General features: G+C 45.0%; 4 protein-coding genes across 6 annotated transcripts; 1 reads left to right on the forward strand and 3 right to left on the reverse strand.

Annotated features, from left to right (window-relative positions):
• Nucleotides 1–5,580: 5,580 nt before the first annotated feature.
• PGLS (6-phosphogluconolactonase) lies at nucleotides 5,581–15,942 on the reverse strand. Its single transcript, XM_074203271.1, has 5 exons — nucleotides 15,615–15,942; nucleotides 8,988–9,095; nucleotides 6,570–6,671; nucleotides 6,235–6,375; nucleotides 5,581–5,942 (listed from the first exon to the last, which is right to left on the reverse strand). The coding sequence occupies exons 1-5, from the start codon at nucleotides 15,915–15,917 to the stop codon at nucleotides 5,805–5,807; spliced, it is 792 nt and encodes a 263-aa protein (XP_074059372.1). The 5' UTR covers nucleotides 15,918–15,942; the 3' UTR covers nucleotides 5,581–5,804.
• Nucleotides 15,943–16,235: 293 nt separating this feature from the next.
• On the reverse strand, nucleotides 16,236–39,835 carry SLC27A1 (solute carrier family 27 member 1). Of its 2 annotated transcripts, none has more exons than XM_074203268.1 (13): nucleotides 39,377–39,835; nucleotides 36,728–36,895; nucleotides 33,592–33,986; nucleotides 32,869–33,030; nucleotides 32,630–32,699; nucleotides 32,184–32,275; nucleotides 31,945–32,054; nucleotides 22,129–22,338; nucleotides 21,744–21,870; nucleotides 21,482–21,619; nucleotides 17,662–17,826; nucleotides 17,389–17,535; nucleotides 16,236–17,257 (listed from the first exon to the last, which is right to left on the reverse strand). In XM_074203268.1, exons 2-13 carry the CDS (start codon nucleotides 36,892–36,894, stop codon nucleotides 17,100–17,102), a joined length of 1,941 nt encoding a protein of 646 aa, XP_074059369.1. In that variant the 5' UTR covers nucleotide 36,895; nucleotides 39,377–39,835; the 3' UTR covers nucleotides 16,236–17,099. The 2 variants fall into 2 exon arrangements, with proteins under 2 accessions (XP_074059369.1, XP_074059370.1); XM_074203269.1 differs by lacking the exon at nucleotides 39,377–39,835 and adding an exon at nucleotides 38,389–38,405.
• Nucleotides 39,836–43,808: 3,973 nt separating this feature from the next.
• On the forward strand, nucleotides 43,809–49,802 carry NXNL1 (nucleoredoxin like 1). 2 transcript variants are annotated; one of them, XM_074203273.1, is made up of 3 exons: nucleotides 43,809–46,162; nucleotides 46,824–47,100; nucleotides 49,704–49,802. In XM_074203273.1, exons 1-3 carry the CDS (start codon nucleotides 45,837–45,839, stop codon nucleotides 49,800–49,802), a joined length of 702 nt encoding a protein of 233 aa, XP_074059374.1. In that variant the 5' UTR covers nucleotides 43,809–45,836. The 2 variants fall into 2 exon arrangements, with proteins under 2 accessions (XP_074059374.1, XP_074059373.1); XM_074203272.1 differs by lacking the exon at nucleotides 49,704–49,802 and having other exon boundaries at nucleotides 43,815–46,162; nucleotides 46,824–49,348.
• On the reverse strand, nucleotides 48,050–52,335 carry MVB12A (multivesicular body subunit 12A). The gene is made up of 9 exons (XM_074203270.1): nucleotides 52,098–52,335; nucleotides 51,425–51,544; nucleotides 50,751–50,847; nucleotides 50,380–50,506; nucleotides 50,007–50,123; nucleotides 49,771–49,868; nucleotides 49,355–49,416; nucleotides 48,686–48,742; nucleotides 48,050–48,559 (listed from the first exon to the last, which is right to left on the reverse strand). Exons 1-9 carry the CDS (start codon nucleotides 52,185–52,187, stop codon nucleotides 48,497–48,499), a joined length of 831 nt encoding a protein of 276 aa, XP_074059371.1. The 5' UTR covers nucleotides 52,188–52,335; the 3' UTR covers nucleotides 48,050–48,496.
• Between the last annotated feature and the right edge of the window lie 4,305 nt (nucleotides 52,336–56,640).

Genomic DNA, 56,640 nt, shown 5'->3' on the forward strand with positions numbered 1-56,640 from the left:
GAGACTGGGACCAGATCTAACCAGTGACCGAGCCACTGGCTCTAGTAAATTCTCAGGGGCACACCTGGATCCATAAAGGGACTGAGACCAAAATGCTTTAAGTATGTCCAAGAAAGTGAGCAGAACTGAAACTGTACTATCACACCCTTCAGAGAATGCAGGAAATCTCATCAGGCACGTGATGAGAATTTCAGGACCAAGCAGTTTAGTGTGGCACAGGGGTGTCTGGGCTTACTGCCTAAGCCAGCAGGACAGTATCCCCTCTGTTTGGTGATCTGCCCTCACCCCTAGAACAGTGACCATGACCCACCCCACCCCCTGTCATGTTTTGGGACCTTCCCAGAATGATCACCCTCCTCCTCCATGTGATAAAAACCAAGACAATGTAGCCTCTGTTTTGTGACCTTCCCTCCTCCCTGCCAGGATAGTGGTTCAGGATACTTGAGGTTGAATGGATGTTCCAGCACTGACCAAAGTTATGTGACCCTTCCATTCTCCATGAAGTTCTCCTAGAGATCCAGTTTCTCTGTTCCATTGGCAAGGGTCTTCACAGTAATCTTTGACCTCTGTCTTTTTCCCATCTGTTCCTTCTCCCTTGCCTGCATAATATCTACCAAATCCTCCTTCTTCATATGCCCTCTGGTGACTTCTTACCTAGTTAATCCTAGTCGAAGTGATCTCAGGGATCATTTAGCTCAGGATTTCTTACCCTAGAGTCTACCAACCTGGGGGGGGGGGGATAATTACAATTTCAAACTAAGTTAAAGGGCTATAAAACGGTTTGTACCTTTGATGCGTCAATACCACCACTAGGGGAGTAAAACCAAGAAAACATTCTACACATTAACCAACATTGTGAGTTGATTAATTTTGGTGGATGCAACTCCTCTCAGCAGTACAGTGAGCTAGGACTACCCTAGGAGACCGGCTACGGACAATCCCCATTCAGAGGAAGAAAAACAAAACAACAGTTAAAAAAACACAACCCTCCAGAATCTGAAATATCTCTTATTTCTTTCCCCTTAATTCTAATTCCTCAGACCAAAAATGACTAATTTGTAAACATGTTTAACACAAATGTGTATGTACAATATTCACCCTACTATTTGCTTCTGAGGGGAGGAGGTGGGAAGAAAATAATGTAACTTAAAAATATGCGTATGCATGTGGATGAATGTTGAAAAACTTTCATTACATGTATCTGGAAAAATAAAATATCAATGAAAAAATACCATTACTAAGTCTTTATCCTAAAGAGACCAAAGGAAAAGGGAAAGGACCTATAAGTACAAAAAATTTTATAGCAGATCCTTTTTGTGGCAGCAGAGAATTGGAAACTGAGGGGATGCTTGTCAATTAGGGAATGACTGAACAAGTTCTGCCATATGATTGTGATGGAATACTTTTGTACTATAAGAAAGGATACTTTCAGAAAAACCTGGGAAGACTTACATGAACTAGTGTAAAATGAAATGAGTAAAAGCACAATACTGAACCCTGCAACAGTAATTATTGAACCATAATCAACTGTGAATGACTTAGCTATTCTCAGCAATACAATGATCCAAGACAATTCCAAAAGATTTATGATGAAAAATGCTGTCCACCTCCAAAGAAAGAATTGATGGAGTCTGAATGCAGATTGAAACATACCTTTTTTTACTTTATTATTTTTTGAGAGGAGGGGTGTTACCTTTTCTTTTTTCTTTCAAGGCAATCAGGGTTAAGTGACTTGCCCAGGGTCACAGAGCTAGTAGCTGTCAAATGTTTGAGGCTGAATTTGAACTCATGTCCTCCTGTCTCTAGAACTAGTACTATACATTCACTGTGCCACCTACTTTTTCTTTTGTAACATGGCTAATATGAAAATGTTCTTCATGACTATATATGTATAATCTATATCAATTTGTTTCCCTTCTCAAAGATGGAGGAGGGAAGAGAGGGAAAGAAAACAAAACTCAAAAGTTTAAAAATGAATGTTAAAAATTTTGCTTACATGTAATTGAGACAACTCTGAAGGACTTAAGATAAAAAAATAATAAAGAATATTATCCATCCCCAAAGACAGAGTTGATGATGACTGAATACAGATAGAAGCATACTTTTTCTTTTACTTTATTTTTCTTGAGGTTTCTTTTATTGGGGGGGGTGGAATCTATGTTTACTTTAACATGACTATTATGGGAATGTTTTGTATGATTATACATTTTTAATTTATATCAAATAACTTTCTCAATGAGGGGGATTGAAGTGGGAAGAAGAGAAAGAATTCAGAAGGGCAAAATTTGAAAAATGAATGTTAGAACTTGTTTTTACATATAACTGGGGGAAAATTAAAATCTATTAAATTACATGTAATTGAGAAAAAAATAAAAATTAAATGTAAAAGAATATCTGATTCAGGTCAATCTCTTATTTTTCAGATGAGGAAACAGAAAACCAGGTGAAGGGAAATGATTTGCCCAAGATCACAGAGAGGAGCTGAGACCAACTTCAAGTCATGTTCCTTCTACCTGCATACATCATGCTGAGAGAAATCTCCTCCAGCATCAAGCCACTCTTGGTCTCAACCCTTGCAGCTCATGTCCTCTGCCATAGATCTCCCCTTGTCATATACTATATACCTCTTACTTCATTATCAGAATTAGAGTTCCACCTTCAGCCTCAATTCTCGAGGCACCTCTTCCTCTTGTCTTTGCAGGCTTATAATCTTCAAGCCACTTTCATACTTAGGAAGACCACTGTAGTAGATGATTGTGATAGAATGTTTTGTTATGTTGTTATGTTTTTGTCCTTCATTTTTAAAGACCACAATATTAGGGAGTTGTAGCCATGACAAGCATGTGAATTGGATTTGAATGAGGGGGATGCTGTGCTAAATCACCAGCCTCCAGAGCCATCTGGGTCCAGTGGCCAGATATGAACCAAGATGACTTGCAGATGATCCTAGATTTGAAGTAGTCAGGGTTGTGACTTGCCCAAGGTCCCACAGCTAGTAAATGTCAAATGTCTGAGGAAGGACTTGAACTCCCATCCTTCTGACTCCAAGGTCAGTGCTCTATCCACTGTGCCACCTAGTTGTCTTTTATTGTATTATAAGATGACAAGTAGGATGGTTTCAGAGAAACCTGGGAAGATTTATATGAACTGATGCAAAGTGAAGTGACTGACTGACATGTGAATTCCTTGTGAGATTTGTCAATCACTTATCATTCAGCTTTTGTTTCTACCATTCAAATGAAGTTGCTCTCTCAAAGGTCATGTGCATCCTTCTCTGTCTGCCTCATCTGACCCTGTTCACATTGACCCTCTTCATTCTAGATACCATCAACCTTCAGCTTCCACGACACACTGCTCTCTACTGGCTCTGCCTCTGTATTGGTTCATGATTCTCTTCTTGCTCCTAAGAGTGTATCTATCCACTCCCTTAAGCCTCTGGCCTATGCCTTTTTTCACCAAACCAAAAAGTTAGAGGAAAATAACAATACATACAACTACCTAAATGCAGGGGATAGTTAACAATTCTTTTATCTCCCATTTCATTCTTCCAAAAGCTGCAACCCTACACTACCAATTGCCAGCTAAACATGTCCACGTGGATGTCCCAATAGTATATACTAGCTCCTATATGCCTCTACCTCCCTTCCCCCTTCTTCTCATACCTGTTGATGGCTCCAACATCTTCTTAGTCACCCATGGTCCTAAGTGTTTTGATGTTTCCCTCTCTACCACCCCCCACCTCCCCATATCTGATCAATTGTGAAGTCCAATGGATTCACTCAACCTGGGAAAACCTGTATGAACTCTTACAAAGTGAAGTGAGCAGAACCAGAACATTGTGTACCATATTAGCAATACTGCACAATGATCAACTGTGAAAGACTTCTCCTTCCTCATCAAGACAATGACCCAAGACAATTCCAAAGGGCTCATGATGAAAAATGCTATCCATCTCCAGAGAGAAAACTGGTGATTATGAATGCAGATTGAAGCATATTTTTTGCTTTACTTTTGTTTTGTTTTCTTTTGCAACATGGTTAATAAGAAAATGTTTGCTGTGATCTCACAAATAAAATTGAAATTAAATCATTTACCTTCTTAAGGAGAGGGGAGGGACAGAAGGGAGAGAATTTGGAAGTCAAAATTTTTTATTGATTGTTAATTTTTTTACATATAATAGGGAATTATTTAATGAACTTTTAAAGAGATGGTATGGAGAGTGATGCAAAGAAAATATTCTTTTGCGTGTCAGGGAACAGAACTTCTAATACCATTTGGCCAATTACTAATTGTATGGTTTTGAACAAGACACTTAACTTCTAAGTTTCAGGTTTTTTCACCTATAAAATGGTGGGTGATATTATCTACCTCATGGAGTAAATTCTATGGACCAAATGAGTAAAGTTTTTTGGAAAAAAACATGCTGTACATTGAAAAAGTGGGAGGTGGTAGCAGGGAAGAAAGAGTCAGAAATGACTCCAAATTTATGAGCATGGGTGGGTGACTGAGAAGTTGTTGTGGCCATCAACAGAATTAGGAAAGAGTATGAGAGGAAAGGGGTGCCTAGGTGGCATAGTGGATAAAGCACTGGCCTTGGAGTCAGGAGTACCTGGGTTCAAATCCGGTCTCAGACACTTAATAATTACCTAACTGTGTGGTCTTGGGCAAGCCACTTAACCCCATTTGCCTTGCAAAAAAACCTAAAAAAAAAGTATGAGAGGAAGAGGTGGGAGATAGGTCAAGGTACAGGATAGTCTACACTTCTAGAAATATGGTCCTTACTATCTCTCTCCTGGAATACTCTAACAGCATCTTAATTAGTGGTCCTATTGGCATACTGATCTCTCCAATTCATTCCTCATACACAATTAAAATAATCTTCCTAATTTTAACCATGCCATTTCCCTGATTGAAGACTTGCAGTAGCCTCCTATTACCTTTAGGATCAAATACAAATTTCTTATCCTGGCTCAAGGCTCTCCAAACAACAACTCCAATTTAACTTTCCAGTCTCATTTCACACAGCCAAACTGAACTACTAAGTGTTCCCAAATCTTACCCATCATCTCTCAATGCTACCTATCCCCCTTCATCTCTCCCAACTTCTGTCTTCCTTCAAGGTCCAGCCAAGGTAACACTTCCTTCATGAGGCTTCTTTCATCCTTCCGAACAGCGAAGAGTGACCTTGGCCTCCTCATTTTTTTTTTGCTCTCCTGTGTGAATGCCTCTCATTCCTCCCTATCCTCTTCCTTGTATCATTAGGTATTTATTTACAGGTTAGTAGACTTGTTATTGGATCAGAAGCTTAATGAAGGCCAAAACTCTGTGGTTTTTCATACTTGAATCAGAGGAGGCACCTAAATTAGGGTCTGCTGACGACACTAAGAACCATCCCAGTGTGGCTGTAGGAACCATCACAAAGCACGAGAAGAATAGCACCTCGAGGACTTTTCCCTGAGAAAATGGCTAACTAAGCAGCACCCATCAGAACCTGCTCTACTGGCCCACCAGGAGAGCCCACCACAGAATACCCACCCCTCACCAAAATCCACGATTTCCTCCATCCCTTGCCAGACAGTCAAGAGTCTAGGAGACATTTACAGGGCTTAAATTCACATTTTAATGTTAGATGGTCACACAAGAGAGACCATATGCAGCTCATGGGCCTGTTCTCAGGCTCACTCCCTCCCCAGGAGAGAGGATTGCTGCCTCACACCCGCCGTCTTTGTAAAAATATCAGGAGAAAGATAAGGAAGCAGTGTGCAGAGGTCAACTCTGGATCTGGCACATCTGGGCCCATGTGGCTATAAAATGGAATGCTTCTCAAATGGAATGGTCAGCTCTTTCGCCGCAGCTTCATCCAGGTACCAGCACAATCGCCCCGTGTGGGGCTGCACAAGTGCAGCAGGAAGCGGATTCTTTTCCTCACCTTCCAGGATGCGCTGTTTTTCCATCCCAAGAGAAAGGAAATGAAGCCCAATTCCACTCCCAACTCCCATACATTTCCCAAGGCCAAGAGAGGGAACATGAAGGCACCACAGAGTCCTCCCCCCTAAACTGGGTCATTAAGACATTGGAGATATCAGATACTGCCATTTTGAAATCTTCCCACACCAGGGAACTTACCCTGGATGGTGTCTGTTCCCATCCCCTTAAAGGGACACCCCACAATCAGATGATCCCCCAACCCCCATTCCTCAATGTGATTATAGAATGCAAAACTGTGACTGTTACCTTCAAAACAGCTGCTTTGCTTTCTCCAGTAGCCACAAACACCACCATTCGTGCTGCATTCAGTACAGGCAGAGTGAGGGTCACCCTCTCAGGGGGTGGCTTTGGGGAATCACTGATGGGGGCTACAATTTTTTCTTTCTCCTGAGAGAAATGAGTCCAAGCAACAAGAAGAAATTAGTTGGTGCCAAAGGGAACAATCCAAGACCCTCCAACCCAAACTCCAGCCTGCACAGGGTCTGTAATGGGGATAGTTAACTCCATTCATAGAAATTAGTGCCCTTGCCATCCTGTGAGTACTATAGCCCATCCCAGTTCAACTATCAAAGCTGGCTTACCTGGAGGAGTGGGTGGTCAGGGAAAAGTGAACACGTGTGCCCATCAGGTCCAACACCCAAAATCAGAAGATCAAAAACTGGGATTGTGTCACCTTGAAAGGCCTGAAGGAGAAGGACAAGCAAGAAAGGCCACCCCCACACCAGTCAGATGCCCAGCCTAGCCTCTGCCAAGTGAATGCTGCCCCCCCCCCATCTTTTGTGTCCATACTCAAAGCCAGCAATGTCCCAGAAGCAGAGCAGGAGGAAAGACCAGAGTTGAGATGTTTTTGAGACTGATACAGGCATTTCCTGAATTAGCTTTTCTCTATGGGGTCTAAAAGCCCTTTTTAGACCTCTCACATAAGACTTATAAGATTGAGACTGTGGCATTAGACTGTTTTAGAGAGCAGAAAATTAAGACTCAAAGGAGGCAAAATGACATCATGGGGCTAAGACAACGCAGGGGCAGGATTTGAAATCATTTCCACCAGACCTCTCTGTCAAACACTCTAGCCACTACATCATGACCAGAGCAAAGTCAATCCTTTGCCACATTTGTCCTTTCAGGGCTAAAGTATATCCTTCATTTTCAAAGAAGACCACAACATCAGGGAGGTGATGCCATGCCAAGCATATGAATCAGATTTGAATGAAGGGGTGCTGTGCTAAAAGTCACCAGTCTCACTTTTTCCTCCAGAGTCATCCATGTCCAGTGGCCAGATATGAAAATCGGGACAACCGGAAATGCTCCTGGATGTGAGACAATAAGGGTTAAGTGATTTGCCCAAGGTCACACAGCTAGTAAGTGGCAAGTGTCTGAGGTTGGATTTGAAGGCCATTTCTCTATCCACTGCCTCACCTAGCTGCCCTGGTGGTAGCCTTTCAGGGCTAGGTCATGTGAATTGGGCCTCCTCTTCAGGCAGGGAGGGAGGGCATGCTCTTCTCCCTCCATGTAGGGGGGGATCTCATGTGGGGCCCATGCCCCACAAGCATGTATGCTCAAGACGCAGCTATGTTGTTAAGTCTTTCTCAAAGAACCAGTTGTTAGTTCAGTTTATCATTTCTATGGTCTACTTTCCCCCATTTTATCTATTTCTCTTATATTTCCCTCCCTCTGTGCTTCTTTTTTGGTTTAAGCTGCTGATTCTGCATCTGCAGTTCCTAATCTTCTAAAGCATATTTTCATGCATTGATTCTTTCCTCTGAGATCTGCTTTGACTATATTCCCCCAAATTTTGTCTCATTGGTACCATTCTTTTTTTGCAGTTTTTAATTACTATGATTTGTTTTTTAACCTAATCAGCCTTCAGGATGCCAATGTAAAATCTTTATTACAATGGAAGGTCTTTTTCCTGGTTATTTTAAAAAATTATTGTTTGGTATTAAAAACCATGAAATTTAGGTGCCATATGACTTGGACTTTCTGCAGATTTAATCAAACTATATAATTTTCTCTATTCAAAAGTTCTGGGTAGTTTTCTTAGCTTTTTCCCCTACAGTGTGGTATTCTAGGCTTTTAATTTATCCTGTTTTTCTGGAAGAGCTGTAATTTTGAAGTTATCTTTATGCTTTAAGTACTCAGTACTTGTATTCTTGTCTTTACTTTTCAATATAAGCTCCTGATAGCAGGGACTATTGTCCAGCAACTAGCACAAAGCAAGTATTCAATAGATATTTGCTCAGTAAAAGTTAGTTGGTTTGACTTTATGTGTACCTTCAGTTGGCTTTTGTTTTTTTTTAACCAACTTTTCTTCCACTTCTGCTTTTTTAAAACTTCCAAATCTGTCATTTTCCATTTGAGAACCTCTCTTCTTTTAGAGAGATTCACCATCATATTTTTCTTTACTGGAGAAAAGGGGCAAGGTCCAATCTGAATCTGAGTAAAACTAAACCAAAGGAGAAAAAAAAAATCAGACCACATAGGTCTCAGGGTTTCTCTGAAGTGCCCAAATTTATAGGTTTGGAATGGAAGCAGGAAGTGAGTTGCAAGATGAAGAGTTGCTCTAGGGAAATTAGTACAGGGAGTGCCAAGGAGGCAACTTGTCTGATTCAACTTGTTTCGCCAAAACCTGAAGCACAAGCTTATGAGGTTACATGCAGAGGTTAGGCTCATACAGACTGCTAATATGGACCAAGATCTCTAAATACTTCAGTTTTTTCATAATGGTTGTTAAGATGGATTTTTCCTTACTATTTTGTGGATTCCATACTAATTTATTCCAGATTTGGTTCATTATTTTCTTTCTTTTCACAGCTGCTAGCCAGAATATTGTTTATTATCTCCCTCACTATTACTGAATTTCAGACTCCTAGCAGTCCTTTTCCCATTAATACTTCTGTCCCCAAGCAGAAGCCCCTGGGGAATGAAGCCCAAGAGTAGGAATGAGCAGTATACAAAGACCATCCCTGGGCTCCCCCGCCTTAAGCCCCACTACTTACTTCCCGAAGTTTCTCGGCATAATCTGAGGCAGCCTCTTCCACTGGAAGTGCAGGGTTAATGGTGATTACCTGGTTCTCTGGGACAGGCAGGTTTGAAAGAAGATGAGTCTAAAGCAGAGAAAAAGAGAAAATTCAGCCTTATGCCCACATCCAGGGCCCAACAGCAGCTGCCACTTATGTACAGGCTTCAGTTCTCTGCCTCTCTCACCACTGCTATCCCTAGAGAGCTTCTTCCTTGATGTATCATAGTTTTGGCTCATCTCGCTGTAAGATGAAAAGCTTACTACGGAGGTCACTTCTACAGGCTCCATAATCTGGTTATTCCTGAATGAATAAATTAAAAAGCATTCATTAAGTACTCAGTGCTGAGCACCGTGGGGATATTTAGAAAAAGGGAGAGAGTCCCTGCTCTTAGGGAGCTCATCCTTGAACTAGGGAAGACTGGGATACAAGGGAGTTCAGGGGCTGGGCTTGGATGGGGTCCTGACATGTCCTTTAGTCCTAAGAGAGCAAGGTAAAGTCCAGGGTACTTAGGGTACATTGGCAGGGCAGATAATATCACAGGAAGGAGAGGGCAGGGGATAAGGAGGGAGGGGATAGAGAGGGGGATAATGGCAGGTGTAGAGGGCAAAGAGGCAGGAAGATGGTAAGGCCTGGAGATCCTAGTTAGTAAGTTCTAGGCTGGCCAGGGTCAAGAGAGGAGAGAAGAGGAAGCAAGGGGAAGGGTTATATTCCCCTCCCCCCCACCAAGAAGAGACTGGGGGAAGGGGTAAAGAAAAAGGTAAAAGCTTCAAGTTATTTCTCACTTTACTCTTTTTATGCCATCTATGGCCCTTTTCTATTGTTTCTCCCCTGCCCACTCCCACTCTCCAACTTAGATGTGCTGGTAAAGTCATAGATGTAAAGATTATTCTCTTCTCCTAAAACTTCCTCTCCTCCCACTACCCCCCTTCCCAACAAAACTAAACCCTTGAAGTAAACATTTAATGGGATGCCCTGATTGAAAAGCTCTACAAATTCCCTGCAGTTGGATACAAAATGAAGATAATCACAGCCAGAAGATTATTTATTATCTGTGTGATGGGAAAAAGGCCTTTCACTCTTATCTCCAGTTCCCAGGAATGTCTGCTGGCATGATGCCCACAGGCAGATCCCCAGACTTTGTCCTCTACATTCTGGGCCTCACTGGTAGTCATCAGACCTGTTGATAAGCTACTCTGGGACTGGGTGCACTGAAAGGTGGCCTGGGTGATCTACAAAGTCCTCAAGGAGCTACTGCCTAGAATTGGGACATTCAGGGTCAGCTGGTCAGTCAAGCATTTAGTAAGAACTTACTTTATTCTAAGTAATGAGGACACACAGAGAGGAAGAAAGACAGTTTTGGCCTTAAGGAGTGCTCAAATGAATGGGAGAGACAGCAAGCCAAGAAATGTGTGCAAAGAAGTCACAAACAAGAGAAATGGGAAATACAGAACAAGACCTAAAAGGAGTTGGGGAAAGGCTTCTGGTAGAAGATGGGATTTTAGCCAGGAGGCAGAGATAAGGGAAGGAGAACCCTCCAGGCCAGGGGGAGAAGCAGAGAGAAAGTTGGGGCTGAGGAATGGGGTCTTGTTTATGGAACAGAAAGGATGTCTATGTCACTGGATCAAAGAGGAAGCTGAGGGAGTAAGATGTAAGAAGATTAAAAACTGACCCATGAGCTGTTCAAGGAAGACTTGTACACAGTGATGCAGAACAAAGAAAACACCTTACAACAAAAGCAGTCAACATTTCTAGATCGATTTAGGAAAGTGGGAAAAGAACTTTTGCAAATAGAATCCCATTTGATCTCACAAAAATTATATAAAGGAAATTCAACTCTAAAAGATCTCAAACCACAGAATCAATGCAATGCCCAATGGCAGCACAATAGGAAGCCTGATGAAACTGGAATCAGAGGACATTCCTAGGTGAGACCTAGGACCCCAGTTTCCTCACTTGTAAAAAGAGGGGGCAGAACTAAATGGTTTCTGGGCTCCCTTCCAGCTCTGAGCCCAGAGCACTGTGGGCTTTCAGATAAAGTCACTATATTAGTGGGTTTTGCTGACCTTCTTTCTCTTTGTTATAAAGGATAATCCTATGGTAGGAGGGCAAAGATGACCAGGAAGTGATCGTTGACTTAAACAAAAGGCACGCTTCTCTTCTTTCCCTAGTTAGAGGAACTATGGATGTGGAACACAGAACATAAAGTGAAACTTGGAGTATTGTTGACTACTTTTGCTGAACTTTTTTTTGATTTTAGATTCATCCTTTGTAAATATAAGGAAAGACTAGGATGCAGGAAAGGTATATGGGGAAGGGGGAAAGGCAGGGAAAACAATTCTTTCTACAAGGGAGGCAAACAGAGGGTCATAGAGGAGGAATTTGATCTCACTTCTTCCTGGATCTAGGCCCAGGGCTCTACCCACTTGCAAGCAACAGAAACATTGATTAAAATGGCATCAACAAGCATTTAATGAGTGTGTGGATACCACCAGTTCCAATTATTCAAACTGGCTGTTGAATAATATTTATGCAAATGTTAGTCAGAGATGGACTTCAAAAAAAACTATGATAATAACCAAATGACATCTTGACATTCATGCAAGCTGTTGTTTGCACAGGGGCTAGACCCCTGCTCCAACCTAGTGAAGACCACAACCTATTTGAATCAGGGAAGGGTCACTTAGAAGCTGGTTGATATTTGGGTGTCTCAATTTGGGGTAGTCTTTTTCACTGAGCAGTACCAAGATTTCCCACTGGAAGATGAACCCCTCTTCTCAATTTTTTTCTTATAAACATCCTACAGGACTATCTCCGGCTTGGTTAGTGAGCATATCAACCAATCAACAAGTAAGCCTTAAGCACAAACAAGGTGCCAGGAGGTAGAAGCACTAGGTATACAAAGGCAAAGGGCTTAGGGGAAAATCATTTTATTTATATACATATTTCCATAATGTATACAAAGGAATATAAAGTAGCATGGGGAAGAGAGAACAGGCTAGCCGCAGTGGAGGAGAACCCAGAGTTGAGTCCTGAAGACCCCAGGGCCTCTCAGAGGCTAAGGTGAGAAAGATCAGGGCAGATCTGTGCAGGGGGCACTATATGGCCTAGGAAGCATTCCAGGAGACCTGACTGAAAAGAGAGAAGACTCTAGCAAAAGGAAGGGGCTGCTGGAGTTTACCTGAGCAAGGGAACGACATGAACAGACCTCAGAGGCGCTTGGTGTAGAAGAAGGGGAGTGGGGAGACCATTGAGGAGGGTGTTAGAAGAGTCCTAGGGAGAAGCAGTGGGGGCCTGAATTGGGCTGGATGATGGATGGACAGGAGAGGTAGAAATGATAGGATCTGATAATTGGCTGAGTCTATAGAATGAACAACGTCCAGGATGGTCTTGTAGTTTCAAATCTAGGTATCTGCATGGAAGGTGGAGCCCTTACTGTCCTAGGAAAGATCAGAAGAGGTGGGTTTGGTGTGGAAAAGACAATGAGTTCTGCTTTGGACTCAATGAGTTTGGGATTCCTATGTGGCATCCAGTTGGAAATGTCCAACAGGCATTAATCTGGAATGTGTTCAGTTTTGTCTGAGAAGAGAACTCAGAAATATTGGGAGATGTCAAGATCTGGCTGGAAGTCATTTATAGCTGTCTTAGGCAATGTTTCAGGAAGTAATGGAAAGAGAAAATGACCAAGTTCAAAGCACTGGCTCAGCTATTCCACACAGCACAACATTGTGGTTTGGTAACCAAAGTGAACATCCATCAGTTATTCAAACTACTAGTGACACAACCCAGACTCTCTGGATATTGGTTCTCTCAAACAGAGCTGAATTGATAAAATTCACAAAGACTCTCTGAAAATAATCTGTTTAAAATTAAGGGTCAGAAATAGATATACTATAGGGTGTGAAAAGTATCTACAATGGAATGAGTAGAGGGTGGGGGAGGGAGTGTCTATAAATACAATTATATCATGGGTGACAAGCAGCCTGATTCATAGGTGATCTGATGCCAGGATGGAACTATGTGCTCAAGTGGATTGGATTCAACACGAGTGAATTCACTCATGTTGAATCCAACAGCAGTGCCATACTCTCAAACCATCATACCATCACATATGCAATATAATCTTCGCCAAGGGGCAAGGGAGAACATTGGAGGATCCAATACAATTCCAAAGGGAACTGATCAGTATACTCTCCCTTCCCCAAGTAGGCTGACAGCCTTGCCCATCCAGGCAATTCACCACAGGTAAATCAGTCACTCTCTTATAAGTAATCCACTTGGGTAGGGAGATTACCTACCAGGTCCTGACATGTTCCTAGTACCTAGTTCATTCTGGAGTCAACAAATCAACTACTTAAAAACCTCTGGGGGTGGCTAGATGGCTCGGTGGAAAGAGCACCAGTCCTGGAGTCAGGAGGACCTGAGTTCAAATATGACTTCAGACACTTAATAATTACCTAGCTGTGTGGCCTTGGGCAAGCCATTTAACCCCATTGCCTTGCAAAAAATAAAAATAAAAAAACCTCTGCTGAGTGTCAAAAGTCTCCTTTAGCATTCAAAGAAAGTCTTGCATAGATGGAATCTAATATGGAGCCATTTAGTGAGAGAAGGATTGGCTCAATACACAATCTGCCCCACAAGATAGGATATTGAAATCTTTTACCCATGTGCAACCCTAAATTGTAGAAGTCTAATTAACACCGAACTAACAACCTTAGGAGGCGCTCTATTTATCCAGTAAAAGAACTGAAGCTCTACTATCTGGGGCCAAGGTCACCAACTGATAATAAACTGGAAGTCTGAAACCTTTAGAATCAAAAACGACTTCCAGCCTGAGTCTGGGTCAAATGTCAATACAGTTCAGTCCTAAAAGCCTGGGAGACTTTTGCAATATAGTCAGCTAACTTTCAGATAGTCTGGTAGCAGACTATTAGTTTGGGAGCTTGACAACAGTATTATATCCTGCCAGGCCATGGTCAATAAACACAGATTGGGATGTACAGAGTGCTGGGTCTCTCTCTGAATCAGGGTATCAGAAAACAAACATTCAAAGTGAAATCCAAGGCACTGAGACAGAGGGAAAATGATTGCAGAAATAGATTCAGTCTAAAAGATTGAGTGGTAAAATATAGGGAATATTGGGGAGCTGTTTGATGGAATCTGTGTCCCCAAAGTTTGGGCTTCTTAAATTACAAGTGTTCCCCTTCCAGTTGAAGTGTTGCCTGGTCACAAGACAGTATCCAGTCCCGTTCATCTGTACTGGCCAAGAAGTCAAGTAAGGAGGATTTCTCATTATAACCAGGCTACCATAGTCCCTCAGGTCCAGGAAAAATGTCAGATCCCACATCTCTATTTAAGAAAATCATCCCTAGATCTCATATGCTGTTCTTATGACCAGGACACACTAGAGAGTATACCCCACCTTTTTATCACCAGGGTACTTTGGAACCCTTGCTTCTGAGTGGAGACGTCTTTGGCAAATTCAATGAGTCCCCATATCTAGAAGGCCAGGACCACCTGGGCAGTCATCCTCCAGCTCCCAGCTCTGGATTGAGTGATCACATCACCGCCCCCCCCCCCCCAACACACTACCTCAGAGCCTGGAAAGGGTACAAATGCAAAAGGTGACTGTCCCAAAAACCCAGCCTCCAGCCCAATGACTTCAGGTTTAATAATCTTGAGTGTTGTCTAAGTCTGATATTCTTTAATATGGAACTAATATTTCTGATCAAAATTTTTCTATCAGTCCCTAGTTGAAATTTTTAAGTTTGGAATGTTGACCTCTGCCCATCGCAAGGTCTCTGTCTCTACTGCTATAAATCGGGCGGTGTCAAACAATGCTAGTCCTCCTGATTGCCTCTCCACAGCTGTATAAAATAGCAGCTAAGGAGACCATCACCTGAAGGCAGGATACTGCTCTGCTTATCTAGATAGGGGACTGATAAATCCGTGCACTTATGGCTTCTTGGAAAGGGCGGTGCCCCAATGATTTAGATGACTGTATCACAGAGGATACAAAGTATCCCGTCAGGCCCCAATGATTTAGATGACTGTATCACAGCGGATACAAAGTATCCCGTCAGGCCCCAATGATTTAGATGACTGTATCTTAGTGAATACAAAGTAACCCGCCAGGCCCCCAATGATTTAGATGATTGTATCACAGCGGATACAAAGTATCCCGTGACAGCCGTCCTTGCTCGCTGGATCTGACAGTTCTGACCCGACGGGCCTTCGGACAGGTTAGACAATCACAAGTAATGGGTGACACCTTTATGCACAAAAGTGTAAGCTGATTGGTTGGTTGCCAAAATGTTGTGGTTCTTTGTTTAAATCCTATAAATATTGATTATTCGTCTAATTCCACGTTGGCATGGGCAAAGATGCCGCCCACCCGGGGGTTGCGGGTTAAGATCCTAGAGAATAAGACTTCATTTACAAAACTAACTTTGCGTTTTCATTTTTGGCCTAAGGCGGGCTGGCCACCACTCCTCCGCGCGTGTGATCCCCGCGGGCAGGGGCTCTCAGCCTGGTGCCGGGCCGCCCCCTGCCCCCCACCACCACCCCACAGCCCGCGCCGCCCCCTCCCCCCGCCCCGCCCCGCACCCGGTACAGGCCGAACGTGCTGTCCGCGTGGTCGAAGGGCACGAGGCGCTCGTCGCAGAATCCCAGCGTCCAGTGCGCGGGGGCGGAGGGCCCGGCGGGGGCGGCGGCCGCGGGCAGCTCCTGGGCCAGGAGCTGGACCAGGCTCCCGCCCGAGAGCCCGAGGGAGAAGCGGGCCCCCGCCCCGGCGCCCCCGGCCCCGGCGCGGCTCTGCGCCGCCCTCTGCACCACCAGTTGCGCCAGCGACACGCCCAGCTCCTGCGGGCTGGAGAACACGGAGATGAGGGGGGGCCCCGAGCCCGGCATCGCGGCGGGACGGCGGCGGCGGCGGCGGCGGCTGCGGGGCTGCGGGAGGGGAACCGGCGGCGGCGCGCGGCGTGGGGCGCGGCCTCGGCACCGGGCGGAAGTAGCGCCAGTCCGGGCGGAAGAGCACGCGCAAACGCTTCCGCGCTGGGTGCGGCTCCCCCGGGGACCGAGGCGGAGCGGGGCCCGCGGCCCGGGAGAGGGCCCGGGGGCAGCTGTCCTCCTCCTCCCCGAACAGGGACCCCTGGTTGCCGTCACGCCCCCCGCTCCCTTCCTCCCAGGCTCGCCCGCACCCCGCCGGCCTGAACTGTTGCACCAGAGCGTGTTCTCAAGTTTATTTAACTCGAACTAAAAAATAAAACTGCCTGAAAGCCCGGGCGGGTGTGGGCGCGGCCTCGGCCCCGCCTGAGCCGCGGGGGTCTGTCCGAGGGGACTGCACAGTCGGGGGGGGGGGGGGGGGGGCGCTCTCCAGTTAACTCGGGCCCAGCACAGCCCCCGGGTCCCCGGCTTCCCAGGCCCGTCCTGTCCGCGGGGCTCGAGATGGGGGCGAGTCCGCTCCTGAAGCTTAAATTGAAGTACGAGTGAGTGAGTACTGGGACCCGGTGACCAATGCCCGAGGGTTCCCTAAGGCACAACCGAAGAAGCAGGCAGGATGGAGCCCTCCCGCCCGGGACAGTCTGTTAAGTAGCAACGAAAAGCAGGATAAATGGTCTTGCTGGGAGCGGGATTGGTGGCCGCTCCCACACCCTGTCCCATAATGCCATCCAGCCAGCCTGGAGAAGACCCACACCCACTCAGCACCCCATTCTGGGACAGTGAACCCCCATCTGGAAAATATCCAAAGAACCACGTGGGCTGAAACGCTTAGAATTCTGAACCTCCGATAAGCCTCAAATACTCCAGCAACCCCGAGAATGCTCTGTAGAATCCTCTAAGTCCTGTCCAGCTTCTGTTCCTGCTTGAACCAGAACCCTGACCTGAGAGAAGGTTCAGGGAAGGGCTTAGGAAACAATTTTGATAAATCCCATTAGTCCAATTTATGCCCTCCCCCACCACACCCATTCTTTGGGAAGTAGGAGACTGGCTGGATGCAAGGTAGGACAGGGCAAGGTTATGGTTGCTGTCCTCAGTCCCATCCATCACTGCCAGGGAAGAAGAGGGCAAGGGATGGGGCAGTGAGCGCTGTTAAAGGGAGAAGGCTCCTGTGCAAATGCCAGTGTAGACACTTTCATCCATGGGGATATATCTCCCTTGCTTCAAGTCCAGGAAGAACAGTCGGTCTGATGTCTGATGCAGGTCAAATCCTTCTCTCTGAAGCCGTGTTTTCTGGATCTTGAAGGTCCCTGTAGAATAAATAGGAAACAAAACAACTACCCAGCCAGCAAAGTGGGGTGTAGAGTGTGGCCCCCAGGGCAGAGCAAGACCCCAGAACTAGATAAATCAAAATTTTATGAAATAAAAGATATGAATATACCAGTTGTGTCCACCTGAGGCAGGAGGCGAAGGAAGATGGGGCGGGCATATGGTGGAAGTACTCTCTGTAGCTCCTGGTACAGGACGTTGGGGTTCAGTGTAGCACTGGGATCGGCAATGGCAGCCATGCCAGCCTTACCTTCCACTCCTACAATAGGGTTATATGCTGAGAATGTTCCCAGACCCCTTGACTTCTCTAAGACTTTCAGTCCCCAAATTCCCCCAAACCACTTCCCAAATCCCACCCGGATCCTGTTCCACCCGGGCTCCTTGCCTGGTACATCCACCCCATAAACTGCCACGTCAGTCTGGCCCAGAACACGGCTTAGAACGCCTTCCACCTCAGTTGTGGAGACATTCTCCCCACGCCAGCGAAATGTATCTCCACTTCGATCCCGGAAATACATGTAGCCAAGTTCATCCATCATCAACACATCTCCTGTTAAAAGATGTTAAGAAGAGCTACTGTGGAATACTGAACTGCTAGGGAACCTTAAACCCTTTATGACCAAAGCCCTATTCTAAACTATACCAAATTAGGCAGAGCCAAGATGGCAACAAGAGAGGACCATGTCTTAGGTGCTCTCTCATAAAACTTCTAAACTAAGAACTCTAACTAAATTTTCGAGAGACAGAACCCACAGAGGGACCCAGTGAGGCAGTTCTCCTACTCAAGGTAACCTGGAAAAGAACAGAAAGGAGGTGAAGGAAGGTGGGCTGGGCATATGGTGTGCTCCCCCGGGGTTGGGAGGCAGCCCACCAGAGGGGTGGCCCACCAGAGCAAAAGAACTTCAGCCTCCCAGAGGCAGTCCCAGGGCACTGGGAGCTGCAGCAGGGCAGTTTCCTGACCTACACCCCAGGGAGCACCTAGCACAAATTGGGGGAAGGGGGGACCTCTGCCAGAGCTAGCACGTGAAGCCCAGCCCTCAGGGCACACAGCAAGTGGCCAAGGCAGTCCAGATCCAGGAAACAGAAGCAGGCACAGCCAGTAAGCAGAAGCCCTTAGGGCATGAGCCCATTGAACCTAGGGAGGGGAGTGAAGAGAGAGACTGGCAAGCTCTGCCCCTGGAACAGGACACTGGGGTTCTGACCACATTCAGATCCTGATCGCAGTCTAGGCCCCCCCATAGAACAGCAGGCCCCCCCAACCTCAGCCCTGTGGCAGAGGAGGGCACATATGGCCATTCACAGACCAGGAGGGAGGACAGAGCCTCACACACTGAGACCCTTGTGGGAGTGTCCCAAAAGCTCAGGATGCACCCCAAAAACAGGCTTAGACTGGAAAAATGAGCAAGTAGAGAAACAAGGAACACCACTGAGAAATATTTTGCCTGTGAGCCCAAGAAGGATCAAAACACTCAGTCTGAAGATGAGGAAGCACAAGCTCCTGCATCTAAAGATTCCAAGAAAAACAGAAATTGGGCTTAGGCTATGACAGAGCTCAAAAAAGGCTTTGAAAATCAAATGAGGGAGTTAGAAGAAAAACTGGGAAAAGAAATGAGAGAGATGCAGAAAAAACATGAAAATGAAGTCAGCAGCTCAGTCAAGGAAATCCAAAAAAAATGCTGAAGAAAATAGCATGCTAAAAACCAGCTTAGGTCAAATGGATAAAACAGTTCAAAAAGTTATTGAGAAGAATGCTTTAAAAAGCAGAATTGGCCAGATGGAATAAGAGATAAGAAAGCTCTCTGAGGAAAACAAGTCCTTCAGACAAAGAATAGAACTCAGGGAGATTGCTGAATTTATGAGAAATCAGGACTCAATACTTCAAAACCAAAAAAATGAAAAATTATAAGAAAATGTGAAATATCTCATTGAAAAAACAACTGCTATGGAAAACAGACTTAGGAAAGATAAGTTAAAAATTATTGGAATGAAAGTCATGATCAGGAAAAGAGCCTTGACATCATTTTTTTTTAGGTTTTTGCAAGGCAAATGGGGTTAAGTGGCTTGCCCAAGGCCACACAGCTAGGTAATTATTAAGTGTTTGAGACCAGATTTGAACCCAGGTACTCCTGACTCCAAGGCTGGTGCTTTATCCACTACACCACCTAGCCGCCCCTACCTTGACATCATTTTCAAAGAATTACTACAGGAAAATTGCCCTGATATCCTAGAAGCAGAGGGCAAAATAGAAATGGAGAGAATCCACAGGTCACCCTGAGGAAGAGATCCCAAAAAAACAACTCCCACGAATATTATAGCCAAGTTCCAGAACTCCCAAGTCAAAGAGAAAATATTACAAGCAGCCAGAAGGACACAATTCAAATACCATGGAGCTATAATCAGGATCTCAAAGGACTTAGCAGCAACTACATTAAAAGCTCGTAGGGCTTGAAATATAATATACTGGAAGGCAAAAGAGCTTAGAATGCAACCCAGAATCAACTACCCAGCAAAAATGAATGTCCTCTTCCAGAGAAAAAGTGGATTTTCAATGAACCAGGGGAATTTCAAATGTTCCTGTTGGAAGGGCCAGAGCAGAACAGAAGGTTCAATCTTCAAATACAGGACTCAGGTGAAGCATAGAGATTGAAGAAGGGGAAAATATGAGGGACTTAATGATGATGAACTGCATATATTCCTGTATAGAAAAATGACACTGATAGTACTCATATGAACTTTCTCAATTAACAGAGTAGGTAGAAGCTTTTATAGATGAAGCACAGGAGAAAGCTGAATTTGATGATAAAATATGGTGTAAAAATGGAGTCAATAGAAAAAAGGGAAATGTAATGGGAGAAAGAAAAAGGAGAGGGGGGGAATAGGCCAAGATATTTCATATAATAAGATTTTTCTTTATTACAATGAGTTATTGCAATGATATGGAAGGGGGGGAGGCAAGGGGGAATGAGGGAATCTTCACTCTCATCAGAGGTGGCTAGGAGAGGAAACAACATATATATACTCAATGGGGTATAGGCATCTGGAGTAAGAAGGAGAGAAGGGGGACAGGGGGAAGGGGTGGGGATGTGAATGAAGGAGGAGAGGATGGACCACAGGGGGAGAGTGGTCAGATATAACACATTTTCTTTTTTACTTCTTACAAGGGGCTGGGATGGGATGGCCTGTCCGGGACCATAGAGCCAGGTGGATGCTGGGCTTTAGGGGTGGTATGGGGGCTCAGGGCCTCTTGGCCCCAGGGTCAGGGATCTGTCTGCTGTGCCACTCAGCTACCCTACAACAGAGTCAATGAAAGGAGAGAGAAAATATAGTACATGGTAGTGGAGAAATACAAAAGGAGGGAGTTGCAATCAGCAATGGCAATGGTGGAAAAATATGGAAGTAACTTTTGTGATGGACTTATCATAAAGAATGTGATCCATCTGTGACAGAGTTGGTGGTGTTGGAACACAGACTGAAGAACATTTTTTATTATTATTATTTTTGGGGGGCAGGGCAAATGGGGCAGGGTGGCCTGCCTGAGCCCGCATAGCAGGGTGATCGTTGGGTGTCTGAGGCTGGATTTGGACCCGGGTGCTCCTGGCTCAAGGGCCAATGCTCTGTCCATCACCCAACCACCCCTACTATTATTACTATTTTATTTTATTTTATGTTTTTTTTTGGTTTATGCAGGGCAGTGGGGTTGGAGTGGCTTGCATGTCACACAACTGGGTGATTGTTGGGTGTACGGGGCTGGATATGGGCTTGGGTGCTCCTGGCTCCAGGGCTGGTGCTCTGTCCATTGTACCACCTGGGCATACCTACAATTATTACTATTTTTTTAATTTTAATTGTAATCTTTTTCTCTCCCCTTTAACACTCAAGTGAGTCTATATTTTTTGGGGGAGGGGGTATTTTGTTTACTCTTAAACAAGAATATTTTATTAATGTATAAAAACATTGTACAAAATGAGAATAAATATTAAATAAATTTTAAAAAATTAAAAATATATATTATAAAAAAACTGTACCAGATTAATCTCTAGCCAAGGTGCCATTATCAGAAGGTATCAAAGAAGTAGGTGGAGCAGTATCTCAAGGGTAGGTTAGAGGTAAGGAGAAACAGTTCCTTAAAGCTCGGTAGGGATTAGGGAGTATTTGAAAAGTAAAGCAGGTTTGAGGCGTACATCAGTGATAAGGTTTAGCAGTACCTGAGAGGTAGGCACTGTCCCCTTTCCGAAACACATTATATGCTATTTTCTTGTTAGTTGCACTCTCACTGACATATCCATCAAACCGGCGAAGTGGATCTTGCTGATTGATCTGCCCAACTAGAAGGCCAGGCTCCCCTAGGGATCAGAAGTATATATGTCAGCTACAGGATGAATCTGGGATTTCTGGAAAACAGAGATGATCTAATAGGTGGGGGCTTAATTGGGTGCTTAGAGTAGATACTCCCCTCTTCCCCCTCACCAGGCTGGCAGGGAATGCAGAGTCCCTGGGCATCCCTCAGCAATTCCATTGTATCCTCATTCACCTTCACCAGACGGATTGGGTACACATTGGGCAGGATCCGGCTATTGAAACCACATGCCCCCACCTAGGCCAGGTGGAAGGAGAGAGAAAATATAAGGTATCAAGTTGAGGGAGGAATTATTGGGGGGTGGGGAAGGAAACATGCTATACACCACAGGCATTGCTACTCATCATTCATATAGTTAAATATGATCACCCTATAGAATTTGGAAGTTCTTATTTTTAGCTCTTGCTTATCCTCTATGTCTTCCATGGCCATGCCCAGCTGGGCCACCACCATGGCTCTCACCTACCTCCCCCAGATCCTATTTGCCTTTCCCACCTTTCCATCTAAGTTAGCGATGCTGCAGTTGCATTCAGTTGCACCATAGAATTCTCCAATCTGCTGGACCCCAAAACGGCAGGTGAATTCCTCCCAGATGGCAGGTCTGAGTCCATTGCCTACAGCTAGGCGCACGTGGTGCTGGTTCTCTGCTGGCCGTACAGGCTGTTTCAGAAGGTAACGGCATATTTCACCAATGTACTGAACCACCTGATAGGAGTGAGGGAAGACAGGACAGAAGTAAAATTATTGTGGCAGGGTAGAGATGTCACCAGGGGACACATATAGCAGAGAGCATGGATAAGGTAGCACTAGAGACAAGGCAGGAATAAATATGATCATTAGGGATATTAAATACTGAGGGAGAGGAAACAAAGATGAGAGGGACAGGCACCCTCAGAGAAGATCAGGGTTGATGGATCACCCTGAGATCCAACTAAAAAGGGTGATTAGGCCTCCATCTGACTATTCCTAAAGCCTGTTCCTGTTCCTTTGTCTACACTTGAGTTGTTAGCAACAGTACTTCCTCATACTGAGCTTCCAAATCATCCCTGTAGCAGAGTTAGGACTGATTTTTTCTCTGATCAGCAGATTTGACTGCATAAAGACAACTGCTTCTGAAATGATGCCCATATTAGGAAGAAGCCATCTGATTCCTGATTTAAGTATTTAAAATTTTTAACTATTTAATTAATACTTTAACTGTAATCATCATTTTTTAAGTTTTATGATATTCTTCAATGATCCAGAGCCTTTCAACCCATCTAAATAAAGAATTCACGAATTTGGGGTAAAAGACTTCTGAGTATCCTATAGCTTGTTATCATATTTCATTTCTCAATCTCAAACTATATTTTATTTTTTTATTTCTATTTTTCCCCAGTTAAATGCAACAAGTTTCAACATTCACTTTTAGAACCTCGAATTCCAAACTCTCTCTCTCCCTTCCTCCCACCCCAATCCACCTCATTAAGAAAGCAAGTTATTTAATATAGGTTAAAAATGAGTAATAATGAAAAATATTACCACAACTGTCATGTTAAAAGTGAACATAACACCCCCCAAAAAAAAACCTCAAGAAAGATAAAGTTTAAAAATAAAACATGCTTCAATCTACATTCAGACATCCTTACACCTCTGTCTTTTTAGTATTCTTTATCAAAATTCCTTCAGAGTTCTTTTGGGTCACAGCATTGCTGAGTAAAGGTAAATCATTCATAGCTGAGCATCCTACATCACTTACTTTGTATACAGTACATTTCCCATTTCATCTGCACACACAAGTTTTTTTTTTTTATTGAGAGCATTCTGTTCATCATTTCTTATAATCAGAATAGCATTTCATCATAATCATTTACCATAATTTGTTCATCCATTCCCCAGTTGATGGGCATTCTCCCAATTTCAAATTTCTTGCCAACAGAAAAGAGCTGGTATAAGATCCTTGTACATATAGGTCCTTTTCCTTCCTGTTTTTTCCTGGAATATAGACCTGGTAGTGACATTGCTAGGTCAAAGGATGGGCATGGTTTTATAGTCCTTTGGACATAGTTCCAAATTGCTCTACAGAATTATTGAATCCTTTCACAACTCCTCCAACAGAGTGTTAATGTCTATTTTTCCTACATCCCCTTAAACACCAGTCACTTTCTCTCTCTGTCCTATTCGCCAATCCAAAAGGTTTAAGATACTTCAGAATTGTTCCAATCCACATTTCTCCTATCAATAGAGAGTTAGGGCATTTTTTAAAAAATGATTTAGATACCATTAATTACCTCATCTGAAAACTGTTCACATCTTTGGATTATTTATCAAATGGTGAATGGCTCTTATTTTTTATAATTTGACTCAGTTCTGTGTTTGAGAAATGAGCTTTTTGTCGCAGAAATTTGTTTCAATATTTTTCCCACAGTTGCCATTGCTAACTGTATCACCCTCCATCCTATTCCCTCCACTCCCTTTTACTCTATTCTCTCTCCTTTCACCCATTCCCTCCTCAAAAGTATTTTGCATATGACTATCCCCCCAACAATCTTCCCTCCTACCCCTACCCTCTTTCTTCCAACTTTCCTCTAGGGCAAGATAGATTTCTTTACCCAGTTGAGTGTCTGTTATTCCCTGAGCCAATTCTGATGATAGTAAGGCTCACTCACTTTCCCTCACCCCCCCCTTCCAACTCCACTGCAAAAGCTTTTTCTTGCCTCTTTTATGTGAAATAACTTCCCCCATTCTACCTCCTTCCCCTTTCTCCCAGTACATTTTTCTCTTGCCCATTAACTACCATCTTTTTAATATATTTTCCTTTTAAATTCAACTTCCACCTGTGCCTTGCCTATATCTGCTCTTTCTCACTGCCCTCATAAATGAATTCATGTGAGTTGTCAATATCTTCTTCCCATGCAGGAATATAAACAGTTCAACATCATTAAATCCCTAATGATTTGCCTTTCCTATTTATCTTTTTGCTTCCCCCGAGTCTTGTATTTGAAGATCAAATTTTCTGTTCAGCTCTGGTTGTTTCATCAGGAAAATTTGAAAGTCTCCTATTTCACTGAATTTACATCTTTTCCCCTAAAAGAATATTTGTTTTTTTCTGGGCAGTTGATTTTTGGTTATAATTCAAACTCTTTTGCCTTCCAGAGTATCCTTCCAATCCCTCCTACAATCCCTTAATGTAGAAGCTGCTAAATCTTGTGTTATTCTGTCTGTATAATTGAATTTGAATTGCTTCTTTCTGGCTACTTGCCATATTTCCTCCTTGACCTGAGAGATCTGAAATTTGTCTATAATATTCCGGGCAGTTTTCATCTTGAGATCTCTTTCAGGAAGTGATTGGTGGATTCTTTCAATTTCTATTTTACCCCGTGCTTCTAGAATATTAGGGTAGTTTTCCTTGATAATTTCTTGAAAAATGATGTCTAGATTCTTTCTGTGGTCATGGCTTTCAGACAGTCAAATAATTTTAAGTTATCTCTCCTGGATCTGTTTTCCAAGTCAGTTTTTTCCAATGAGATATTTCACATTTTCTTCTACTTCTTCATTGAATTTTCTTTTATTGTTTCTTGATTTTTCACAAAGTCATCAGCTTCCCTTTGTCCCATTCTATATTTTAAGGAATTATTTTCTTGTCCCATTCTATATTTTAAGGAATTATTTTCTTTAGTGAGTTTTTATATCTCCTTTTCCATTTGGTCAGTTCTGCTTTTTAAGGCATTCTTCTCATTGACTTTTTTGGACCTCTTTTTCCATTTGATCGAGTTTGATTTTTAAGATGTTATTTTCTTCAATTTTTTTTTGTATCTCCTTCACCAAGCTGCTGCATTGGTTTTCATGTTTTCCCACATCCCTCTCATTTCTCCTCCAAATTTTTCTTCTATCTCCCTTACTTGATTTTCAAAATTCTTTTTGAGGTCTTTCCAAAGCCTGAACCCAATTCCTATTTTTCTTGGAAGCTTTAGATGTAGAAGCTTTGACTTTGTTATCTTCTTCTGAGTGTGTGTGTTTTGATCTTCCCTATCACCAGTTACCTTATGGAGAGATTTTTTTCTTCTTCTGTTATTAACTCATTTCCTCTATTTCCTTAATTCTTCATTAAGGTGAGGCTCTGCTTCCAAGTGGAGGATGTATAGTCCCAAACTTCTGAGAGTTTTTAATAGCTGTTTTCAGACATACTTTTTTGGGATATGCAAGTTTTTCATTCTTCTAAGCTCTTAAAATCTAAGGACATGTTATGACTACTCTCCTGGCCTGTTCTCTGGGTGATCGCCAGCGCTCCTTTCTACTCTAGAACTGTGAGGAGGGTTCTAGCTCTGCTGCAACAGCAATCTCTGCTGTGCTACTGCTCCTTTTCTTGGGACTGGGGTCCCAGACTGACCCAGATCTGAGTATGGGCAAATCAACAGAGTCTTGCCTCAGGGATAACAAAGAGACCCCTGTAATTTCCTTCTAAGCCCTTTACCATCCATGGGCTGAGAGTTCCAGAAGCAGCTGTCACTGCTGATTCAGTGGCTCCCAAGGTCTGTTCCTGATCTGCTGGGGTCCAGGCTGTGCTGCTGAGGCCTGCGCTAGACTGGGCTCCACTGTCACCTTGGTGCAGCAGTTTTCCTACCAACCTTCCAAGTTGTCATTGGCAATCCCTGGGCTGAGAGGGCTGGAAACTGCCACCACTGCCACTGACCTAGGCACCCTGCTGTCTCTTCCTGGATAACCAGGGTCAGTTTGCTTCAGCATGGCCTGCACTTCTCTATGCTCATCTCTTACCCCAGGGCAGCAGACCTTTCTGCTGATCTTCCAAGTTGTCATGGATTGGAAGATTGTTTCATTCAGTCTTGTTGTGGGTTCTGTCACTGAGGAATTGGATTAGAGTCACTATTTAAAGGTTTTTGGAATGGTTTGGGGGAGAGCTCAGGCAAGTCTGTGCCTTTACTCTGCCATCTTGGCTCTTCCTCCCCTGAGCCTCAAACTATACATATATGTATTTAGGCTTTTTGCAAGGAAATGGGGTTAAGTGGCTTGCCCAAGGCCACACAGCTAGGTAATTATTTCAAACTATATTTTCAACAATTTTCTTTGCCATCTGTGTCCCATCTACTTTTGCAATGAAATCATCAAGTATATTAAATCAAAGTATATGTATAACTTAATTTGAAAAACACCTCAAGTTCTTCATAAAGTTTTATATTAGTTTATCATCTGCATTAACTGTTGTAGCATAAGCTATAATTATCTTCATGGCGATATTTTTTAAATTGTTCGTAAGAACTCCAACCTGTCCCATGAAGTTATGTTTCTTGTTGATTTTAGGTACATAACTAAATGCAACTTTTCCAACTCTTTTATTTCCCTCTCCAAGTAGAACCTGTGAACCATCTTTCCCTTTAGCTTGTACCAATGATAAGGCTATGAATCATGGAATGTCACAGTGTCTAAAGATTTGAAATTAAAGTTCACCCAAAGAGCAACTGGATATAAATAGCAGCAGCTCATGGAAATTGAGGAACTGGGAGCAAGTATGTCATCACAGAAAAACTGGACTAGAAAGAGAGAAGGATCAGTCAGTGTGAAAGCAAGGGAAAACTTGTGGTCAGCTTCTGTGCTCCAATGACAGCCATGCAACATCAAGAACTATAAACAGAGGCCTTCAGCATATTATATGGATGACCAAGAGATACCCAGGATAGGAAGGTTGTATGTAGTCGGTTAAGAAATGCTGATTGAGGGGCAGCTAGGTAGCACAGTGGATAGAGCACCAGCCCTGGAGTCAGGAGGACCTGAGTTCAAATCTAGCCTCAGACACTTAATAATTACCTAGCTGTGTGACCTTGGGCAAGTCACTTAACCCTACTGCCTTACCAAAAAAAAAGAAAGAAATGCTGATTGGATTGCTTTTAGTTCTGCATTCCTGGAAAAAGTACCCATAACAAAAAGATCATATATCCATCAAAGTGTCCATCATTTATGTCAAAAGAGATATATAGTTCAGTTGCTCAAGTAGTATGCCATCTTGACCATCGGAATGCAGAATTTCAATGAAAAGATTCAACAAGTAAACTAATAGTGATTATAGACAATCCAAGAACTTGGATTCTTAGCATCTTCTGCCCCCTTTCTATCACTGACTGACAAAGCAAAAGAGGGCTTTATAGGATTCGAGGACATTTTGTATTTGTATCTTTTTCGTGAGTTGCTATGGCCAAAATAATTCCTACCTAGTAGCCAACCCTCTGTAACAAGCTTTTTTTTCTGTATTTGGCTAGTGTGGTTCTTGCGTATCAGATATAAGTTCTTGCTGGGACTAAATATGAAGCCTGATTGTGCTTGTGCTCTTCTATAATAACCTTTGAGAACTCAAGAATATTTTTGTGGAACAATCTCAAAATTCCTCTTAAAATGTGGTGCCCAGAATTGAACATATACTTCAGGTATGGTGTGACCTTTGAAGAATACAATATCATCTCCCTTCATTTAGAGAAGGGGTTCTTCATCTCTTGGTAATCTAATTTAGCACAGGGACCCATTCTTTTTGTAGTTGTTGTTTTTGTTTTTTGTTTTTTGCAAGGCAAATGGGGTGAAGTGGCTTGCCCAAGACCACACAGCTAGGTAATTATTAAGTGTCTGAGGCCGGATTTGAACCCAGGTACTCCTGACTCCAGAGCCGGTGCTTTATCCACTATACCACCTAACTGCCCCAGGGACCCATTCTTAAAATAAGATTTTTAAATACATAAAATAACTTATAAAGAAAACCAATTATATTAAAACAGTTATCAAAATATATATATTTTAAAAGTTCATTGACCTAGGAAGAGCCCATGGTCTAGAGACTCTACATTTATTAATCTTGCCCAAGATTATGATGACTTTTTTGCTAGTCAGGTCACCGATGCAAAATACATTTGTCATAAACCTAAAATCCCACTTTTTATCTAAACTTCTGCCAAATCAGGACTTCCAAATCCTGTACATATCAAATGTACAGGACTTTAAAAATCTGCATTCAGGACTTGACACTTATTCCTGTGTTCTTTATGGATTTGGTCTTACTTTCTCACTTGAGATCTATCTCTATCTATCTATCTATCTATCCATCTATCTCTCCCTCCTAATTTTATGTCACCTACAAATCTAGGTGTGAAGGGGTTTTTTTGTTTGTTTGTTTTCTGGTTTTTGGGGTTTTTTTTAGGTTTTGGCTAGGCAATGGGATTAAGTGGCTTGCCCAAGGCCACACAGCTAGGTAATTAAGTGTCTGAGACCAGATTTGAACCCAGGTACTCCTGACTCCAGGGCCAGTGCTTTATCCACTGTACCACCTAGCCGCCCCCTGTCACCTACAAATCTAAAAAACATGCCTTCTGTGTCTTCATGTAAATCATTTCTATAACTATAGAAAAGGAATAATTTTGGAAGCATATATAAATACAAAACATCAAAAAGGACATAGTATGCTACTAGATACCTCATTATTGACAATGAATGATTAGACAACTTTCTTCTGCTGGGATAGTTGTTCATCCAGCTGTAAATCTACTTAACTGGTCTGCAATCTAGGATATATATTATGATTACATCCAGAAGAATATAAGACTTTTTCATATTCTTAGATGAAACCCTAGAAATCCTCTAATTTAACCTTCTATCTAATAAAGCAATTCCTTCAAATGCTTTCACGGGATAAACACCATAATCTACCAACCCCACATACCTATCTGCAAATTACATTAGTTCAGCATTACATAACAAAGTAGAAAACAGACATTTAGTGATGTGGAATCAGGAAACTAATCTAATTTGACAGGATAGAAACAGTATGTATAACATCTGCTGTATTCCACTTTAGTAGTCCAGCCCTGACACCTCTATTTTATGCTACAAGGGTTAAGGACAAGAAAAAGGTAGAAGAGAACATAAAATGGGGACCTAGAGAATCTCAGATCTAAAAAAGTCCTAAGAGGTCCAACTTTTATCCAAAACATGAATCCTTCCAGCCTCAGACAATTATTACCTAGCCATCTGGCCTTGGGCAGGCAGTTAAGTGTAACCCCAGCTGCCTTGCAAAAACCTAAAAAAACAAAACAAAACATGAATCCTGTTTATGCCATGTTTTGTGAGGGATCTTTTGACTTCTGCTTGTAGGAAAGTGATTCCTTACAAAGTCATACTTGACTTCATACTTAGGAGAAGGACATGGGTATGTATAAACAATATTGAAGACAAAGGAACATTTTAACTACTTGACCTTCAAAGAACAGAATTCTCACTCCCAGAATGGATTATTCTTCTATACTGCTTTTCAACTAAATTTTGAGATAACTTGTGAGAGTGTTTGAAGAATGGGTTAGTCAGGCCTAGCTGTAACTGTGTCTGTGGTTTCCCAGCTTCTATTCCTTCTGAGACAATAGTGGAATAGGATAGAATGGGTTTGAGATTTCTTATCAGCCTGGGTTCAAACCTTGCATCTGCCACCTGCTATGACTTCACGCCTCTGAACCTTATTTGTTATCTATAAAATGAGGAGGCCACACTGATTAATGGAAGAGTAATCCAGAAGACTAGTCACAAAGTCTAGTGACTGAAAGATGCCTCAGAAGCCACCTGAGCAACCATCCATACTTGATCCAAAACATGACACTTGATCCCCCAGCCTTGGCCTACAGAGTTCTAGGGACTGAGAAGCTGGTTTATGTTGGGGCAGCACTAGTTGGTAGGAACTTTTTTTCACCTTCACAGCTTCTGCCTATTTTCCTAATTCTGACCTCTGGAGATGAGCAGAACTAATACCTCTGCCACAGGGTAGCCTTTCAAATGTCTGAAGACAGCTATCAAGTTCCCACCTTAAAGCTTTTCTTCACCAAGCTTAGCATCTCCAATTTCATCAGGCAATCTATTCTTATTTTACATGATCTTACAGCCCTTCACCATCCTGACTGCCCACTGGCTCACAAAGGTGGCACTGAACTCAACCTGGTTGTGATCTGATTAGGGTGAGTAGAAGGTAAAGGGCATTGATTCAGTACCTACTACAAGCTAGATACTACACTAAGAGCTTTACCAACATCATTTTAGGACTACCACCTCCATAGGCCTAGACGCTATCCTTCTTTTAACACAGTCTACTGTGACATCAGTCTTTTTGGTTGCAAGACTATTCCAATGATTTATCACATTGAGTTAGTGGTCTGCTAAAATTTTGACCAGTCTGGGGAAACAAAGGAAAATAGTTGGTGAAAAAGTCAAGAGAGGAGACCAATACCAACACTGGAGATATTACTGGGAGATCTTGAAGTCTTCTGTGAACTCTCTCCACACTTGCTTCAATACCTCTAGGATCTATGACTTCCTTCCTGTGAATACTCCCTCTGCCAGAACTGGCTTGCTTCCCTCTGTATCATAGCAGATAATCTTCCATTTTCTGTGGCTAAAACCATTCAAGATATAGTAGCCAGCCTTTTAGTGATGAACCTCTCTAATTTTAGTAAGGATAAACACCAGGTCACCAGGCCTCAATGCCTTTCTGACTTTGGTAAAACCTGCTAGAACTTAAGGACAGCTAAGTAATGCAATGAATAGAACACTGGGCTTGGAGTCAGGAAGACTTCTTCTTGAGTTCAAATCTGGCTTTACACATTTCCTAACTCTGTGACCTTGGACAAGTCACATAACCCTGTTTGCCTCTGTTTGCTCATTTGTAAAATGAGCTGGAGATGGAAATGACAAACCAATCTAGAATCTTTGCCAAGAAAACCTCAAATGGAGTCAGGAAGAGTTGGACAAGGCTAAAAATAACTGAAAGAAAAAAACCAGAGTTCATGCTCCATTGGCAAAACCTTCAAAAGCCTAGGGCCACTTCTATGGTTTGATGAACCTTAAAGGAGAGCTTTAGTAGAGGGACCTTCCTTATGCTTATTATTTTTTTATCCATTGTTTATTTTCCTATAGAAAATGAAAAGCCTTAAAAATCCTCAAAAACGCTGACTACTTGCTTTGGGGGAGAGAAGGGGAAAATATGAGCAACCTAATTGCTATTCAGAAGAGAAACCTTAGCTAGTCAGAGGTAATAGTGTGGAAACTGAGAGAGGAGCATGTGAACTAATCACTGAGCCAGATGAAAAAGTCCAACCCAAGACTGTAGAGTAGACATGTAGCTAAAGCAGGGAAGGGACAAAATGGTAGGCACCATGTGGGGAGAAGAGAGAAGGAAGAGACATGGAAAGAAATAGCCAAACAAGTTGCTAAGGAGGGAAAATGGCATAATAGAAAGAGCTGGTTGTGAACATACAATGGGAGCATCAGCATCTTTGTGGGGCAAGGGACCCTGACCGTGCAGTTGTGCTTGATGCAGTCATCCCAGAAGCGGCTGGCAGAGAACTTCTTCCTGATGACAACTGTGAGCCCATAGAGAAGGCACTGCCCCATCCCCATGATGTTTCCTGCAGAGAGACTAGGATTAGGTTTAAAAACCTCCTCAGACCCACCCATTCATTACCTTCCTCTCCCTCTCCTCTCCCAAGGTCCAATCAACATCATTAGTTGCTGAACTCCACTACTCCCTTCAGTACCTGCTGAGTGGTACAGAGGGAGACAATCGTAAATTATATCCGAGGGTTTCATTTTGTAAGCATGGTGTCCAAAGGCTGCAATTCGATAATATCTGGATAGGAGAGGAGAAATGAGGATAGAGGGGGTACATGGGGGGGGTGAACAGGGGTGAAGGTAGGGTAATTTGGAACAAGGGCAAGGAGAAATGTGGAGAAGAGGTGAGGTGGTGACAGGGCAGAAGATGGGTATAGTGTGGAATCAGAGCTGAGGCTGAAGGATAAAGTGAGAGGGCAGGATGGAAGATAAGGATTGTGTGGAAGGGGCAAAGTTGAGACTGGGGCAAGGACAGGAGGAAGAAAACAAAACTGATAAATTAGGAGGATGGAAAAGTGTTAAGCACAGAGGAAAGCAAGCAGATGAGGAAGAATCCTCAGCATCCAGACCCTTACTCAGCTTTCGGTCCCACCTGCTGTGAACCACAATTGCAGCTTTGGGCATCCCAGTTGTGCCAGAAGTGTAGATGTAGAAGAGACGATCTGGAAGGAAAGGGAAAACATCAGAGGTGCTGGGATTTGTCATTGGAAATGGGGCTATGAAGCTATGAGGATGGAGGAAGAAGAGGGGAAAAAGGCAAACAGGACTAGTACAACATTAGAGGCACTGGCAGGGAGTGTCTCAAGGAGGAATCTCCAAAACAAGACTCACCATCCATCCCTTTAGAGGGCACCTGCATAGGGGGTGCTGTGGAGGCCTCACTGAGCATAGGATCAAGAAGGTGAGTATCAGGGGTAACACCTTCTGGCCCAAAATCCCCAGAACAGAACTTCACTAGGTTTTTCCCCAGTTGTGCACTCACCTCTGAAATAGCTGAAACACATGAAAGGTATATCTATTAGCCCTAACATAAAGATACATGGCCATCTTTGGTCCAAAAACCTATTAACCTTAGCCTGAAGTTATGCCTCTTGGCCCCAGGCCACCTGAAATCATTAGTTCATATACATATTCAATCTACTGATATGCCTGATAACCTCAGTCAATAGACATGTTTCAGCTCAAACCTACAGACATGCTTGTTAGCCCCCACCCTGAGAGATACCTACAAGTGCTGACTTTCCAACATGATTGTCAGCCCCAGGCTACAGACATACCTGGACATGCATGTAATGTTCTTTTCTCCTAAGTACAAGACCATTCCTTGCCCTCTCTTAAAGATCCAGGAAACGTTTTTCAAAGCCAGGGTTGGTCAGTTCAGTCTAGCTAGCTCCCCTCCCCAAGAACCCTACTGGTCCCCAGGTCCCACCAGTCATTTGCCATTTTGAGCCATGCTCTCCCTCCTCCTACCTCCGAAAGTCCTCCCCCAAACGTAAAAGTAACCTTTGCTTTAATATTGTGGAGCCTGACCCCTTGTTCCACCCCCAGCCTCACCAGCTGCTAGCTCCCCCCCAAAGATCAGGGCTTTGGCCCCTGAAGTGCTGAGGCAGAAGGTAAGGGGCTCCAACCGCAGGTTCACATTGAGCAAGGCAGCCTCCACTCCTGCCTTGGCAAGGCCAAGCCACAGTCCCACAAACTCAGGTCGGCCCTCCAGAAACATCGCAACCACATCGCCAGACCCAAAGCCAAGTTGTAGGAACAGGTTGGCCACTGCATTGGAGTACTCATCCAGTTGCTGGAATGTCCACTGCTTTCCGGTGACTGCATCTACTAGGGCCACTTTTTGTGGCTGTCGGTTGGCCACCTTCTGAAAGATGTAGGGAATGGTGTGTCTGGCCTGCTGGTGTCGTCGGAGCTCATAGCGGACACTAATCAACACAGAGAGGCCACTGCAGCAGAGGAAAAAAAGAGATCAGGAAAAAATCCTGTGACAGAATTTATAGCAGCAGCCACTCCTATGATCCACGAAGCCTTAGAGCATTGTTTTGCCCAAACAGAAACATACAAATATTTTGAAAGAGGGAGAAACAAGGCAAGAAAGGGTAATAATCACAGGGTCACTGCAGCATACATTTATTATTGGACTTTGGAGCAGCTTCTGCCTCAGTTTCTTCCTCTGGGTAAAGAAGTGGGTAATGGCCTATCTTGCGGGAATAATGAAGCAAGTGAAAAAGGACAAGAAACATAATAATCCAGTAGAATGCAAATTCCTTGAAGGCAAGAATTGTTCCAATTTTGTCATGGCATCCCCAGTACTTAATATAGTACTCATATAGAAAACACTTAATAAATATATATTGATGGACCCATTGAACAAGTTTTTGGTAAATAAATTTTAATTTTTTTTATTAGATTTCATGTTTTAATAAGAAAAATGCAAAAAATGGTTGCAATAAAAGACACATAATTAGCTGTGTAGTTAAACAGTACCTAATTAGTGGTTAAATTCCTAATTCCACAGGGAGATCTTTTAGCTCAAAGAAAAGCTTCATGATATAATTTCTAATTACATACAAACTCAAGGTAGCATGCTCATGTAATCTCATAGAAGAACTTAAAAAGAGGCCACCCAGACCTTGAGGACTAATTTACTGGGACTCATAGAGGTTCGTTTATACATTACTTAGTATGATTAAAGAAAATGTCTTCTCTTGTTAGAGTTAGAACCCACTCCGTCCAGAAGATCCAATTAAACTAAGAGGTACTTAGCCCAGGTTCTCACTCTTTGGGACTCCAGGGAATGCATGATTATTAGTCACAGTATTGGAAAATGAGAGATGACAGTTTCATTCAGTGTATATCAAATCTCAACTCTTTCAAAAAGAATGTCATGGACTTACATAATTCAGTAATTTGACTATTGTATGGTATGGGATAGAGAAGATCTGAACAAGGAGGAGGAATGTAGAGAGAAAGAGAGGCAAGAAGGAAGGAGAAAGAACAGGAGAGAGGAACTTTTTGACACAAATATTCTAGAAGACTTGAGGGATAGATTTCTGAGGGCCGAATAATGGTGTTTCTAGTTAAATCAAAGAACATAAATGGTTCTTGTGTTGGCGGATATACATTGTCCTCTTAGATGCAGCCCCAAATATAGGATTAACCTGTTCAGCAGTTAGAGAGCTTTAATAAATACAACTACCAATTCATCACTCCGTTTTCTGAGGTAGTTTGCAGCCAATCTGCAAAGTTATGTTGGTAAATTACTATTTTAAATGGTCATATTAAACCTCCTCTTTCTCTCTTAGTCATGAAGAACTTAACCTCAATTCATAATTACCTCAATGTTATGAGAAAACATAGACTAGATCAGGGTTTGCTGCTTAAATGTCTGAACTAAGTGTGACTACTGAGGATGAGGTGAAGTGCAAAGTATATCTACAGGAGAGATTGAGATGAGAATCTGGAAGACCATGCCAAGAAGGGCATGGGAAAGAGAGCTGAAAAGATGGTAGAAGGGCCAAAAGTCATATACAGGTCGGGGTGAGGGTGGGCCATGGAGATCAAAAAAAGAAAGTGAGTTAAATATTTGATGGAGAATCAAGTTTTAAAGGCCTGGAAAGAATAAAGATACTCTGTAACATGAGTACTCAGGGCTCAGCTATTCTGGGAGATCTAAGGAATCTCCCTTACACTGCCTCCCTGCCAAGCTTCAGCTCTATTATGGCATTAGTTTTCCTCTCCCTCTGTTTACTCTGTTCTGATCCTTTCCCTCTCTCCTACCACCACCTTCCCTTCCCAAGCTGTGCCCTGTTATCACCTCTCCTCCTCCCCTCCCCAGCACCACTTCCCCTCTCTCTCTCCCTGCAGCAGAGTAATTGCCAGTTCATTGGGGATGACTTGCAGGCATAGTCTGTAACTTATGAAATTGAGGTACCCTGCTCTTCAGGGCAAGATACACAGTCTCTAGCCCAGTACTACTTTTTCCTGCTTTCTCCATCTTCATTGCTTATACCTCTGTCTGAAGTGCCAATAGGAGCCTGGGGTGGGTTCTAACTGTGGACAATGCATGTGGCATCAGGGTTAGGTCTTGTTCAGCCTACCCTGCCTTCCTGCCCCACTTTGGACTGCCCTTCACCTCCCTCCAGCAGGAACAAGACTCTCTTCAGATCTTAGAAACCCTCAAACTTTCCTCCCAATTGGAAGGGAACCATCTGCTAGCATCAGACTCTCGGGGCCTGCCCACACTCCTTTGTAGTGGATAAAGGAGCCTTTCTCTTGCTCACTGGCCCAGCCCCAGATATGTTTCACCCTCCTAATCTCTTCTTCCAAGGGCAGACTCCATTTTGAGAAAGCCATAGAGCCCCCAGGAAGATACGGAGACAAAGCAAACCCTGCATACTTCACCCACTGCATCAGCTCCTTGCTGAACAAGATTAGGCCCTTATATTATGTGGGGGGCAAGAGAAGTGTGATAGATTCTGACAGAACAAGTTGTAACGAACTGTTCTCACTATGCCAAGACCATGGAGCCAATTTAAATAAAAAGTTAGCATACCATCCCCCTCCTGCAGCCATCACTACTCCCAAAACACCCAGTGCTACTATCCGCTCCCCTCTTGGCTCTGCCTCAGTGTCCCCATTCTTCCTGATATAACCCTTGTTATAATAGACTATCTCCCTTACTTACAAAAGGTCCCTTAGAGCTGTCTTGAAAATAATGCGCAGGAAACGCCAACCTCCAGTGCCCACATAGATGGTTAGAGCAGCTGCCAGACCCCAAGACCAGGGCAGACCCAGGAAGCGAAGGAATCCTACTGAGGCCAGGGAAGCCATGCAGAGGCCAGCAGCCCGCATCCTACAAGAGAGAAGGGGAAGAATCATTCTTAGCTTAAGGCCATATTTGTGGGAAGGAGGCAGATAGACAGCAGGGGCAAGGAATAGGTATCACTGAATAGGACTTAGAAGGGATTGGGGGATAGTGAGTAGAGGAACAAGAGGTTGACGTGAAAAAGAAGTAAATGAAAGAGGTAGAAGAACCATGAGAAGGCAGGAGAAAATAGGGGAAGAAGTAAACAAGAATAAAAAAACAAGGCCTGAAGTGAGGGAGAGCTGGAGAGACTGAGGGATCCTAGAGAAGAGTGGAGAGGAGTGAGGAAGAGGAGCTGGGAAAGAGAGGGGAGTGTGGAGGGGAAGAGTATGAGAGAAAGAAGAGGAGAAAGTGATGAGAGAGAAGGGAGGACACGATTAAGGGGAGAGCTGGGGGAGAGAGAAGGGAGAGTGACAGGGCTAGGAGAGGCCACTGGGGCCCAAGTCACCTGGGGGGGAAGAGGACAGCAAAAATAAGAGAGAAGAGTCCAGGGATAGAGAGAGTGGAGGAGTAAGGGGGGAAGATGGGAAGAAAAAGAAATTAAGAGAGGGGATGTAGGGAGGGGAGGGGGTCATTGGGAGGGGTGAACAGTAATGGGGAACATTTAAGGGACAGAAAACGAGGAAGGAGACAATGGGAATGGAAAATATGACAAGAAAAAAGGGAATAATGGGAAATAATGAAGATAATAGTGAGGGGGAGGGTAGACAATGAGGGAGAAGAGAAGGGGGGTCATACATTATAAGGAAGTGAGGAGACAAAGCTGTATCAAGGAATAGTGGGAGACAGAGAGTGTGAGGGAGGGGTGGGAGTGGGGGTCAGTGTGAGTAGGAAGAATGAGTGGAGACAAAGAATATTGGGGAAAATGCTGCCAACTGTGATGAGGGAAGGATAATTCAGACGAGACTGATGTTTAGACATGGGGTGGACTAGATAGCCTGAGGTCCCTCTTAACTGATGTAGTGATTTGTGGGACTACTGGGCCAGAGGGCCAGGGAGTCGGGAAGACGGTAACAGGGGTAATGAGGGATTCTTATTTCGTACAGGTTGGACTAGATGGAGCCCAAGTAGTTCTCTCCCAACCTTTCTAGCGACTGTGGTGACTATTAAGGGAGGACAGTGAGGAGGGAGGGGTAAAGGTGAGGATCGAGAGTCGGGGGAGATAGTGAGGGGGCAGTGAAAAGGGGCTGGGAAGGGAGCATGGGAGACAGTGAGAGGGGCAGCGAGGCAGTGAGGGGGAGGGTGAAAAAGGGACAGTTAGGGAGACAGTGGGGGGGGGGGGGTCAGCGAGGAGGAGGGGACAGGAGCTCCAGACCAGGTGGTCTCTCAGGACCCTTCCAGGCTTGTGGGCCGAAGTTTGCTGGGGTTCAGGGGAGGGATCGGGGAGAGGATGGGGCGCGAGGGGCAGTGGATGAGGGCACAATGAGAACTCACACACGGCAACACACAAAACACACGGGAACGCGCGCGCGCACACGTACCTCGCTCCCCCGGTCCGTCCCCGAGCCCCCTCCCCCTCCCCCCTCCGGCTTCCGGAGGTCCGGACCATAGAGTACCTGGGGGGCCAGAAACGCCGGTGCCGAGATCCGGTCGCCAGAGCCGCCGCGCAGCCGCTCCCCTCCGTCTCCACGGCAACCGCCGCCCGGCTGGGGGGCGGGGAGGAGGAGGGGGCCCCCGCGGGCGCAGAGCTCGGCCGCCCCCCGCCCCCCCGCCCCTCGCCGGGCAGCAGTGGAGCCCGAGGCCCCGAGCGGACGCGCGCCCCCGGCCGCAAACCGCCCGCCCCCTAATGCGGGGAGAATGAATGAAGCCGGGGTGCGGAGGCGTGTCCAGCCCGGCTTTTCTGTCCCGTCCGCTCTCGCAGCGCCCAGCCATCGGCCCCCACCCTGCGTCCGGCTCCCCGCCGGGCCGAAGCCTCGGCCTCTTGGACCTCCCGGGCTGGGCCAGCCCCCTCAGCAGCCGGCCCGGCCCGGACAGCCCGGCTCCCCTCTCAAATGAGGGATTCTTAACCGGGGTCCACGGATCCCCGACGGGTCCGTGGATGGATGGACCCCGAGGATCTGTGGCCTTAGATGAGGGAGGCGGGGGACACGCATCTCTCAATTCGCTTTAAAACGGGGCCTTTCCTTCAGTTACTTAAAAACACGATTCTGAGCGGGTTCCAGAGGCCTCCTCGGGCTGTCTGAGGGGAGAGCCCCCCGCTACCTGGGGGCTCCGGGAAGCGGCTGCCACCTAGATGCCGGGGGCTTGGCTGTTCCCGCCGGGCCGGCAGCCGCGGGGCGGTGATTCCGCCCTGGCCCTCCGGGCTCAGGCTCGGAGCGCGGTTTAGAAGCTGAAACGCGCAACGAGCCCCAGCCGGGGAGTCTGGACTCTGCGCCCAGCCCCCGGGCGGCTGCTTTTCGCCACAAACACTCGGCAGCGGCCCAGGGCTCCGAGGCCCCGGGCTCAGGCTCGCGGCCCTGGATCACTCACCTCCTGTTAGTCCTCCTCCCCGGCGCTCATGGAAAGCCGGGCGGTCAGAGGCCCTCGGATTGCCCCGAGCTCCGCGGTGCTGCCTTCCAAGATGCCTCGGCGGATGAGCGCCAGGGGCTCTCACAGGCCCCGGGCAGGAAGCCTGGGCTCCCGCCGAGAGGGCACGAAGAGCCTCATCTCTGGTTCCCGGGGGTGTCCGGGCGCCGCTGCCCCCGAGGCAAGCCTTCCAGATCAGGACCTCAACGGTGTCACAGGCGGATGCCCCCAGTTCCCATCCAGAGCGGCGCCCCCGATTCTCTCCTTGGGGGCTGGGGCTGGGGGCTGGGGAGAGCTCCGACCCCGGCTCTGGGGATGCCCGGCCCGGGAGAACTCTGGCAGATGCCTTTCCCAGCTCTCACGCGAGTGCACTCATTCCAAGCTCTCGGCGCAGGTCCCCCAGCCCCGGCCCCCGGCCCTCGCTCCCCGTCCCCGCCCCCCTCCCCGCTCCGCCCCGGTCCTCGGGATGCTTGTTTTCAAACAAGCTCCGTGACCTTTCCCCTAGTTTCCCTTCCGGGGGAGGTAGCCTTGGCCTCGTTCCAGTGCCCTTTGGAGAAGGGGGCTGACGGGCACACACTCGGGAGCCTCCCATTGGTCCCTGGAGTGTGGGCAGCTCGGCTTGAGGGAGGGCGAGGCGGAAGATAGCTGGAAACTGTGGCTCCGCGCCTCCCCCCCCTTGCCCCCCCTCCTCACACCATGCGGAGCTGCGCCCATCAGCCCCCCCTGGCGCCTTGAACTTGTAGTGTTTTCTCACTGACCTCATTACAGATTCAGGGCCAGAAAGGACCTAGTTCCAAAAGATCACCTTCGTCCTAGAAACTCTCAAAGTCTAACCAAGGGACGTGCCCGAGGCCGCACAAGCAGTAAGGGTCTTGGGACTGTGAACCCAGAATTCTTTTTTATTTTATTATTTTTAGTTTAGGTTTTTTCTTTTTGCAAGACAATGGGGTATAAATGGCTTGTCCAAGGCCACAGAGCTAGGCAACTAAGTGTCTGAGGTCCAATTTGAACTCAGGTCCTCCTGAGCTGGAGAAAGGAAGAACTCTTCAAATCCTACCATATATACTTGCTGAGTATTCCTGAGCAAATTCATTTAGCCTCAAGTTTCCTCACCTGTAAAATGAAGGGGTTGTACCTGATGGTACACTGCCTTTTTTAAAATTTTTTTTAATCCAGCATTCTTAAAACCCTTCTTAGAATCCCTTCCAGCATCCCCTGATTATCAGTACTAGTCCTCAGCACATTTTACTTTTCTTGTATTTATTTTGCATGCATTTTTCTTTATTGACTTATATATGTACATATTTTTTTCCCTGACAGAATGAAAGGGCCTTGAGATCAAATCCATCAATCGACTAGCTCTTATAAACCAGGTGCTGTGTGTGCTAAGCAGTGGTGATACAAAGTATCAAAGTAAGAAGATACAAAGACAAAACAAAACCTCTCCCTGTCCTTAAAGTGCTTACACTCTAATGGGCAGATCAATGTTTAACAATGAATACATATAAGATAAAGACTAGATGGAGGGAGATGGAAGAGAGTCTTCAAGCAGAAGACACTAAGTGTATTTTGGGGGACCAGGAAAGGCATTCTTCAGGAGATATTAGGCTCTGAAAGAAGTCGGGGATTCTGAGAGTTGGGCATGGTGGACAGCTAAGGAAAAGGCATGAATTTAGAGCTGGAAGAGGTCTTAGAGACCATCAGGTACAACCCCTTCATTTTACAGGTGAGGAAACTTGAGGTTAAATGAATTTGCTCAGGAATACTCAGCAAGTATAGTAGGATTTGAAGAGTTCTTCCTTTCTCCAAATGGAGCACTCTGTCTCTCACAACAGGTAGAATATTGTTGGTGAGAGATTGCGAAGTAAACCAGTATGGCCAGACCATCAAGGGTGTGAATGGAAGTAATGGGTATGAAGACTGAACAGATTATATAGGGCCAGGTCATAAAGAACTTTAAATGCCAAACAAATGAGTTTATAGATAATAGGGAGACATTGGAGGTTTGGATGTGCATATATGTGGGGGGGGGGGTTGGGCAGGGTGGGAGATGACATGATCCAGGGCTGTTTAGGAATTCATTTTGGCAGCTATGTGAAGGATAAATTGAACTAAGGAGAGACTTGAGGCAGGGAGATCAATTAAAATGTTATAATCTCAATGAGAGATAATGGCTGTGAGTGGTGGCTGTGAGAATAGACAATTTGTAAAAGATATCGTGGAGGTAAAAAGTAACAAAATTTGCCAAATCTATGGAGTGAGACTAAGAACTGAAAAAAAGCCATACTAAGTTTGGGGAACTGGGGTGACTTGGAGACTAGAGTTTGATAGTGTTAAGGTAAGTTTGGGGGAATGATGAGCTAGTTTTAAATATGGGTTTCAGGAGAAGAGTTTAGTTTTGGGGAGTAAGACAGGATATACCAATCTGGGAATCATCAAATAGAGATAAATAATAATGCATGGGAGATAATGAGATCACCAAATAAGAGTAGAGAGAGAAGAGACTTTGGGGGAGGGGGGACAATCATAGTAGGCATGACATAGATAAAGATCTAACACAGATGTCCATGGTTAAGAGCAGGGATTATTTCATTTTTTTTTAACTTTTAATCCCTACACCTAGAAGAGGTCATAGCAAATAATAGGTACTTCATACGTATACCTGTTGATTGACTCACTGATCTTTTTGAGAGGCAGCTTTAAGGAGCAGCTGGATTTGGAGTCAGATTTTGTTTGATTCCCAGATCTGGTGCTTACTACCTATGTGACTTTAGACAAGTCATTAGCTTCACTGGGTCTCAGATACCTAAACTATAAAATAAGGAAGTTGGACCTCTAAAATCCCTTCCACTTTGAATTCTATGATACTTTTAGACTTTCTCCAGTATTCTCACTCTCCATCTTCCCAGCACAGCCAGACTGACTCCTCGGACTTCCCAAAGGATTAGAACTAAATAATTTGGATCCACACTTCAGCACCAGGACTTTTCTTGTAGCCTAAGCCTCCTCCCCTGCTTCTATTAATAGTGTGACAGACAACACTTAGTCCAAGAGAAGTTTTAGCTGAGCACTCCTCACTGGGTACAAGGACATAGTCCTTAGAGGATAGCAAAGAGCCATACACAGCTCTCCAGAGAGAGCTTCCATTTTCTTTGTTGCTCCCCAAGATTCCAGTCTACTCCCTCTTCTCTCCTGTGGTAACCTTATACCCTGTCATAATGTCAGTTATCATATCTATACAACTCTTCCTAGACATCCTGCACTCTATTCCCAACTGCATGAGAGATACTTCCCCACCTTGAAAAGTTTTTTTATTTAAGGGGCAATGGGGTTAAGTGACTTGCCCAAGGTCACACAGCTAGACAATTATTAAGTGTCTGAGAACAGATTTGAACTCAGGTCCTCCTGACTCTAGGTCCAATGCTCTTTCCACTGCACCACTTAGCTGCCCCTTGAAAAGGGTCTTAAGAAACCCTCAAATTTTAATGCTATTGCCAGGATTATTTGAAAGATTGTGGAAAATGGGAGCTCATCATGACCAGAGAAGGGCAACTGCCCTTTCACAAAACAAAGGAGAGCCTTCTGCCAACTAGAGGCCAGTGAGGTTGCTTTCAATTCCTGGGAAATTTCTAGAAATCAGAAGCTAATTGATGCACATCAGCAAAGGGAAGCCATGAATACATTTAGCCAGTCAAGTATAGCCTTATCAGGAGCAAGTCATGCCAGACCAACCTCATTTCCTTTTTGAAAGGATTACTAAATAGATGGATTTGGGGAATGCTGAGTTTATAGTTTGCCTGGATTTCAGTAAAGTTTTTAATATCTCTTGAATGCTGTAGACTGGATGTGAATAGTTAGATGAGTTCAGAGGTGACTGAATGACTATATTGAAAGAGTAGTTAATAGTTTATTGTTAAGGTGTCTCTAGTGGGATAGTCCAGGGATCTGTGACTTGCCTTGGGCTGTTTAATATTTTAATCATTGCTAAAAGTACAGATGGAATGCTTACCAAATTGGCAAGGAACACAGTCCTAGAAAGGGAGGCAAACACCAGATGTCAGAATCAGGACCCAGAAATATCTTGATAAGATTGGGTTAAATCTAAAAAGATAAAATTCTAGTGGGAATAATGGCAAAGTCAAACACTTGAAAACAAATTAACTTCACAACTATAAAATGAGCATCCATGGTTAGGCAGTTTATTTGAAAAAGATCTAGGGGTATTGGTGAATTGTAAGTTCAATGAGTTAGTGTGATCTGGTAATACCTTGGGCTTCATTAAGAGAGACACATGTTCCAATAATAATAATGAGCATTTTTAGAGTATATATATATATATATATATATATATATATATGTATGTATATATCATGTGCTGAGCACTGGGCTAAGTGCTTTGCAAATATTTTATTTGATACTCATGACAACCCTGGGAGATAGGTTCTATTATTCCCCATTTTACAAATGAGGAAACATTAAATGACTTGCCCAAAATCACAGAGCTAGAAAGCAGCAGAGATTGGATTTGAACTTGGGTCTTTTTTTTTAGGTTTTTGTAAGGCAAATGGGGTTAAGTGCCTTGCCCAAGGCCACACAGCTAGGTAATTATTGTCTGAGATCAGATTTGAACCCAGGTACTCCTGACTCCAAGACCCGTGCTTTATCCACTATGCCACCTAGCCTCCCCTTGGGTCTTTTTCAATACCAGGCCCAGAGCTCAATCCACTCTGTCACCTAGGCACGTCATTTGGAGCATTATGTTCTGTTCTAATCACCACAGTTTAATAAGGTCGTTGATAAGTTGACAGGCCAAAGGGCCTTGAGTCTTTGTATTTTGAAGATAAGTTGAAGAAACTGGGCATGTTTAGCTTAGAGAAGACTCCAAATACATAGTAACTACTGAAGAGCTGTCTTTAGACTTATTTTATTTGGTGTCAGAGAGCTGAACAAGCAGCAATGCGTAAATATTGCAGATAACATCAAGCAAAATTTCTAATGATTAGAGCTATATCAAAGTGCAGAAAGCTGCTTTTGGAATGGCTAGTTCCAATTCCTTGGAGGTTTTCAAGCCCAGGCTTATCAGGTGAATTCTAGGAAGGATTCCTGTCATGCATGGGTTGGACTAGATGAGCAGTGATGCCCATTCCAACTTGCAACTCCTGGGTTTCTGAACTGTTGCCCATCAAACCTGTCCTTCCAACTTTTGTACTGATGATTCCACCATTTCCTCAGACTCCCACGTCCTAACCTTGGAATTATTTCTTAATCTCCTCTTGTTATACGCTTTACATATCTAATATGTTGCCAAGTCTTAACATTGTTGTCTCTAATATCTCAGGCATCCAATCCTTTCTACTATGCCCTATCCTCCCCCAGCCCATAGGTCTTTGTCTCTTCTGCTATAGCCTAGTATAATAGCTTATAAAACTCATCTTCCTACTTCATTTTTCTCCAATCCATCCTCCAATCTGATGTCCATTAATCTTCCTAGTGTACCTCATGATAATGGAGACATCTACTCAAAGACCTGTAGGGATTCTCCAAAGTTTAAATTTCCAACCTTGTCATTTAAGGCTTTCCACAATCTGGTTCCAATCTAAACATTTAGTTCACACAATCAGTTATTGTAGCTAACACTCTTTATGTCCAGTTTCTGTCTATATGACTTTGCTCATGGCATGCCCCACATTTGAAATAGACTCTCCCTTAGCTGTTTTGTTAAGTATCTGTCAGCTGCCTGCTCTCCCCATTGCTCCTTCTGGTTTGTCATAGCGCCTCACTATTTTACCCTACTTCATACTTCCCTAGACCATCCTTTTCTCTGTACTCAGCTAATAAGCTATTGAAGGTGGAGGATGTTGTTACCCTTAGATGACTGGTCCCCATCCCCTCAGTGCTTTGCCTATAGAGGGGCTCAGTATTTGATAAATCACATTGAATTGAGCTAACATTTTAATGATTGGGGTTCTATAGTTATGTGGGGTTGGATAGCCGTTCTACCCTTTTATCGTCTGAATCAGAGACTATCTAAAGGATAAAAAAGCTTAGCTGGGTTGACCCAGGTCTGTGGAGCCCAAAATGAGGTCAGAGGCTGACCTAGGAAAAAGAACTTAAGCTAAGGGGTAAAAACTCAAGTCTACTTCTAGTGACCATCCCTCACCCTGAGCCCCTCTTGCCTCTAGCTCACAGCAAGACTAAGAAGGAAGCCTTCTCTGCGCTTTCACTTGGCTCAGAAAAGGTGAGAAGGAGGTTAGAGATTTAGGGAGATTAACTTTGCAAAGGACTTGACCTCCCAAAGCCTTTCTATTTATAGAAGGGCCTCCACCAAGCTCTTGAAAAATCACTTTGGATGATACTCATTGCTTTTACCCACAAACTTCTGGCAAAAATTCGAGTGAACCTGTAGGAACCAGCAAGGAAAGGCATGTCCTCTCTCTTCACTGGAAAAGTTCTGATAAGGAACAACAGTGAGGGGGATGAGGTGGACACAGAGCAGGAGCTAAGCCTCAGGCTGGACAACAGGGTGCTACTGCTATATTTTGGGGCTGGGGGGTGCCCTCGATGCCAGGCCTTTGCCCCTATCCTCAAAGATTTCTTTGTGAAGCTCACGGATGAGTTCTATGTGGACAGGGCCTCACAGATTGCACTGGTATACATCTCCCAGGACCAGACTGAAGAGCAACAGGACACATTCCTCAAGGATATGCCCAAGAAGTGGTTGTTCCTGCCATTCCAGGATGAACTGAAAAGGTAGGTCTTACTGGGAGCCCTTGCTAGGGGAGGGAACTCCAAAGGACTCCAAGCTGGGGCAGGTAGCCAAACCTTTCTAGAGAGGCCCTTGATTCCTCCACTCCCACCCCCACTGATGCCTGCTCTATGTCCCTTCACAACTCAGCATTAAGAGCCAGGGAACCCAGCAGAAGGCCCAGGGAGACAGAAGCTTCCTGAATGAGGCTGCCAGACTTGGGTCTTTTATCAAGATGGGTTGAAGATATAGCATGGGGAACATAAGAGACCAAGATTTAACAAATTATACCATAGGGTCAAGAGATTTATTTGGCCTCTCCCCTGTCATCTTCATTGTGTCCCATACCTGAGCAGAGAGGCCTCAGTATTTATGTTCTAGTAACCTATGCTCAGTTCAGCCTCTTCCCTGCATTACCCTACCTATTACCTCGAGACATCCCAGGGGCTATACTTCCTTCCCACTTATAAGGGCAGGAATAGGGACTCAAGAGGTCCTGTCCTCCTTCCTGCACTCTCTTTAAAAGGTAAGAAGAAACAGGTCCCTAGTTCCAGCCCCAGAACCCTGTTCTAAGAAGCAGGGAAGGGCTTCTGTTGGAGTCCAGTCTTCTAGCCCCATCTTATCTCAAGCCCTAAACACTGAGGTCTCACAATGGCTTGCTCACAGGGATCTTGGGCAGATGTTTGCTGTAGACCACATCCCCACGGTAATTGTGCTGAAACCTAGTGGCGAGATGGTCACCAGGGATGCTGTGGAGGAAATTGGCCGACTTGGGCCTGCCTGCTTCTGGAACTGGCAGGAGGCCTCTGAGGTCATAGATCGAAACTTCCTAGTAGCTGAAGACTTTGATGACTTGGCACCCAGGAGCTTCACCGACCCCATCCGACGACTCAAATATAAGATTGAAAAGGCAACTTCAAGAAAGCCTTCACAAGAGGGTGAGGTAGAGGAGGAAACTGGAGACAGGGAGATGTTCTGAGCCTGCTGATGGGCTCAGAATTGGGCCCTGGCAGGAAGGTGTCAACCAGATAGGAAATAGAGTCTGGCTACCCCTGACTTCCAGATGTTTGGGTCCCTACAAAAACTTGCAAAAGCAGAGGCAGGAAAGACACTGAACTGAGGTCCAAGCAGTGGATCCATCTTGTGGATGAACCCTAAAATCTCAGGGACCATGCTCCTCTTACAGGACCATCTCATATTCCTTCCTGCCCAATGCCCCTTAGGATCTTCTCCTTAGAATTGGGGAACATCCTCTGGTCCCTGGAGAGACAAGACTATTCCTAGGGGAGATACCACTGGAGCTTCAGAGGCCTAGGACACTCCAACACCAACCTTTTAACAACTCTCTACATGGCATTGCCTACATGTCTCCCAGACCACTCGCTCACATTCCACATCCTCCAGCAGTCACTCCAACTGTACCATCATTCTAAGATGAGCTAAGACTCTAGGAAAATGAAGAGCAAGAGGTTATGGGCAACAGAAACTCAGAATTGCCAGGGACATTAGTGGCAATTTAATTCAACCCATTCCTGAACCAGAATCTTCTGGACAACATACCTGCTAAGTAATTTTCTAGCCTTTAAGGACTTCCTCCAAGGGAGGATCATTCCACTTGTAATGTTTCTAATGTTTAGGAAACCTTTTTTTTTTTTTAACATGAAGACTAAAGTTAATGCCTCTTTATGATTTCTACCTTTGCTCCTCATTTGGCCTTCAAGGACAAACAGATCAGATGTCTACAAATATCCCTTCATATACCTGAAATGTTCTCATTTCTCCTTATTACTGAATCTTTTGTATGGGCCAGAAGGAGGTGGTCTGATCTCTCAATCTTGAGGGGTGTGAGGGGGAAGTACACAGCAGGCTACCAAAGATAGGAAACAATGGGCTTAAGAAGAAGTCTTTATTACTTAGAGCAAATTGAGCCAGTCCTGCAGGCTTATCACCAGGAAAAAAAATCCAAGGCACATATTTTGTTCCCTGCCTGCCTAGAGCTGTATCAGCTCAAGGCCCCCTGGGGCAAAGAGCCCTGTAAGATGCCTTTGTCAGAGCATAACCTCTGCTAATTGGCAAAAGAGCTTCAGGACCCCTCTCTCCCCACACCTTCACCAGGCTGCATCAATGGTGAACTTTCAGGCTCCTGTTAGGGGACCGAGTTGCCTGTCCCAGAGATGCTGTGACAGGCTGCAGGCTTCCAAACATCAGAGGGGACATGGAGCATAGTGTCATCCAAGGGGCCGAGAGAGCAAAAGGAAGAAGAAAAGAGGCACTGTGGTCAGCATTGCACCGGCTTGGTATCCCAGAATCTTGAAAGTTGATCTCTTCTCCTCTGGGAGCTAACAGACACTGGGAGGCAGGCGAGCTGCCGCTGTCCTCTCCACCACAAAGCCATAGTTGTACTGGAATAACATACAGAATGACAGATGGGGCAGCTTCATGGATACAAGACCTCTAACCTCCCACATCAGACCTCACATGCAGGGGCTAGGGGGTTTGTAGTCATGACAGAGAGCCAAAGGGCCTACCTCCTCCTCGATGTCAGCCAGAGATTTGATAGTCAGGTCTGCAAAAGCAGAGAAGCCCTGGAGGAAGAGCCAGAGGAGAGTTAAGCCCAGGGCAGAACTCCACCTTTTGAAAACCCCCAAGGACACAAGAAAACCCACAGCCATCACCAGACTCTTTGGTATGTGAGATAGAAATACTGGAGCACAGCAAACCCAGATTGAGTCTGGCTGCCCCATACCTCCAGTGACCCTGCCACAAAACCCCTCAGTCTCTCTCTCAGGAACAACCATCCCCAGGGTCTCCCAACTCTCTTCCATACCTCTCATAGCTTCCTTGACATTCTTTTTTCCCACCTTATCTCAACCTCCTTTACCCATCCCCACTCCCAATAACCTCTAAAGGTCTATGGGGGGGGGGGGGAAGTGGTTTTATGAGAACAAGGGAAAGGGGCAGGGGTCACATAGTATTTTAGAAGGATGGGTCATGACTGGGATGGGGAAGGGTCTGGTGAGACACCTCATGACACAGGAAGAGCTGAGGGTCTGCTTTATGGGATGGAGTAGTTTGTAGTTTCAGTAGGAATGTCCATCTATATATTGTGAGGAAAGTACTTTAAAAAACTATTCATGTGAGGTATCATTAGCATTTATTAATAAATAATAAATGCAACTCTTGGGGGAACCACTCACCATTGGACCATTGTCTTTGCCTTCAAACTTGGGGTGTAAAATGAAGGGAACCCCATCCATGGCTGAGAAGAAAGATTACCAATGAGCTGAAGAGTAATGGGATGAAAACCAGAGTTGCCCTCCCATTCCCCTGAGAAAACTAAGGGGATGCTAGAGCTAAAGAGTTGATATTCTCTAGTCTAAACCCTTCATTTTACAGAAAAGGTAAATGAGGCATAATGGGGGAAGGGAGTGTTACAAAGTTGGCAAGCAGAAGAACCAAGGCTAGAACTCAGGTTTTCATCAGTCTAAGTATTTTTTCCTTCTACACCTTGTCATCCCCACTACTATCCAGACCCTTCTCTTCCAGTTCCTCAATGTCTCCATTTTTTCCTTTGCTCCTTTAAAGTTGAGTAAGAATATAGAATTCAGGTTACCCGAGATGCCATATAGACTAGAAGCCTCATAGATGGAATCACTCCTCCTGATGGTTCCTTGTCTTGAGCTCAATGTGGATAGCTTCTCCGAGCTGTCACTGTGGGGGGGCACAACCCATGCCAATGTAAAATAGCAGGGGTAGTTACTCCTCAATCCCCAGTATAATATTGCTTCTTGATCCCTCCTCCCTTCCAGCCCAGGTCTTGGCTGCCTCCACATCTCCTGCCAGACTCACCTGGATTTATCCAGGGAAAGGCCTCCCATCTCCAAACTGATGCTCCGAGGCTTAGGAAGGGGCTTGGGCTTGGAGACTTTACCTTTCTTACACCAAACTGCAAAGCCACCTATTTCCCTGTAGGGTAAGATGTATTTTAGAAGGAAATCTATTGTTTGTACTCAAGGAAGATTACTCCTTGTGGACCCTGGGGTGAGAATTTACTGTCTCCTAGGACATGTAGATGAGTATGTGTGTGCACATAAAAAGATGGTTAAAGGATCAAGTGCATATAAGTATGAGGAAGGTGAATGAGGTTAGAGGGCTATGTATATAGGATCAGGTTAGTCAGGGGAAGCTGGAATGAACAGGGGCTTTAGGGACAACTCTCTACCCAACACGCATGTATCCTGCCACCACTTTGCTCTTGCCACTCAGCCGGACATCAAACACAGCCGTATCTGCCACTCCAAGGGGGACTAGCTTCATGCAGACCCGTTTCTTTTTTGATACTGATGCCTCTGGGTGGGAGGGGAAGGAGAACAGAGATTGATATCTTATTCAACCAGGTCAATCAAATCCCTAATTGTGGTACCTTTCTTCCCATCATGTGTGTGATTGACTCTGGATTCACAATATAATCATGACTAAACACACAAGTATGCATGTATACACACACACACACATACACACACACACACACACACACACACACACACACACACACACACACACACACACACCTAGTCAAGAGAATGACCTTACTGGCATCTAGGAACTCGCTGATATAGATGAAGCCCACAGGAAGAGGTGTTTTCTCATTTAGGATCTGGATATCTGTGACCACATTTTCCTGGAGAGTCTGTGAGGGAAGCACAGGGGAAGGGAATAATGATCATTGAAAGGAGAGCCAGAATTAGCTAGCACAGAAACCACAACTACTCTGTGGGGGAGCGCTGATGGTGGAGGCAACTTCTCTGGTGGGGGCAGCAGACTGCCCTGGAGAGCTGTAATGCAAAACTGTGGCATGGAAGGTTGAAATGGAGGAAGGGGGAAAAACAGAAAAGGCATAGGACAAAGGACAGTCTGAGTAAAGAAAGGTCATCTCCAGAGAGGGGCGCTACAACAACGGGACCAACAAAAGACTATGTGTGGGCTGAAGCGGAGGGGCATGTCCTGGAACGGCCATCCTTTACTCATGCAAGTTACTCTCTAGTGCTAGGCCGAGGGGGTAGGAGTAGGAGTTAGGACACTTAGACCTGTGTTCAAGGTCTAGCTCTGATACTATTTAAGAATCTTAGACAAATCACTTCTCTTTAATTTCCCCATCTGTAGAATGAGAACAAAAGTTACATTACCCACCCATGACTGCTGTGGGGAAAGCAGGCTGGAAACTTCCAAGTGCTATAGGAATTAGAGCTCATGTAATTATTTCTTACCTCACTGCTGGTGCCACTGCCAGGCCCAGATTCCCCAGGACTGAGGCACAGGAAGTAGCCAGACTTTTGTGCAAATCCCTTTCCAAAGTTGGCGGGCGTCCCCTCCACTGTGCTTGTGATCTAGGGGTCAGAGAAAACGGGTTACTGACCCGGAGCATGGGGGCGAGAGGCACCGGTGGCCCCGCACTTGGCCCTAATCCTTCTCTTCGGTTTCCATACTCTCCCTCCCAACAGCCAGAGGAATCTTGTCTTCCTATGACCAAGGCCCCAGACATCATCTCTCCATTTCCCGTTTTGGGCAAGAATGGCGAGGCCCGGGGGCTCTGGGGTCAGGCTCGGTCAAGTCCATGGGACCAGAGGCGCGAGGCAAGGATGGGGCTGGGTGAGAGAGATCAGGAACAGTGAGGCTGGAGGGGCCAAGGGTGGGAGATTAGTGATGGGAGGGGGAGAAGGTAGGGGGGAAGATGAACGAACTGGGAGGGGGGCAAAAGGGAGCAGGGTCCGGCAGAGGTCCGAGTGAAGGGGGGAGTGATGCTGGGGGGCAGGAAGGGAGGAACTCTGAGGCTGGGGGAGGAGGGGGCGCCCCCAAGAACACGGCGAGGGGGGGTACAGGGACACGGGGGAGGGGGAGGCACGGAGAAACTGAGGCCGGGCCCGCTCTGCGCTCGCTCACCGCACTGTAACCCCGGGGCGGGGCAGCCGATGCCAAAACCCAGGCCAAGCCGGTTATCGGGGCCCCGTCGGGGGCGGCCCCGGGATCCATCCCGGGGGCTGCGGTCGAGGCGGAAGACGGTGGGATGGAGGGGTGCCGGGCCGCGGAGGTGAGCAGAAATGACGGGGGATCCCGCCCCTGCAGCAGCCACTGGGCGCCGGACTTCGGCCCCGCTGGCGGCCGTCTAAGGAACTACAGAGACCAGAAGCCAATTCGGCGACCTAGGTGCGCCTGCGCAACGCCCAGAACTCTCTGACGCAGAGCCTGCGAGGTCTGACACCCAAGCCCAGCCAAACACTTGACGTCACTCGTTCGTAAACCCCGCCCCCATGAGCAAATTGCGCGTGAGCAAATTGCGGGGGGAGCGTTGAAGCGTCGATGACGTTTACGAGGAGGACTACATTCCCCAGAGTCACGTGCAGGACCAGACCGGCCCCTTGACCCCCGATCGCCCACCTATCGCGGGCACTGCGGGCTCGGCCGGGGCGGAGAATCATTGTGGGCGGGGGGAAAGCCGGAGCGGTTCGGCCCGAGGGTCTTTGGAATGGGTGGTCTTGGAGTTTGTCCCAGCTGGTGATCTGGCTTGCCGGGTGGTCTCCGCCTCCAGTCCCACCTATTCTCCATCCAGCTGGCCCAAGAACTTCCGGGGCTTCCTGTTGCCTAGGAGACAAAGGAGCGACTTCTCTGACGTGAAGCTCCGCCCACTTTCCCAGGCTAATTAACAAAGGACTCACCTCCGGATTCCGGGGTGGCCCCGCTCTTTCCCGCCTCTCCGACTGGTCCCCGAAGGAGCAGCCACCAATCAGCTCTGCCCTTCCCGTTTTAATATTTTTTTTTTTAGGTTTTTTGCAAGGCAAACGGGGTTAAGTGGCTTGCCCAAGGCCACACAGCTAGGTAATTATTAAGTGTCTGAGATCGGATTTGAACCCAGGTACTCCTGACTCCACCCCTTCGCCTTCCCTTTTGCGAGGACTTGCCTTGAGCGCTGACCTTCAGCCCAGGCCTGGAGGTGGGCGAGTCATCTTCCCGTGCTCTCCTGGGCTGACGTGACGGCTTGGTGGACATCCCCGTGTCAGGGTCAAGTTCGGACTGTGTCCGACTGGGACCGATCAGACCAATCCGAGCTTGTCCTGTTCCGTTAGAGATGAGGCACAAATAATCCGTGTGAACATTTGGAGCAAGACTGCCCACAGCTGGATATGAATTTGGGAGTCAACGATCATAATCCTTTAGAAAGCCCTCCCGGGGGACCCTTCATAAGTCCCCATCCAAGCCACTCTGCCCCTTCTGTTCAGAGAAGTCCCAGGGAACCCCACACCCCAGATAGTCCTTGCTCTAGAGTCCCCTGAGTCTACCTGGTTCTAAAACGTCAACGCAGGACCTCTGCTTCGGAGACGGCTCCATTCTATCCTTCCATCTCTCTTAACTATTGTCCTATATCTCTTCTGCCCTTTGTAACTAAACTCCTTGAAAAGGCTCTCTACAACAGATGCCTCCATTTTGTCTTTTTTTCTTTTTCTTTTTTTTGTGGGACATTGGGTTTAAGTGACTTGCCCAAGGTCACACAACTAGTAAGTATCAAGGTTTTGAGGTGGGATTTGAATTCAGGAGTCGAGACTCCAGGGCCATAGCTCTATCCACTACACCACCCAGCTGCCCCTCTTTTTCTCTCTCTCCTTAAATCCCTTACAATCCAGCTTCTGAACTCATCCTTCCACCAAAACTGTTCTTTCCAAAGGTACCGATGATCCCTTGGATGCTAAACTCAGTGACCTTTTCTCAGTCTTCATTCTCTTTGACTTCTCTGTATGCTTTCACATTATCACTGCCTTCTTGATATTTCTCTCTAGGTTTTCAAGACACCCCTCTCTCCTGGTTCTCCTGATTGCTCTTTGTCTCCTTTGCTGAATCCTCTTCCAGATCATGCCCTCCAACCACAGTGTCTCTCAGGGTTCTGCCCTGGGTCTTCTCTTTTCCAAGAAGTAATCTTTCTTCTCTTGTTAATTCCTATGATTTATCATTTCTGTGCTAGTGGTTCCAAAATCAACCTATCCTGGCCCAAACAATGATGTCCTCCAAACTTGCATTTCCAACTGCCTTTCAGATTTCTCAAACCAGAAGTCCAGTACACATCTTAAATTTAACATTCCCAAAGGAGACTCATCTACCCCCAACCTCTCCTCCTTTCTTAACACTGAAAAGAGCAATCCTATCTTCCCAGTCCTTCAGACTCCTAATTCTGCTTTTCTGTTGAGTTCTCTCATTTAAATTGTGTCCTGTATTTTGGAATTTTCGTAGCAAAGATACTGAAGTGGTTTGTCCTTTCCTTCTCCAGATCATTTTTATAGATGAGGAACTGAGACAAACAGGATTAAGCGACTTGTCCAGCTAAGTAAGTATCTGAGGTCAGATTTAAAATTCTGTCTTCAGGGCCAGCACTTTATCCATTTAAAAAGTCACCTAGCTGCTCCTCTGGTTTTCCTAACTCCTCTTAATTCTAGTGCTTTTCCTCTGTTGATTATTTCCTATATGTCATATATAACTTGCTCTGTATATATTTGTTGGCATATTGTCTCCTCCCTTAAAGTATAATCTCTTTGAGGGCAGAGACTGTCTCTTCCCTTTTTGAATCTCAACATAGAAGGTACTTAATAAAATGTTGATTGACTGAACTCTTCACTGTTTTTCACTCCCCAGCTCTCACCCCCATATCCAATCACCTGTTGCAAGGTCTGTCAGTTTTTTACCTTTTCAACATTTTTCTGATGTTCCTCTTTCTCTTTTCTATCACTGCTACACTAGTGCAGGTCCTCATCACCTTACACCTGGATTATTGCAATAGCCTGCTGGTGGATCTGTCTGCCTGAAATCTCTATTCCAATTCATTCAGCCACTAAAATGATTTTTCTAAAGCACAGGTTCAACTCTGTCACTCTTTCCCCAATTTCACAATAAACACCAGTAACTATTATCGGTACAAAATGGCATTCAAAAACCTTTTATAATCTAGCCCCTTAACACTTTATTCTCCAATAAAGTGGCACTGGCCTCCTTGCCCTCATAGGGCCAAGACATTTCATCTCTCGACCTGGAATGACCTTCCTCTTTAGCTCATCTCCTGACCTCCTTGCCTTCCTTTAATTGAAACCATAATCCTACTTTTTTTACTGGAAGTCTTCCCCATTCCCTTTAAATTCAGGTACTTTCCTTTGGTAATTATTTCCTATTTATCTTGCTTTGTATTATCTCTCCATTAGGTTGTAAGCTCCTTGAAGGTAGGGACTGTTTTTTCCCCTCTTTTTGTATCCCCAACACTTAGCCCAGAGCAGACATTTAATAAATGGTAATTTCTTGCTTTTCTGGAGGTTTCTAGACCTGACCTGACTTGAGCTGCCAATTCTTGGCTACTGTAAGCTGGGTCTCCTGGACCTACACTACTTGCCACCATCACAGTCTTATCTCTCCAGCTTACTGGATTCATTTCTCAATGGTAAAACATTCATAATTATATGCAACATCATCTCCAGAAACTCATCACTAAGCAAGATGAAATCATAAACTTATATCACCTAAGCACTTCTAGTCCATGGGACCCCTTTCCTCCCTCTTGGAAGGTAGAAGATGAACACTGGAGAGCTCTAACTAGATCCTCCACCATTTGAAGTTTAGACCCAAAGAATTTGCATACCTTCTGGCTACTTTTCTGGATTTCATCTTCCCCAGAAATTCCCTGGCTGGATGGCTTCATTACCACGCCTTCCCACCATGGATAACTTCTTTCTTCCCCTTTCAGTTATTTTTAACCTTTTTTCAATAATTTACAAAACCTGATTTCACCTTCATCCTTTTCCTTTCTCACTTCTGAGCCCAAGACTGGGCTCCCTCCTGATAACCCTGTATACATCCTGGTCACCTTTTCTGGAAGTTTCACCTATACCCCTTGGCTTACTCATTGGTTGTGGTAGAAGAATGTGAATTTTCCTTGTACTCTCTTGACATTTCCAGACTCTCCTACCACCATCTCTCAGCAACCTCTCCTCTTTAACATTTTGCACTATTCAAATTTAAAATCTAATCCATATCCTGAGAGTCATTATCACCCCTAGGACCCTCTTTTTCCTTTTCCATTGAATTCAGTGACTGGCTTGTTGAGCCTCCTCTACAACTCCTGCCTTCATATTAGATTTTAACTTATCTTCTCAGTTCCTCTGGCAATTCAATTCACATGACCTTCTCCTACAAATCACCTTAGACTGAGATGAACTTGCCATCACCCATGAGTTCCATGTTCATATTTAGAAATTCTGAACTTCCTTTATCTGGTCATAACCTTCTATGACTCATCTTTATTTTTATTTTTTTAGGTTTTTGCATGGCAAATGGAATTAAGTGGCTTACCCAAGGCCACACAGCTAGGTAATTATTGTCTGAGGCTGGATTTGAACTCAGGTACTCCTGACTCCAGGGCCAGTGCTCTATCCACTGCACCACCTAGCTGCCCCTA

This window comes from Macrotis lagotis, chromosome X (assembly GCF_037893015.1).
Source record: "Macrotis lagotis isolate mMagLag1 chromosome X, bilby.v1.9.chrom.fasta, whole genome shotgun sequence".
Classification (NCBI taxonomy): Eukaryota; Metazoa; Chordata; class Mammalia; order Peramelemorphia; family Peramelidae; genus Macrotis; species Macrotis lagotis.

Coding starts and splice junctions, on each gene's coding strand:
- PGLS (XM_074203271.1), bottom strand. CDS start 15,917: ATGCCGGGCTCGGGGCCCCCCCTCATCTCCGTGTTCTCCAGCCCGCAG. Junction 9,096..15,614: donor GCACGTTCGGCCTGTACCGG/GTGCGGGGCGGG, acceptor TCTCTGCTTTAG/ACTCATCTTCTTTCAAACCT. Junction 5,943..6,234: donor GCAAAGCAGCTGTTTTGAAG/GTAACAGTCACA, acceptor ATGGAAAAACAG/CGCATCCTGGAAGGTGAGGA.
- SLC27A1 (XM_074203268.1), bottom strand. CDS start 36,894: ATGCGGGCTGCTGGCCTCTGCATGGCTTCCCTGGCCTCAGTAGGATTC. Junction 33,031..33,591: donor TGGGGGGGAGCTAGCAGCTG/GTGAGGCTGGGG, acceptor CATGTGTTTCAG/CTATTTCAGAGGTGAGTGCA. Junction 17,258..17,388: donor GCCTCAGGTGGACACAACTG/GTATATTCATAT, acceptor TTTATTCTACAG/GGACCTTCAAGATCCAGAAA.
- NXNL1 (XM_074203273.1), top strand. CDS start 45,837: ATGTCCTCTCTCTTCACTGGAAAAGTTCTGATAAGGAACAACAGTGAG. Junction 46,163..46,823: donor TTCCAGGATGAACTGAAAAG/GTAGGTCTTACT, acceptor GCTTGCTCACAG/GGATCTTGGGCAGATGTTTG. Junction 47,101..49,703: donor AGCCTTCACAAGAGGGTGAG/GTAGAGGAGGAA, acceptor CTTCTCTTCCAG/TTCCTCAATGTCTCCATTTT.
- MVB12A (XM_074203270.1), bottom strand. CDS start 52,187: ATGGATCCCGGGGCCGCCCCCGACGGGGCCCCGATAACCGGCTTGGCC. Junction 50,848..51,424: donor GCAGTGGCACCAGCAGTGAG/GTAAGAAATAAT, acceptor CTTCCCTCACAG/ACTCTCCAGGAAAATGTGGT. Junction 48,560..48,685: donor TGGCTGACATCGAGGAGGAG/GTAGGCCCTTTG, acceptor ATGTTATTCCAG/TACAACTATGGCTTTGTGGT.